The 71,928-nt window shown below is 43.8% G+C and overlaps 2 protein-coding genes across 2 annotated transcripts; one reads left to right on the forward strand and one right to left on the reverse strand.

The window, feature by feature from the left end:
• The first annotated feature begins 14,678 nt into the window (after nucleotides 1–14,678).
• Nucleotides 14,679–23,044, forward strand: HIKESHI (heat shock protein nuclear import factor hikeshi). The gene is made up of 5 exons (XM_031044401.2): nucleotides 14,679–14,799; nucleotides 15,555–15,792; nucleotides 20,310–20,461; nucleotides 20,794–20,912; nucleotides 22,765–23,044. Exons 1-5 carry the CDS (start codon nucleotides 14,770–14,772, stop codon nucleotides 22,817–22,819), a joined length of 594 nt encoding a protein of 197 aa, XP_030900261.2. The 5' UTR covers nucleotides 14,679–14,769; the 3' UTR covers nucleotides 22,820–23,044.
• A 2,053-nt stretch (nucleotides 23,045–25,097) lies between these two features.
• Nucleotides 25,098–42,894, reverse strand: EED (embryonic ectoderm development). Its single transcript, XM_034060011.1, has 12 exons — nucleotides 42,747–42,894; nucleotides 39,937–40,089; nucleotides 34,885–34,977; nucleotides 33,939–34,004; nucleotides 32,618–32,743; nucleotides 32,423–32,504; nucleotides 30,804–30,895; nucleotides 29,750–29,883; nucleotides 28,332–28,437; nucleotides 26,977–27,135; nucleotides 26,488–26,561; nucleotides 25,098–25,429 (listed from the first exon to the last, which is right to left on the reverse strand). Exons 1-12 carry the CDS (start codon nucleotides 42,873–42,875, stop codon nucleotides 25,303–25,305), a joined length of 1,341 nt encoding a protein of 446 aa, XP_033915902.1. The 5' UTR covers nucleotides 42,876–42,894; the 3' UTR covers nucleotides 25,098–25,302.
• Between the last annotated feature and the right edge of the window lie 29,034 nt (nucleotides 42,895–71,928).

The raw sequence follows: 71,928 nt of genomic DNA on the forward strand, positions 1-71,928 counted from the left end.
TAAGCTCTGCTGTTTCAGACCTGAAAAGCCTGATCTGCTGGGAGTTAAATGGCAGCCTCCTTTATCTGAGAGACATATTGCTAAGTGGAACAAATAAGAAGAAAGTCGAAAAGGATCTGAAGACATTACAGAAATATTGGGCTTGCTGCTAAAGGAAACAAAGCTTATTGTCCTTCAAACAGATGAAATATAGCAGTTTAATCTCTTAGACCAAAATGTAATGTCCAGATATCAGTTCATCTGGAATGCATAAATTAGTGTCCATTTCAGCCTCTTCTGAGAGTGACCACTGCAACCAGATGCACACTGAAATCAAAATCCAACATTTACTTAGCAAAGTATTTCAGAATCGTCACTTTTCGTTTCTTGACTGTGGAAGTGATTGCATCCTGAAGAAAACAGCATGGTTTAATAATCTCGTGGGATAAATAATAATCTTCAGCTTGTGCTTCCCTGTCCTTATTGAGGGTTAGAAAGAGTCAGCATGGAAAAGTGGATCAAATCAAATGATTGTAGTAAGAGTTTTGAATGCATAGTGCCACTAAGACCCTCATATGAGCAACAGAAGGTCATACTCATAATCTTTGGCTGAAAGCAGTGCAGATGCTTAGAAAAAGACTTTTAAAAACAGGGAAGCAATCATAGTATCTGTCGTGCTCAAACCAGGACAGTATCACAGACTCGTTTGGGTTGGAAAGGACCTTAAGATCATCCAGTTCCAACCCCCTGTCATGGGCAGGGATGCCTCATAGTAGATCATGGTGCCCAACGCTCTGTCCAGCCTGGCCTGGAACACTGCCAGGGATGGGGCATTTACCACTTCTTTGGGCAACCTGTGCCAGGGCCTCAGCACCTTGACAGTAAAGAACTGTAGTGATCTTTCCCTGGCATATCTTTTTCGCTTTGGACTTCCTTAGACTTTCAATGGGGGGGAATTCTTACAGCAGTGTTTCCCATTTTCAACGTTCTCATTGACAGCCATCAAAGGATCCCTTTTCCTTTAATTCCTTTTATCTCTTTTTAAAATTCTTCATTTTGGGGCATCTAAAATAAGTTGGGACAATGACTTGACATTTTCCTTATGCACTTTGTTTGCTTTTAAATCTATTATCTGGCAATTTTATTGTGTGCCTCTTAATTCTTGTGCTGCAGAAGATAGAGACTCATCATTTTCCAGCCTCTCAGTGCAGAACTGTCTGCCTCTGGAGGCGTCTTCTGAGCATCCCTATTCACTGAGCACAACACAGCCTTACCAGACCACCTCCCAAAAGCAGCTACACAGCTCATACTGCTGAACCACCACCACAACAGCTCTACTACAGAGAGCTTAGCAAGAGTACCCAGGGCTACACAATAGTTGAGCTGTGCAACACAAATTACACTGAGTTATGTTCTTTCTGCAGATGACTATAAAATTATATAGGGCTCTCTCCAAAAGGGACTTTCCTTTTACAATGAACACAAATGTGTGCCATGAATCAAGAGGACAAAGATGAAACTGATTCTTAATAGTTAATTGCTTCACAGGGGAGAAATCACCTTTGTGGGGAAAAAAGGGCCTGTAAATTTAATATAAAGCCAATGCCTCTTAAAGCCTTCATATAGAACTGAGGAGAGGATTACTCTCCTCATACAGTACTCTGTGTGCTTCCTTCCTAATGTCTTGCAGGTAAGCTAGACAGCTGTTTCCCAAGCTCAGGATGTATCCCAGCTGTATCTGAGTTTCTTTCAGGACACAGTTCCATTCTATGATGCAACATAAAGTCAAACAGCATCAAAATGCAATTTTTCTTCAGTACCTGTTCTTTTCATATATGTTATTTCTAGCCATTTTGGGGAAAACATGGCCACTGCTCTCTGAAACTGGGGTGATATTCCTGGTTACTACTGGTGTGTCTGGCCATGGAGGAGGAGGGACAGCAGCAGAGCATGACCCCCAGGGACTGTGAACATCATCTGAGACCTCTGTTGCCCTTCTCCACTCTGCAGCTCCATGGGCTTGGAGAGAGGTCATCACCTGATGATGAAGCATTTTGGTAAGTAAATTCTATGTGCAGAGGCAGGGGACCAACAACTGGGACTGTGAGGGTGCTGAGGCACGGGCACAGGGTGCCCAGAGAAGCTGTAGCTGCCCCATCCCTGGCAGTGTTCAAGGCCAGGTTGGACATAGGATCTTGGAGCAAGCTGCTCCAGTGGAAGGTGTCCCTGCCCATGGCAGGGGTTGGAACTGGATGAGCTTTAAGGTCCTTTCAAAGTCAACCCATTCTATGATTCTCTATGGCACAAGCATAATGTGAAGTAAGTCCAACACATTGTTTTATGCATGAAAATTCCATGGAAAGGCTTTGCAAAGTTGGAAACAGCCAAGGCAGAAGTCCAAACCTCTCCTAAGGGTGTCATTTTTTGTGACAGACTTTGGGGACAAACAGTGTGCTGTGGTTATTGCTCTTGCTAATACCCTTGTGGGGGCTGATAGCTTTCCAAGATGATCCTCCAAGCCGAAGCTATCTGCTCTCCAAGCCAAGAACATCAAAACTTGTGAGGATGTTCAATTACAGTAGCTGAATTTCCATTATGTCTAATGCCTAATGTAGACATAATTGATTCGTCTTTACTATATTTATGCATGCAGCAGCACAGTTATTCAATTGCTCCACTCTGCTTGGCTCAGATAAAAGGCTTATTGCAATACATGCCTCAGACATTAAAGAACTATTTGAAGAAGACAGGGACTATTTCTACATGTGCTTTTCAGAATCAGGTACTCCTGCTGCCTTTATAGTAACAGCTCAGAGCTACATCCTGCACAGAAAATAATGCCCAGAAGATCATACGTGTCCAGACATTTCAGAGACAGAGTTTACAGCTTGTCAGAAGTGTCTCAATAGAGGGGCTTTGGCAGGAAAAGATGAAGCATCAAAATCAAAACTTTACACAACCATCTCCCTGTTTTCATGAAATGTTTTGGTCAGGAGGGGGTCCTCAACTCCATGATTGAGGTTTTAGATAAAGACAAGGTAAAATAATGGGTGTTCTGCCTGATATGGTGGGGGGTTTATTACAGTCAGGACCTAGGATTTGACCTTGGCTGACTTCAGCACCAAACATAGAATCATAGAATAGTTAGTGTTGGAAAGGACTTTATGGGTGGCCCCAGGTGTGCTTCTGTCCCATCCACCCTTGGTAAGGTAACATCAAGGCACAAAAGACATCTTTCCTTTTGGGTATGCCAAAATCTTTCCTAGAAGGACCTTAGGCTGCCTATTACAGGGGCAGAAAATATTGACAGGCAGTCAGAAATCAGGCTGAGGCAAGCTGCCAGTACTGAAACCAATGCTGTAGCTTGGAAGCAGTTTAGGAGCCAGGGAGCACAACAGCTATTGCATACAAAAAGAACAGCACATTAAGACACATTTAAAATGCTTTATATGGTGTGGAGGGCTGGCTGCCATAACCTCACATAAGCCTGCAAGGAAATCACTCAGCCCAACATCTTTCATAGTGATGGACCTCCCCACTATTGCTCACAAACTGATTTTTCGAGGCTCACTTGCACCCACTGCTTTCCAGGTGGCATTCACACATCCCTGCTTCGGAGAGGACAAACACAAGGACAGCACTGGAATTGCACTTTTCTGAACAGAAAAAGCTGGTTTTTTCCCAGACTGGGCAAAATCTGTACATGTATTCACCAGTTCCCCTCCATAGGGCTGGTGTTTGAAAGAAGTAGGTAAGAAATGAACAGCTGGCAGATCCTTCTGATTGTACTCTGCTTTCTAAATTGTCCTCTGCTATTTCTCAGCCGTGCTCCAACTACAGCACAAGGCAGGATGTTCTGTGCAGATAAAGTGTCCAAAATTGCTCAAACCCCATCTTCATATTGAAAGACATGTTTTCCTTTGATTTGGCCATTCTGAACGGTCTCCAGCCACTTGGAGATGTTGAAAAGCACTGCAAATGTAAAAAATTACAGCATTTGCTTTAACCATGGAAGCAATTAACTCTCCAGCAGAGTGGAAAACCACTTTTGAGCTGTATTTATTGATGCATAGATTTCACTGTAGTGTGATATTTGAAGACAAATTGCTGTGGCCATAATTAAGACCGTTGAGGAATTGGCAAGTGAAATATAATGATGAAAGACCAGCTCAAAGGGCAAGTGAGTGAGATTGGTCAGGACGATATAATCTATATGACCTCAGTGCCCTATTCCTGCTCATTGATTTCCCAATTAAATATAACTTTTTATTCAATCAGTTAGAATATACTGCAGGTTATTGATGCACTGCTAGTAGGAGAAAGCAATGAAGTAAAGATAAAACAGTGGGTGAGCACTGTCTCATTTGAACATTTTATCAACCTTAATGGGGTCGTGATGAAGATGATGTTATTCACTTGGATCTTTTTGTCCTTTTTTCATCTCTATTTCTTTTCTTTTAGTTTAAAGTGAACTCACTCTGACCAACCCAGGGCAGACAAAGCCCCATCCTGGGAGTTAGAAGGCCCCTTTTGCTCTCCTTTATTTGAACAGTGCTAAAGTCCATTCTCAGTGCTGCACCTTCATTCCATCTCAGCTAGATGAGAGACAAAGGAGAGAATGCACAGAGACAATGAGAGATGGAGAACAGTTTCTGTACAAGGAGAAATTCAATAGACTTCAGCTTGGGAAAAAAGCCAGAAGAATGAGACAATGATAATGGTCTATGAAATGAAAAGTCTCATGGAGAAGGTGAATAGCACTGTTTAGCCCTGCTCAACTGAAGGCATCATCTACAGAAATGCATTGGAAGGACTGGAGAAAAGGAATTCCAGGAAGAGTACACCTGCACGTGGGCAAATCTGGCTGGACCAGGATGCTACCAGAGGAAACTGCCTTTGACTAGCTTCAATGTAAAAAGCCATCAGGTTTGTGTGACTTCATTCTGCTTTATGCTGCTGCTCTGAATCAGACCTGCATGCAACTGACCCATTCTTACTTTTGCCTGGAGTAAGGGAACTCAGAGGGTGAAGAGACTGCCTGATACACATGCCTATGCTCTGTGAAACTGGGCTGCTATCCTGTCTGTGGGTGTTACTGCAGCTGGGGATACAACCAACACTGCACCAGTTGAAATGGATGCCTGCCTCAATGTTTTAGCCTTTCAGATGTTTTAGGCTTTCAGAGCTCCAGTCTAAAATGCCAGTGGACACTGGTCCTGGTTTCAATCACCATGACAACAGTGGTGAACTAAATGTCATGTACCCTGGTGATCTAAAACAGAAAGCAAGGGCTATTCAAGGTTGAGTGCCTCATTCATCCTCATGACCCACGTTACCTTCTGTACATCTAAATGAGATTTAGATTTTCTATATTCTTTTCCCAAATGTGCCACAAACTTTGTTACATCTAGACTGAAATATTTGCAGCCTGATACAAAGTTCACTGCAACCAGCGCAAATCCTTATGTGTCTCACTTTTCCATTTGTAAAATGAAGGTAGTAGCTCAGATTTATCTCACCAACAGTCTTACCTGTATAAACTTGCTGAAGATCATGAGGAGATAAGAGCCACAGATCTCCAAATGCACAAATAAAATCAATTCTAGAGATCTGGGTGTTCATACCATCCTGTAGCACCAATGCATCAAAAGCTGGGTAGAAGGGGAACAGCTTTTATAAAAAGAAAGGGGAAATATACATCTTCTCAGGGAACCAATCACAGCAACTTTCCACACAAAAATCACAGGACACCATTCCACCAACACCCTTATCAAGATAACAGGGAAATATCCATCCAAGTGTTCTATTGCATGAAAAAAGCACCTGGAATAACAGACCCACGAGGACACTAGAGTGAAGCACTGGAGTTAAAATGAGTGGCTTAATTGCCTGCCATAATGTGTTGGACATCGACAACTGATTGCACAGATCTCCAAAATTAATTCATTATGACCTTGAAAGGGAACCACAGAGTGAAGGACTGTCAGGCTTTCTTTTATTCATTTTTTCCCATAGATATATTTCCAAAACTCTTTAGATTTTCTCATGATAGAAGAGGAAATAATCCTTCTCAGAGCCTCAGATGCCCTGATCTGAAGCCCATGATGATCTATGCTCACATCCCATTATCCCCCTTTGAGGATCACAACTAAAAGACACAGGTTCACTATAAAAAAGGTATTAAAAGACACCAGGGTTTCAGCCTAGTTCACTTAACTGTATATGTCTGCTACACCTGAGCTAATCATCCTGGGTTAGCTTTGTAACAGGCACTCTTTGTAAAGAGGCACCTTATCTTTGTGGGGTGTCACATTCTATAGCAAGTATCTAGAATAGCTCAGGTGAAAACATGTGTTTCTTTCCATCAGTTGTAAAAGCAATCTGGTCTACCAAGTCCAGTGGTTTAGTAGATGTCTACATTTGGTAGCTGTGATGGATCCTGTGCTGTTGCCCCAGGATTCACAGATATCTGACGGACCTGGTAATGGACCCACTTAGAATGATAGAATAGTTTGGTTGGAAAGGACCTTAAGATCATCTAGTTCCAACCCCCTTCCATGGGCAGGGACACCTCACACCAGACCATGTTGCCCAAGGCTCTGTCCAACCTGGCCTTGAACAGTGCCAGGGATGAAGCATTTACCACTTCTTTGGGCAACCTGTGTCAGCACCTCACCACCCTCACAGTAAAGAACTTCTTCCTTATACCTAACCTGAACTTCCCCTGTTTCAGTTTAACCCCATCACCCCTTGTCCCACCACTACAGTCCCTGACGAAGAGTCCCTCTGCAGCATCCTTGTAGGCCCCCTTCAGATACAGAAGATATACACTTGCATATTGCTCTCTCATTCCTAACTTCAGGAAAGAAAACGGTGCTGACTCCTGTGATGTTTCGATACCACACTTTCCCATTGAAGCAAAGTCACTTCCCTTCTTAAAATTCTAAATTCCCTTTAGAATCCAACAGCGAGACAAAATCCACAGAAGAAACAGCACAACAAAGAGGAATCCTTTGGGAAGACATTACAGAGATACTGATCTGCAGAATGGGTTCAGGAGGAGACTGATCCTTCTGAATACTTTTTCTTTCTTCTCTAATCTGCTTCTGAGAGGAGTTTTAACCAGGGACTTCTCATTTCAGAGCTTGGCAGTAGGAGAAAATTGTCCTTGAAAGCTATTCTGGAGCACAGGGCCAGGGCAGCCCCATGGCTAAGGAGGTGGAAAGCAGCAGTGCCACTACAGCATTTCATTGCACACTTTTCTGACCCTCTGTAAATATAGGCCAGTTGAAATACACAGGTGGATGATTGCTCTTCTACAGCATCTTCCCCTGTAGGCTCCTTATTGAAAAACATAAGCTCCTATTCCTGAAATGGATTCTGTTCTGGAAGGAAACTAAGGATCTGCAATGAAAGAAAACTTCACTCTGAAACAGAAGTATCCACATAGTAATCTACTCCAGGATTACTCCAGTGGGAGGGCTGTTCTGCTCATGTTCTCTACCATTTCCCACTGTGTCTGCACTGAAAACCTTCCCCTCTTCAAATAGGATTCTCTGGTTGCTGTCTAAACTTGCTTTTCCTACAGTGATTCTGCCATCAAGGAAAACAGACAAGTTGTTTGTGATTACCTTGGTCAGACTCTTCATGTTCTCCTCATTATTTGTGGGGAAAAATGGTTCTGTGCAGCCTCATCAGAGATGCAGCATCCTTGTCATCTGTTACAGATTTTCCCTTAATGCCAATGAAGCTTTACTGATTTGCATCACTAAAGGGTCTGCCTATTTGTATTTTCCACAGGTCAAAAACAGTGAGAAAACAAGTCTGAAATGAGTCAGTATTTTTGCTGTGCTCAAGTGAGGTGCTTTGAAAACTCCCCTGGTGTGGACTCAGTCAGATCTGAGCAGTTCCCCTTGCAATGGATAAACCCTTTTTTATCCCTTCTTTTTTTAATTCCCCTTTTTCAAGGGAATTGTCTCTCTGAGGGGATCTTTCCTTAAATTCTGTTTATTCTTAGCTTAGACACCACATTTGCATAAAAAGCCTTCTCTGACTGGAGTGTGTCACATTGTGCAGGGATCAGGATGATCATTCAGTCTGGTCTGCTGCACAATGATCATCTGCTGGAGAAGCTCCTTTAGTGCACCCAGTGTGGATGCTGAGCTGCAGCATTGCCTGCAGACATCTTGCTTTAAAGACCTCCATACAAATGATCTAACACAGCCCCTACAAAGGTGTTCTGGTAACTAAGCACAAAAACATGTGGTTTATTTCTCCAAACTGCTTCAATGCAATTTTCGGCTGCATTAGGTAGAGACCATGATCAAGGCACAAACAAATTACCTTTACACCACTATAAGGTGTTCTGACTTTCCCTACAGAAGTTTCCTCAAATGAATATCAATTTTTTACTGCATCTCCTGCATCAGCATTCCTCAAACTGGCTTAGCTTTACATTTCTCTCCCAACCCCTTGCTATAAATAGCTAAGTCTCATATATCATTTAAGGAGAATAAAACATTACTCCTTGCATTCACTTACCTGATTTTACAGCCTTGCTTGTATGTTAATCAAAGGCATAAAGTGCTGAGGTGCATAGGTGCCAAGTGAAAGTTAATATTTTACCATGAACCTCATTTATCTACATTAGCCTGAAACAAGGTAGATCTGTAAATTTGGACGTTATTGAATTTAATGACAAAGATCAATTACAACATCTTTGACCACGGACAGGGGTTTGTCAGATGAGCAGGGAAAAGCATCACTTCTTCCTAAGGGAGCTTATAAATGCTGGCTGGGTGGGACTGCCCATCTCTTCCAGTGAATTGATGCACATAAACACTTTAATAGTATTAGTTGTATTTGAAATACAGACACTACACACACACACACAGAGTTTAAAAGGAGTTTATAACAGAGCAAAGTTATAGTGAGCTCTGTGAGCTGGAGTACAAGAAGAAAGAACTAGAAAGTGTCTTCATGGGAGAGATCCACAGATTGGCTCCAAAACTGAAAGTTCTGAACTCAGGCTGCTTCGTCCTGTGCCCAGTACACAGGTACCAACCAAACTGCTTCATCAGCATTGTAGTAGTGCAGACTCTCAAATCCAAAGATCCCCATCATCACAAGCATTGCTTTTCTGAAGGAAGCTTGGGAAAACATAGACAATAATCTCTCCTGATGGAAACTGCCACATTTTACTGAAGTCAATGGCTACAGACACACAACATCCTTCAGTCTGTGCCCTTTCTCCAGAACTGGGAAGGAAGCATGAGTCTGTCCAAGCTGCTAATATCGATACCCCTGGTAAGATGGTGTTTGCCTTTGCCAGCAGACACTGACAGTTTGGCCTGACTGGAATGCAGGTAAGTTTTCCCAAAGAAAAAAGGGGGTTTTGTGCCCTCATTTATTTTCCAGACTTCCATAGAATCATAGAATAGTTAGGGTTGGAAAAGACCTTAAGATCATCAAGTTCCAAGCCCCCTACCATGGGCAGGGACACCTCACACTAAACCGTGTCACCCAAAGCTCTGTCCAACCTGGCCTTGAACACCACCAGGGATGGAGCATTCACAACCTCCCTGGGCAACCCATTCCAGTGCCTCACCACCCTCACATTAAAGAACGTCTTCCTTATATCCAGTCTAAACTTCCCTTGTTTCAGTTTGAACCCGTTACCCCTTGTCCTGTCACTACAGTTCCTAATGAAGAGTCCCTCACCAGCATCCCTATAGGCCCCCTTCAGATAGTGGAAGGCTGCTCTGAGGTCTCCACGCAGACTTCTCTTCTCCAGGCTGAACAGCCCCAATGTTCTCAGCCTATCTTCATACAGGAGGTGTTCCAGTCCCTGATCATCCTCGTGCTCTCCTCTGGACTTGTTCCAACAGTTCCATGTCCTTTTTATGTTGAGGACACCAGAACTGCACACAATACTCCAAGTGAGGTCTCACAAGAGTAGTGTAGAGGAGCAGGATCACCTCCTTTGACCTGCTGGTCACGCTCCTTTTGATGCAGGCCAGGATACCCCATGGGTTTCTGAGTACTATCACAGACTTTGAACTTACCAATCCTGAACTTACTACCTGATTTATCAGGAAACAGTTTAGGAAACAGCAGGCAGCCTGAAGAAGCAAAAAGCTTCAACAGAAGGAGGGGTGAATACCTACAGTTGGCAGAAGACATAAACCTGGCACGAGCCAGCATGGCTGCACCTAGAAAACTATGTTTGGACAATACAAACTATGTTTAGATAACACCTTTGGCTGTCATTCATCAAAAAAGTCCATTGAATGAGTGTCTTGCTTACACTATAAATCAATCCTAACTTTTTCCTTAAGCAGTTGTGTGCTAGTTTCTTTTTAATCATGTATAAAGGAAAAGGCAGAGCAACTTCAGATGAAATAGAATTAAACTGATGTTAATGACTTTGGGGAAGCCAGACTTGGGCTTTTGAAGTGTTTAAGGAAAGCCATGATTGGAGAGACAGTCAGACAGTGCAGGTCTCAAATGGGCTTGTGTAACTTGGAGGATTTTACATAACCAAATTGAAATGTCTTCCAAAAAATACATACATAGTGATCTACAGAAATGAATTTTGCTGTGAAGTTGATTTCAATTTCTAAATGCAGATGAAAATAAAGCATGATAGCACACCCAGACAAGGCTGGTTTGCTGTAACCCAGACCTTGGGAGGGGGGAACACATGTATGTGGGGAATAGGGGGGAAGAGAGGAACTTCTTGGGATTAGTTACAAAAAGGTGTCTGGGACTTCAGTAACATTCCCTAAGGGTCTAGCACTATGGTTTATCTGCTGTATTACTAGTTTTGATCTTATAGTTCACTGGTTGCCTGTTAATGACATAGCATGAATACATTATCAACTGTTTCATCCCGATTATGGTTTAAACTGAACGGAGCACTTTTTCCCCTGAGATACAGTCGGAGCCAGTCTCAACTGGTGGCACAAACAGCTGGGTTTTAATAGGGCAAACCCTGGTATTTTACCACCATCTGCTGGAGATGGAGTGTAGTTCACGTATACATTCAGCCTCAGCCCTAAAACTTCTGACTTCAGGGACGAAATAATCCTCTTCATAGATTCAAAGTTCTTAAAGGCAGCAAGGATGATGAAGACTTCCATGGAACTCGGGTCCCAAAACGTCATCTGAGGAACAGAAAGAAATTACACCATCTCCTATATCCTCCTAAAATTCATCTGTCACTGCTAAATCTTTCACTGAATCAAAATCAGGTGTTGTCAAATGATCACCATCACAGCAAAGGTTTCAAGATGTTGGTAAGGGAAATAAAATTCACTGTACAGACAGCGATCTCGTCTCTAGCACTGGAAAATGAAAGATCATGCAAGGTCAGTAAGTCAGGTACCTTTTCACCATCAGACCTGTGATCATCTCTTTCAGTTGCCCTTAAAAGTGTTTCTCAAACCTCAGAAAAGCAGCACTACTGAAAAGAAAACTGTATTCTCCCTCCTTCCTCCTGCAAACTAATGTCCTTATTGCTTCCTCCAGCCTCACTATTCCTTCTTTCCCCTTTTATACCTCCTACCATGCCTAAACATCAGCACTGAGAGCTAGAGAACCGACTGGATTCATCCCATTTGAATTCCAACATAACTGGGGCTCTTCCATTAGAAGACTGGACCACCAGGAAGTCTTTTGTAGTTACTGGCAACAGAGGACAAGACTGCCTTAAAGATGCTGCTATAAAGAAAGAACAGAAGGAAACCATGTTTTTAATTGAGGTACTTCCTTCTGTTGTCAAGTTAGGCAAGACAGCCTGAGTACTCTTGGCTTGGTGCTCAACCTAGAGGCAGCTACAGAGGAGCAGCACCTGGTGAGACCTCTTCAGCATGGATGGAACCTGTGGTGCTATCTAAAATGCTCCTGAGCAGGTACAAACTGGGGTTCTACAAACATTTTATATCTAGATACAGGTGAGCTTATTTCCATGGCATCGTTTCTGACTCAAGGCTACCTGCCAGCAAACTCCAAGTCCTTCCTTTACAACATAACACAATTGGAGCTTCTGGAAGAACAGCTCATCCAATTTTATTCTTCTATCTTCAGCAAAGCAATTCAGTTTTTGACCCATGGCTTGGAAACAACTGAAATACTCTGGCTGAAACTTCCATGTATAAAAACATAACATAAGGCAGGCACTCAGTGGAAAGAACTTTAGTCATAATAGCTAAAGTTTGGAAAAGCTGAGAAGCAGCCAAGGAAAGGTTATGAAAATGGCAAATTCTAATGCAAATTAAAATCTTTCTAATGTAAAACAGTGCCACCAATTGCACCTGTGTTCACTGTCTCTGGATTTTGATTGCTTTACACAGTTATTTGAACAAACCCAAAAGAACACAGTTATTCTATGCTCTTATGTAGATTAATTTGGGTACCTCGGCTCTATTTTCTCAGTCTCCAAGTAAATATCCAGGCTCTGCAGGTTGATCTGGTGCTTCTTGTTCACATTTCTGTAAACAGAATGCTCTGTGGCTAAAGGGTTAAGGCTAATAGCACATGGTTTGTCTGGACCCAACCTGCCTGGGCTTCCTCCTCTTACTCATGCCTTTGCCTCACCCAGAACAGCTACTTGCTTCTCAGAGGTACTCTCCAAATAACTGTTTCATGTGTTGTGTTGCTATCTCCTAATACTGAATGGGAAATGCTTTCACTTACTGCACACAGGGAACATGCCTGCTCCATACAACTTTCTTTGACCTAAATGGCACTAAGCCACCAATCAAATAAGGGGCTCAAGTGGAGATCGACATGTCAAAAATATGATCTAGGGCAATATCATATCAAAGAATCATAGAATCACAGAGTGGTTTGTGTTGGAAGGGACCTTTAAAGCTCATCCAGTTCCAATCTCCTGCCATGGGCAGGGACGCCTTCCACTAGAGCAGGTTGCTCCAAGCCCCTGTGTCCAACCTGGCCTTGAACACTGCCAGGGATGGGGCAGCCACAGCTTCTCTGGGCACCCTGTGCCAGCGCCTCAGCACCTTCACAGGGAAGAGCTTCTGCCTAAGAGCTCATCTCAGTCTCCCCTCGGGCAGGTTAAAGCCGTTCTCCTTGTCCTGTCCCTACAGGCCCTTGTCCCAAGCCCCTCTCCAGGTTTCTTGTAGCCCTTCTAGGTACTGTAGCTGCTCTTCTGTGAGAAATGCTGCCAGGAATAGTACAGGCAGCAGGAAGGCAGCAGAAAAAATTACATACCCCAGATGGAGGCTGAAAGAGGTGTCAGAAAGACAGAGGCTAAAAGGAATACAGAAAGGGACAGCTGTGAATAGCAAGGGTCCTGGCTGCTGGCTCTGGATGGACAGAGCAATAGGAAATGGTTGTGGACAGAGCTTAACAAGACTCTGTGGAGTGACAGAAACAGGGGACAACTGGACAGACAAACTTGGAGAGAGAACCTGGGGCAGAGACAGAAGAGAGTACTGGGTCCGAGGGCACTGAGCACATGTTGCCACCCGTTAAAAGATTCTTCCTTTTTACATAGCACAAGCTCTGCCACTTTTCATCTCTTAGCTGCACAGATGCCTGTGGAACACAAACATGGGTTTCCAGTCCCTTTCCACTGCTACATGGCATTGCTGTTTGGAGTCTCCTATTGCTGTCACAACCATACCCTGGTTTTGCAGTGGGGGACCTGGAGAGGCAGAGGGTGATGGCACAGCAAACACCATCTGTGGGCTTGCCTTTGTGCCTCTGTGTTTCTATGTGATGTTAACCCGGCCATCAGCCCGTCTTGCAGGCATGGGGAAGGTTTGATACAGCCTTGGAAATCTGACTGTAGGAACCTCCTAATGACCCTAAGGAGGGCTGTGCTCTGAGCACCAACTGCAGTCCAGTGGTTGGTACTCTGCAGTGGCACCAAAGATCAGCCCACACGGTGAATGTACACGATGCTCACTTCTCCAGTGTGAACTGCCAGACCCTGAACTGCATCCAGGAGGAGAAATCAAGTTTCCCAGTGATGGAGTGTCACACACTGCCTCAGCTGCTGTCTCAATAAACCTGGTGTGTGTCAGTGGGTTTAATCGAATGGGTTTTCAGACTAACTTTTCCTTTTGCATAGAACCCCAGACTGGTTTGGGTTGGAAAGGACCTTAAGGCTCATCCAGTTCTAACCCCTGCCACAGGCAGGGACACCTCACACTAGAGCAGGGTGCTTCAAGTCCCTGTGTCCAACCTGGCCTTGAGCACTGCCAGGGATGGGGCAGCCACAGCTTCTCTGGGCGCCCTGTGCCAGCGCCTCAGCACCCTCAAAGTAAAGAACTTCTTCCTTATATCTAACCTAAATCTCCCGTTCCAGTTTTAACCCATTACCCCTTGTCCAATCACTACAGTCCCTAATGAATAGTCCCTCCCCAGCATCCCTATAGCCCCCCTTCAGATACTGGAAGGCTGCTCTGAGGTCTCCATGCAGCCTTCTCTTCTCCAGGCTGAACAGCCCCAATGCTCTCAGCCTGTCTCTGTACGGGAGGTGCTCCAGTCCCCTCATCATCCTCGGGGCCGTCTTCAGAGCACACACTCTATGTGTTCCCAACCGCTGTGTCCCGCTGGACGTATCCGCTGCTGTATACCCCTCTGTTCCCCATCCCTCCTCCGCCACCCCAGCACCCTCCACCCCTTTCCGTCCCCTTCCGGCCGCGCTCCGGATATGACTCGTTGCCGGCGCGGCCGCTTTCCGGCTGTGATATCCGGGAGCCGGCGCCCATGCAGGCTCGGCAGCAGCGGAGCGCCTGAGGGGGTTCGGCGGCCGCCGCCATGTTCGGCTGCCTGGTGGCTGGCAGGCTGGTGAGCGCGGCCGGGGCCCTCAACCCACCCGGGGCCGGGATGGAGCTGCCCCGGGGCTCGTCCTTCCCCTCGCTGGGTTCCTCCGAGGGGCCCTCGTCCCGGCCGGCTCCAGCCCTTCTTCCCCATGGGCAGCTGCATTGTAGAGCTTCATTGCCGGGAGGTAGCTGCTGATGGAGAGGCTTGGGGCCCTCAGGGAGCTGCCATCTCCTCTGCTTGGACTTCTCAGGGACAAGCTGTGAGCTTAAAAAGGAGCGTTTTAAGGGTAGATTGTGCGTTGGCTGTAGGGATGTGGCATCTCGGGTAAAGAGGAGGGTATCTTGTGCTCTGCCATTCAGCCGTCCTTCTGCTGCCTGTCTCAAGGTCTATTGTATTTCCTATGTGAACAGGTTTCCATGATCCTGGGGTTGTGCCAGCCAAGGTGGTCAACAGCCACTGCTTATAGACTTGGCAACCTCTTCTGCACCCTATTTTCCTCCTACGCCCATGGGGAGCGAAGGTATTCTGATCCTGTTAGTCCCGGGTGGGATATCTGTGCAGTGCAGGTAGAACCAGACTGTTGTGCCTTTCTGGTAATGCATTCTGCAGTTGTTCTTCCTCTGTGTTTGCCTTTTTCTCTGGCTATCTGCTGTTTAGGTTGCTGCGTTCCTCACTTTCTGTTATGTTCCACTGTAGGTGTGTTTCTGTGAAGGGCAGTTCGCAGTTACCCTCAGGGATGAAGGCTGTAGTCATGCTAATAAAGGTTTTGTTCTCTTTAGGTACAAGCATCTCCCCAGCAAGTGGCTGAAGACAAGTTTGTGTTTGATTTACCGGACTATGAAAACATCAATCACGTAGTGGTCTTCATGCTGGGGACGATACCATTTCCAGATGGAATGGGAGGATCTGTGTATTTCTGTTATCCGGACCAGAATGGGATGGCAGTGTGGCAGCTGCTGGGGTTTGTCACTAATGAGAAGCCAAGTGCCATCTTCAAGATTTCTGGTCTGAAATCTGGTAAGACTGGTAAAAGGTTGCACTTGGTGAAGGGGATGTGCTCCTGCATGGGTAAAGGGATGAATGAAGGTGGTTTTGAACACAGGCAGAACCACTGTGCGTGCTCAGATGGTCCTGAGCAGATGTGGTGCTAGAAGCAGTCTGTCAGCTTCGTGGAAGTCTGTCTGTTAATGCTCCTACAGAAATTCCTCACTCGTCCTTTGCTGCATGTAATGTTGATCTGGGAATTCCTTTGAGCAGGTTTGGCATGTGTTCCCATGGAGAACCTGGGGAAGAATGACCCTGTAGCTTCCTTGGCATGTTTTTAGGTTTTCTTCTGGACATGCCTGAAGTGTTTTCTTTCAGCTTCCACTGTTAAGTAGTTACAGTCCTGATAAACAGAGACAGGCTTTGTAATGAGTAAAGGCTGATGTGGTTTCAGACAGCTAATTCTTCCCATTCAGGTGCTGTTGCACTCTGTAATTATCCAGTAGAGAGTAGACATTGGAAAACAGCTTTCCCAATGTTTTAGTATTTTTGATACAGACCCAAGTCAGAGAAGTTTGACTCCTGAGGGAGCCAGAGATGCTGGTGCTGTCTGAAATAGGTGTGGGTGAGCTTTGCTAAATAGATGGGAATGTTGCCATGTATTTAATGATGAAATGATAAAATGTAAAAATGATGAAGCACCCCAATGACCCAGTTTTGTTTTAAGTATTAAAGGGACAGAGATAGGACAAAGGGTGATGGATTCAAACCTGAACAGGGGAAGTTCAGGTTAGATATAAGAAGCTCTTTACTGTGAGGGTGATGAGGCACTGGAACAGGTTGCCCAAAGAAGTAGTGAGTGCTCCATCCATGGCAGTGTCCAAGACCAGGCTGAACAGAGCCTTGGGCAGCATGGTTTAGTGTGAGGTATCCCTGCCCATGGCAGGGGGGTTGGAACTGGAGGATTTTAAGGTCCTTTCCAACCCAGCCATTCTGTGATCCTCTGTATGTCAGTCAAGCAGCTTGAAGTGTTAGAGTGATAAAGTAATGCACATCTTTTGTAGGCTTCATGTGTGGTCTACAGCCTTAACTTGAATTTCTGCTTAGGTAAGCATTGAGGTTGCTGTAATAAAATGTATTAATTATTAATGTGGCATGCTCTTTTTTGCATCAGTCCTGGGTGGCTTTGTGATATAAGGCCTCTTGATGTGCAGAGCACAATGAAGTCTTATCATGTACAGCCTCAAAAACTGGGCTTTCAGCAGGAGAAAGAGCAGGAAGGGCTTGGTGGAGGCATGGTTTTGTATGTTACAAAGTTGTGGTGTTAGTGAAACAATAAAGTGTATTGCCCCTTCTGCCATATGTTTCTTATGCTTTAAAGACTGTATTATGTATGCTTTCAGAAATTCATTTTCAAATGCTTTTTTACGTGATAAGCTGTCATTTCCAAGTAAGAGCTGCTCTCAAGTAAGAACTCTGAGACATGGAAGTGTTGACAAACCATGTAGATGAGGCTCCTGGTGATAACGGTTTAGTGGTGGTCTTGGCAGTGCTGGGGAATGGTTGGACTTGATCTTAAAAGGTCTTTTCCAACCTGGATGATTCTGTGGTTGAGAGGCAGTGCTGTCTCTGTGAACAGCAGAGAGCTCTCCTGTTCCTGTTGTCTACAGCTGATCTCTGGCTATAGAGTCAATTCAAGTTAAGGCTGTAGACCACACATGAAGCCTACAAAAGATGTACATTACTTTATCACTCTAACACTTCAAGCTGCTTGACTGACATACACAGAATCACAGAATGGTTTGGGTTGGAAAGGACCTTAAGATCCTCCAGTTCCAACCCCCCTGCCATGGGCAGGGACACCTCACACTAAACCATATCACCCAAGGCTTCATCCAACCTGGTCTTGAACACTGCCCATAGTCTTAGTTTCCATGGCCATAAACAATTGTATGATGAAGACTATGAGGCTGTAGAAAGGTGAGGAGGGAAAAGGGACTACAGAGAGCTGGAATCATTGAGAGACATCACTGATTGTTGACATCTGTGGTTTAGGTTCAGTCTGTTGTTGAGAGGAACAGTTTTGTGTCTGGTTCAGCTCCCTATGAAACATGGGCTCTGGCAGAGTTTCTTGCTGTGTGATGTTTCTTACGTGATCATGTGTGGCCAGCTGAGGTGGCACAGTGCTCTATTACACAGACTTTGGGAAAGGTTAAATGTATCATTTCTAACTCTTTATGTCTACTGTCTGAAATGCCTTGGAACCATACAGGGTTTGTGGTGTGTGTAACTCACCCACATTGCATGTTGTTGTAAGGACTGGTTGGGCTGTTAAATACAGTATCTAGGGGTGTGGTATTACACTTCTCGACAATGAGGGTCAAGTAAAATGGCATTGCCCCCGTTCTTTTTCCTTGCTTCTCTCCTCCTTCCTATCCCATGCTCACTTAGGAGAGCCAATGCAGGTGAACACTGCGGTGTTTCCAAGTGGGATATCAGAAGGTTGTCTCCGTAGATGAACTAAAGGGGAAATCACATTTGTGGAATACAGTCTTCAACATGAAAGTGATTTGTGGAATAGACACTAAATTATGAACCTGAGTGCTTATCCTTGACTACAGGTGCTATTTATACTCAGGTAACCTTAGAATAAATGATTTCTGGATTGGCTCTTCAAGGTGTCTCACAGGAATGCCATCATTCCCTCTGAAATATTCCTTTGTTGCTCCTGTATAATCAGGTAAAGTTTGTTGAATTGTATTTCTTGGTATCTGTGGTACAAACTTAATATATCTAAAAGCAGGTTTTTCATGTTGCTCTTCTTGCTAACATTTAACCAGTCTTAAAATCAGTGCTGGGAGGTTAGAAATATACGTGTTGGTGCATTTCTTGTGTTGGTGTTTTTGTGTTGACCCCTTGATTTAGCAGATTGTCTTGCATCTGCCGTGATACTGATAATAAGTCTAGGAGTCAAAGGCCTCAAAATTACATGTTTCTTTTTGAGGATTAACTATCATGTAAGGTGGTAAGTGGCTTTGTAATAAGCATTAAATCTGAATTATTTTGCATCTCTTCAGATGCAGTGTTCATGTTTCCTGGGAATAAGGCTTATTAAACCAACCACACTCTCCCCCCAACCAAAATTGCTGGTTAGATTTTGTGCTGAATAAAGTTTGTGAGGTTTAGGGCTTTTTCTGTGCATTTCCCCACCCTCACTGGGATGACAATGTGCAATCTTCCAGGCTCTTGTGCTTCCCAGTGCTCTCCAATTACTGAAATATAAATTGAAGGCTTGGTTCATATAGAGAAAGGTTTTGCTGTCTTTTACTCACAGGTCATGTTTCCTGTTGAATCCATTTACTTCTTAGGGAGCTTTAAAACAGTTTGGATTGGAAGGGTCCCTAAAGCTCATCCAGTTCCAACCCACTGCCATGTGCAGGGATACCTTCCACTAGAGCAGGTTGCTCCAAGCACCTGTGTCCAACCTGGCCTTGAACACTGCCAGGGATGGGGCAGCCACAGCTTCTCTGGGCACCCTGTGCCAGCGCCTCAGCACCCTCACAGGGAAGAACTTCTGCCTAAGAGCTCATATCAATCTCCCCTTTATCAGGTTAAAGCCATTCCCTTTATCCTGTTCTTACAGGCCCTTGTCGGAAGCCCCTCTCCAGGTTTCTTGTAGGTCCTTTAGGCACTGGAGCTGCTCTAAGGTCTCCCTTCAAGGAGTGTTATCCTCTTCAGGCGGATGGGGAACCAAACGGAGTGGGGAAGCAGACACTTTGGAAGAGAGAGCCACGCTGCAGTGTGACTTGGATAAGCTGAAGGTGTTGGCTAACAAGAAGGTGTTGAACTTACTAAGTTAAACAATATGTGTAGGGTCTCACACCAGGGAAGACACAATCCAGGGAAGACACAAAGCCAGGCTGAGATCTGCCTGGCTGGGGAGCTGCTCTGCAGAAAGGGACCTGGTTGTCCTGGTGAGCATTAGGAGTGAACAGTGTGCAGATGTGGCAAATAAAGCCAGCAGGGTGCTGAGATACATCAACAAGGGCATCCCCATCAGATAAAGATGTCATTGGCCCAGATGTCATATAAGGAAGACTTTATAACCATGTACCAATGCCTGAGGAGCACCACTCATCACTGGTCTTCACGGGGACATTAAGCCATTGACCACAACTCTCTGAGTGCAGCCATCCAGCCAGTTTCTCATCCACTAGTGTTCCATCTGTCAAATCCATGTATCTCCAGGTTAGGGACAAGGACATTGTCCAGTGCTTTCCACAAGTCCACGTGGTTGATGTCAGTAACAAGTCCAGGTCGATGTCAGTTATGGTCTCCCTTTTTTTAAAGGACTTCTTTAAGATCTGTTGTGTTTTTTGATGTACTGATCACACTGTTTCATCTCTTGTGTGTACTTGTGCCTGTGCTTGGGCTGTGTGAATCTTCTCTCTGTCTAAGATAGGGATGTTTCTGGTGGGAATTGAGGAATTCTTTTACAGAAGGAACAGGGTGATTTAAGTAATCTAACATGTTGTTTGTGGTGCTTTCAGGCAAGGGAAGTCAACATCCCTTTGGTGCCATGAACCTCCCTCAGACACCCACGGTGGCCCAGATTGGAATCTCAGTGGAACTGCTGGAGAACCTGGCTCAGCAGACTCCTGTTGCAAGTGCTGCTGTGTCATCAGTAGATTCATTCACAGAGGTAGTTTGGACATTCGGTTGTCGAATATTCTCTGTGCTATGAAAGTCCAAGAATTGAGCCTCTGAAGGACTAATGGAGGGGGAAAAGATGTGGTGATGGGTGGCTGCAGGATTGCAACCAATGTAATCATTGTGAAGCCATTTGGCTGTATTCTTTGATGTTTTGAAATCATAGAACGACAAAATGGTTTGGGTTGAAAGACGCCTTAAAATCATTTAGTTCCAACTACAAGGTTCATTTTACTCCGTGCAGGAGTTGTAAATTCATCCAACTTTTGCACAAAAATTTAAACTGAGAAAAAGAACTTACTGAAAATGTCTTTTTTATTTCAGTTCACTCAGAAGATGTTGGACAACTTCTATAACTTCGCTTCCTCGTTTGCTGTTACTCAGGCACAGATGACCCCAAACCCCTCTGAAGCTTTCATTCCTGCAAATGTAGTCCTGAAATGGTAATGGCAGGGATCTCTAGTGACAAAGGTTCTTTCTTCCAGGCATTAAACCAGCTGATTTCTCAGTATTGAACTAATCTTATGTTACTTAGTGTTTCATGTTTAAAAGTGTTTGTGGTTTATCTCAAGTAAAATGAGGTTCTGCCACTGTTTTCATATTTGTCACCATCTTCATATCATTTTGTAATTAGAAAACTGCTGTATATCCTATGATGTTTTGTTTGCTTCTAGAAATGTCACCCTTGACATGCGTGATTTGTGCTATGTTGCTGGCTATGTAAATGCTCTGGAGTCATGGGCAGACAGAACATGCTGATACTTGTCAGTTTGTGCTTATTTGTTATGCTCTGTCTCTTCCTAGACGTAATTCCAGCATAGTTAAATTGCTTCAGAACATGGGAGATGTGGAGAAACCATGTTCCTCATTGACCTGGTTCTGTTACCAAGACCTTTCTGCACAAATACAGCAGTCTTAAGAGCTGTTTTCCAGGGCCTGGTTTAAGAAATAATAGTCTGTGGGGATAATTTATATAATATGGATATAACTTGTGAGCTTAAGGAGCAGTCCTTAAGGATGCTTGACAAAGTCTGCCCTACAGTTTGTCAGTTTAACCCCCTTTAGCTTCTACAGTATCAACTAAAACCCTTCTTAAAACAGTGTTCTGGGCTCTCTGAATAGTTTCATCCCTAGTACTGAATATGCAGGCAGTTAACAACAGCAGTGTTTCTTCTTTTGGAGTGTAACCCTTTCTATTTAAAAGGTAACTACACACTCCATGAACACATACAGTAAGATCTCTGATGAGAGAAATCAAAGAGAAGACAGGCTAAAGAAGAAGGATAATGGCTGGGCACTGTCTCTATGATGCTGAATTTGCTTTTGGCTGTTGTTCAGAACAGTAGAGTGAAGAGAGGTGTAACTGTATAGAAATCTGTAAGTGTGATTACTGCCACAGAAAAACACCACGTTTTGGCTCAGTTCATATATTGATGAGTCATTACAATGTATTTAATGATCACTTGTAATAGGTAGAATATCTTGGGTGTCTGCAGTGGGCTGGCTGCCATAGAAATCAATAGTTGGCTTAGAAACTCATTCATAAATGAGCCTTTCTCTAACTTGTGTGGGTTTAAACTCTTCTAGAATCATAGAACCATAGAATGGTTTCAGTTGGAAGGGATCTTAAAGCTCATCCAGCTCCAACCCCCTGCCACAGGCAGGGGCACCTTCCACTAGAGCAGGTTGCTCCAAGTCCTGTTCAAGCTGGCCTTGCACACTGCCAGGGATGGGGCAGCCACAGCTTCACTGTGCACCCTGTGCCAGTGCCTCAGCACCCTCACAGTAAATATGTGGAAGTTGGAATCATTTATTAAGGGTGGAAAGATAATGAGGACTACTTTGTCTCAAGGATTCTATTAGAACTGCAAAGCAAATTGCTGTGTAGAATTGTAGAACCATAGAATAGTAGCCTCAGGTACAGAATTATCAACAGGTCCCCTCTTCCTTACCAGTGAGCAGGTTACACATACCCTGCTAGGAAGCACTCTGGAATTGGAGGCTGCAGCCCCTGTGTCAGTCTGCTCCTGTCTGTCAAGCTGCTGGCTACTGTCCACTGTCCCCATGAGCTGGGAAGTGCTGAGGGGACCAGCTGTATCCCAGGTGGAGCAGCACTGAGGGGTAGTACAGGGACAGCTGTACCTGTCCAGGTGGCAGGGACACCACACATTAAACCATGTCACCCAAGGCTCCATCCAGCTTGGCCTTGGAGTACACGTAACTTACCATGTTCTCCACATAGATTGATTTGCATCCTTCTTTATTTCTTTATTTATTTCTTGGACTTTCTTCCAGGTATGAGAACTTCCAGAGACGTCTGACACAGAACCCTCTCTTCTGGAAAACATAAGCTGACACTGTGTCATTTGGAGCGATTTCCAGTGTTACCAGGAGGATAACAGCAGCAGTAACTTCATTGGAGAACTTTTGGGAAAGGAAACAAGAAACGATTAGTCCAGAGAGACAAACCTGGATCATTCGTATTACTCTTGGAACTTATTTAAACTTAAAATCAGTGAAAACTGCTTGCTTGTGTTGGGTTTTTTTTATGCAATAAACCACTATTCCATGTGCATGTGTAGGAATACTCTCTTGAAACTGCATTTGAAGTGGAAGAAAATACAAGATTAAAAACAGAAGCAGTGTTCTGTACTTGTGTGTGTTTAGTTGTTAACAAAGTAAGTGGAGTTTTTCCTTCTTCACCTCATTCTGAAAGGTGATCAGGGAGCTATAAAAAGATGCTGATGGTTTTCCTGTGGGTACTCACACTAAGTTCATACGCTGTGGACAACCACTAGTGGTGTCACCAGCTTGTACAAATAGTACAGGGGCATTCCCCCCTTTTGGGTGGGAAGACACAGTTGAGCTTCACTTCAGGGTCCCTGTTGAGGAAGGGAATAAACCTTTTCCTGCATTTTCCTGTTTCAGGATGAAAAGGGTTTTAGTGTCGTTTCTCTGCCTCGAGGAGAGCCTGCTTTAAGACTACATCGTGGTAACGTTTTTCTCAATCACCACCAGATGGAGTAGAACCCCAACAGGAGCTTCAGCCCTGAGGATGGCTTTAGACTGACAGATTGAGATGAGCTCTTAGGCAGGAGCTCTTGCCTGTGAGGGTGCTGAGGCACTGGCACAGGGTGTCCATGTTCACTTGAGCTTTTTTGGTGTGAACCAAGGAGGTGTTTCCCTTGTGGTGTATATTCAATATGTTTTTAATCCTCAAAGCAGATGGGGCTGACTGCTGTAAAGGAGAACTTCTTCCTCGTGGCCGCCTCCAGCTCTGCTTTTGCAAGTTCACATTCTCTAGTTCTTCCCTTCATGAACAACTTGAATCTGATCTAAGCTCCATCCAGCTTTCTTCAAGGCAAACCTATTGGAACATCTGTCTGCATTTAAAGAGAAGTCTTCAGTACATGCATAAGTTAAGACAGAAGTTAAAGCTGCCCATGACTGTGATTAGGCCTCCAGCCTGGCAACACCCTTCCTTCCCATCCCCTTGAGGAGAGCAGCTCATTTGTCAGAACATACCACTTACTTACTTACATACCATAAAGCAACCACAGCTGAACAATCCTGCTTGGGTATCCTGTTTCACTCAGCTCTGGAGATGTGAAAACAGCAGATCCAGTTAATGACATGCTACCCTAAAGCAATTGCAAAGCCTCCAGCCCAAGTGGGCTCAATACAGTTCAGCTCATCTGATCAAATATCTTTCCTTGAAGGCTCTGAGCACTCCCATTGCCTCTTTGGAGGGTTCCCCCAACCACATCCCCACCACCACAGTCTTCCAGACACTGCCAACCCACAGTTCCCACAGAAATAACTATTAGGTACAGGGATACTGCACCAGCAGTGCTATAGATGCAGCACTGGAGGTTAAAACCTGTCTCCAGTCTCATGTCTGTCTTCAGCTGATCATGTTCAGCTCTGCAGGTACTTCCTGAAGATGGGCTGAGAGAGCTGGGCTGGTTCAGCCTGGAAAAGAGGAGGCTCCAGAGAATCTTAGAGCAGCTCCAGTGCCTAAAGGAGCTACAAGAAATTTGGAGAGGGGCTTTGGACAAGGGTGTGTAGGGACAGGACAAGGGGAATGGCTTTAACCTGCCAGAGGGGAGACTGAGCTGAGCTCTTATGCGTAAGTTCTTCCCTGTGAGGGTGCTGAGGCGCTGGCACAGGGTGCCCAGAGAAGCTGTGGCTGCCCCATCGCTGGCAGTGTTCAAGGCCAGGTTGGACACAGAGGCTTGGAGCAAGCTGCTGTAATGGAAGGTGTCCCTGCCCATGGCAGGGTGTTGGAATTGGATGAGCTTTAAGGTCCCGTTAACCCAAACCATGATTCTAAGACTCATTTAAATGTGCAATCCATTTGAAGAATGAGTTCAAAATATTTTTAGCAGCAACTTAGCATATATTTATACTATATTCCTAAGAGTAGTATTTATTTTGCATGGTTCCTGGCTAATATTCAACAATTTTATTAGCTTTCCAGTCAAAAAGCCCCAAATACAGCTACAAGCACACGCACAACCCCCAAATTTCTAGCAAGTTCCCATATATTTCTGTATGCTGTGCAAAGCACTTTCACAGCCTGGAAACCAAAACTCACTGTGGGAAATAATTAAAATGGACAATTCAGAAAACTTTACAAAAATACTTCTTTTTATTAAAAGCAGCAATTCCAAGCAGGACAATACACGGAATGTAAACATCACTAAGGTCAGCTCCAGCCTGCCGAACCTCCGAGGAAGTCTACACTAAACGCACCTACTGCACGAAGCGACTTAACTGACTGTATTAGAATTTGAAAATAGATTTTCTACTTTGAGTTAAGAAAAAGTACATTTATCTTAGCCTGTCCCAGCGCCAGATACTGGCATCGTCACACACTGCTATAAGGATACTGCTGTCCCTGCTAAAACTGGTTTGTCGAATGGCAGCGACACATTTCGGATGAGTAAGAGTTGTACACCTAGAAGTAAAAGAAAGTCATTCAGCTGCAATGTTAAATCTGTTCTTGGTGTTACACTTAGAGTGCTCATTCTCCAGCCTCTTCTTTTTGTGAGCTAAGAGGAACTGACGGGAACAGGATTATGCCCTTCATGGTGTATTCTGTGCTCTAAATGTGGATGTGGGAACGCAGTAATTTCCTGTTCACCCACAGCCATTTCATACTGAAGCACTGACTGAGAGGTTGTTTCATCACATTATTTAGGGTTTCAGAATCAGTGTTCTTTCCCAGTGGTTAAGGATAAAATATTGTATGTAATTAGGTGATTAAAGACTGCAGCATTTTTGGGAACTTCATATATTTATGTGTCTACATATATGTGTGTATATATATATACAGACACACACATTTCTATATATTATATATATAAAACCACAAGTATATATATAATTCAGTATATACACAAATAATGGATATATTATTTATATACATAGTATATATGCATTTTATACACATAATGGTTTTTGAGTTTTGGGGTTTTTTGCATCTCTATTCTTATATATACTCTAGTGTGCTTATTCATGGTCTAGTGTGAGGCATCCCTATGTATAAATGTATAAATGTATAAAGACCTGTTGTAAAACTGCCTGGCCACACAGGTGAGGAACTGGAAAGCCACGCTATGCTCAGAGATACCTTTGCACTCTCATTACTCCAGTCCTCTCACCTATTCCTCCTTTGTGATGTGCTACACACACCCAGTGCATCTTCTCTTAATCACTTCGTAAATTATCCACCTAATTAGTTTGCAAACTCTTTGAGAAACAAATTGTCTTCTACTATATCTACATGTGGCAGCCAGCAGGATCTGACTGGGACCTCTTGGCACCACTGTATTATAGACAATATATGAGTATAAAATGATAGATGTTAACCTTCAGGGGCTATTTATTTTCCTGGTAGCTCAAATGGGAAGCTACAAGTTCTGTTGCACAACTTCTGTAGTTACCAGTAAAGGAAAAAGGGAAAAGTCCCAACTCCCTGTGTTAACAAAGGTGAAATAAAAAGTAAGTACTCACTTGGCTTTATGAGGATCCTCTATTTCTAAATCCCACACGTAAAGTTTGCCAACCTGATTGCCCAGAGCAAGCATCTGTAAAAGAAAGGAAAGGAAACTGAAGGTTTAAGATACTACCTCAAATAATAAAGTAAGAATTTTATAAAGGCTCTAGAGCTCCTAAACTGTGAGACATGGACATGAAGGACTTCATGAGGTTGCGGGAGGGGTGAGAAGGGCTATACAATTTGCTATATAATTTTTTTTCCATTTTATTATCCACCTGTGCAGATGGGGGAAGAAGGCATCAGTGAACATCCCCTTGGTGGAAAATCAGTATTCATTCAGTGAAGCTTTTTCCACCAGGAAGAACCCAGATTGAAAACCCTGGAGCTCCTCCAATTCCACAGCAGCCAATCTGCTTCCAAAACCTCACATGAACATTTTCCCATGCCCATAAACATGAAAAGCTTGACACTTCAAAAGCAACAAAGTCAAAGCTGACACATACCTTTTGCCAGAAATCCATTGAAAACCTCATGTACCATATATCACACTGGCTGTAATCAAATCTCCCAAGTATGGTCACGTTTGACTCACTGGGCTTGATTTTATCTATATCATCTTCCATTTTGCCAGGTTTCCAGCACACAATGGCATTTTCACAAGACTGAGGTGAAACAATGGAGGGAAAAAAATCACCAATATAATTTATACTGCATATTCAGTCTGATTATAACCAAACATTTAATTTCACAGCTTCCCCAATGACATTAAAAAAAGAACAAGTGAAAATAAAAAGGACATAAAAAGGACATAGAACTCTTGGAACAAGTCCAGAGGAAGCCAAGAGGATGATCAGGGGCTGGAGCACCTCCTGTATGAAGATAGGCTGAGAAAGTTGGGGCTGTTCAGACTGGAGAAGAGAAGGCCTGAAGGGGGCCTATAGGAATGCTGGGGAGGGACTCTTCATTAGGGACTGTTGTGATAGGACAAGGGATAATGATTTAAAACTTAAACAGGGGAAGTTAGATTGGATATAAGGAAGAAATTCTTTACTGTTAGGGTGGCGAGGCACTGGAATGGGTTGCCCAGGGAGGTTGTGGATGCTCCATCCCTGGCAATGTTCAAGGTCAGGTTGGATGAAGCCTTGGGTGACATGGTTTAGAGTGAGGTGTCCCTACCCATGGCAGGGGGGTTGGAACTGGATGATCTTAAGGTCCTTTCCAACCCTAAGTATTCTATGATTCTATGAAATATCCCCTCTATCACAGCCACAACACCAACAGAAATCACTGTCCATCATCAGGAGCCTGCTGCCTTCCCAGCTTTGCCAGACAACTGGAATGCAGGAGCCCCCCTCCCCTGCTTCAGATGGTGTCAACCAGATGTGCTCAAAAACACTGTCATGTGTGTTTGAGGCTTGGTTTGAGGCTATTCTACCCAATCCCTTTACCATGCATGCTCCAATTTCTGGCAACAAGGCAGTTGGACCACCTAGTTTAATATCTGCAAGCCAATGTTACTAATGGATTCAATACATTAATCAAAGTTAGTCCACCATGGGAATCCTAATTTCTCCCTCTAGCAGCAGGATCCATCATTAGTGCCTATATAGGTTCCATGCAGATTCTGGTTAGCTGATACCCTTGTAGTTTTAGCAGGGGTACAGTTGTAATTACAGTAGTAATTTTACTTTTTAAGTACAAGTTGCTTATCCACATACCCTGATAGCTGGTTTTATGTAGTGGGCTGTGTCAGTCGACAGAGTAATTTAACCTAAGACCCAAATGCTAGTAAAACTTCCATTAAGATCCTCAAAACAAGCAAATAAGAGTAATGTGGCTTTAAAAGCTCCAACATTACCTTGGAAAGAATTAGATCTCCCAACCATCGTACACAGTCAACATAGTTTCTATGTATGTCTCTGGTAGAAAAGTCAGGAAAGTGAATTTTCTGGGAAATAAAAGGCCTATGGAGAGAATTGCCAAGTGAGGTTCAGAGAAACACAAAAGCACAAGTCTTATTTTTAACAGCCAGTTTTAAGCTACCTCCATGATAAAAGGACAATCCTGTCTTTTTTAACAGTTTTATAACAAAGTAGATTCTGTATGCTTTCTTTTTTATTAATAATAAGAACAATCCCCATTTTCATCCTCTTTCCTGATGAAACAACTGATTTCCCATGTACAAGACTGTGCAGAGACAGCGCAGAGACCACTCCTTCTGATGCTGAATACAGCTCCTGTTGCCAAATACTTCAAGAACTAAAGCTCACTTTACTTGATGCTGTTTCTGCACCACCTAAATTGTCAAATAGAATTGTCAAATAGAAATCCACACTATTAAAAAGAAGAATACGCTACAAAGGCATCATTTAATATTTGGTAACATTACCAAAAAAAGCCAGAGTATTTTCACAGCTAGTCTCACTGCTGAACATGTTCAGTGTGGTTTAGACTCTTCAGTTCTCTCAGTGGTTTATAACTGGAAGTTAAGATTAAGAAGTTGAGGAGCTTTGTAAAGGAGGATTTATCCATCATGTCTCTTATTCGACAATTTACTCATACCCATGGTCAGATCAGAGAATGATGAAAATTAAGGTTATTATTATGTAAAACAGTTTGTCAAATAACAAATACAATAACCAGTATAAACTACTCAATATAAAACTCTTGGCTACACTTAATTACACAGATCTGCTCCCCTCCTAGAAACTTTGCGGTGAGAGGAAGAAAAGCCACTAATATCTGGAAACACAATGAAATACAAGCTCTAAAAATGATAATTTCAGACATTTTCTAGCCAAGCAGATAAGAAACAATTAAGATAAAACAAAAGGCTCAGGACTTTTAAATGAATAAAATTCTACTGAGGCAAACATCAACAAGACACATTCTGGAGAGCTTCAGTACCCAGCACAATACCCAGGTCACTCACTATCCCCAAGATATCCTAGTTTGGGTAGGAATTAACCTGGGCCATTGATGTTTAAAGTTAAACAGGGAAAGTTCAGGCTGGATATAAGGAAGAAGCTCTTTACTGCGAGGGTGGTGAGGTACTGGCAGAGGGTGCCAAGAGAAGTGGCAAATGCTCCATCCCTGGCAGTATTCAAGGCCAAGTTGGACAGAGCCTTGTGCGCCATGGTCTAGTGTGAGGTGTCCTTGCCCATGGCAGGGGGTTGGAATTGGTGATTTAAGGTCCTTTCCAACCCAAATCATTCTACGATTCTATGACAGTATTTGTGTTTTGCAAAGCCAGCCAAAATGATGAAGACTACATACCTGTTGGTTTTATTTGGGTTGTATTCATAAGACTCTTTGATGGCATTTATCATTCTCTTGGAATTAATTCTCCAGAGTTTGAGAGAGTGATCCATCCCACAGGACATGATTTTCTCACCAAGAAGATCATAATCCTGTGTGTATAAAAGACTTTTGAGCACCCCCAGCCTAAGCTGTATTCTATTAACTCACATTTTATTCCATCATTTCCATCAAAGCAGCATTTTCTGTGTAGAGAATGCAATAAAACTGCCTATTTCCAATAGAAAACTACTAATAACATAATCCTGCTCACTGCAAAGAAGCGAAGTATTTAATAACTGTATTTACTCTCTCTCAAGAAAGAGTATATACAACAGCACCGATGAACAATGAATCTAAACCTAGTTCTCCCCCCTCAGTGAATTCCCCAAGTTTTAGTTTATGAAGCAACTTCGACAGAATCCCAGGGCTATGGCATGAGTGATGACACTACTTAGAACCACAACTGGGTAATACAGTGTCAAGGTTCCATACAGATACATCCCTCACCTTTCAGGTCACATAACAGGAATGGAAACAGTTCTTAAGGGAAGGGTATTAGAAGTCAACTATTCTAGCTGGTACATGCTGGGTACCAGTGCCTGTTCACAGCCACTGAAAAGCAGCATAACTCACCTAAAGTAATTTCTTCCCTTCACTACAGTATCTCTCAAGGTTTATTTGCTGATGCTGCTTTGATAACACCTCAAGAACTTCAAAAGTGGGACCATGATGAAAACTTTACTCTTTCTAGCCCCACTAAGCTCTATTTTGTCTATTTCTAGGCTGCACTGCAAGGGAACTAGTGAGACATACAAAGTGAACAACTTGTCCTGTGTATTGAGAGGTAGCCAAATCAAGCAAATCACCTTAGATTTAAACTTCTCTATCCCCTTAAAATAATATTCATGCACTTCAGGGGGTTTTAAGTAGGTATAATATCAAACCAGTGCACAAGAGGATAAAAAGTTGCATACTGTAGGCTTACTACCCTTTGTAAATCTAAATCACTGCCCCATAGTCTTCCACTTACTGCACTTAACACCTCATCCCTGTGCCCTTCTACTCCTCCAAATATTGCAACCAGCGTGTCTGTCTGGATGTTCCACAGTCTCAATGCATGATCTATAAAGAACAAATAAAATTACATGCTGCTTTTTTATAGGTACATGTGAATAATATATTTCAGCTTAAACCACTTTCAATAACAGGGGTTCACATAACGTCAAGAAGGCACTTAATTCTTCACTTGGTAGAAATCATAGGACTACATTAACTAAAATTGCTGTTACAACTAAACTGTTGTTAAAAGTAATGCTGTAGTGAAGAAAATCTGACCACCTGCCCCATCCCTGGGGACAGCTTCTAGCAGAAAGAGACTTGGATTTTCAGATCATCCAAAAAGCAGAGTCTGATCTTAGACATACATGGTTTTATTCTGATCTCAGAAACACTCTTATGTATCAAAAAATGATGGAATTCCTTTCAGCAATTCTTACAGAGATGTTTTGATTTTTCCATTTGTCAACCTTTACAATATTACTCTTTCTGAACGACAGCCTGTATTGATGGGAAGAACTCTTTCTAGAAACAATATGTATTCCAAAGTCAATCAGACTAATCCACTTGTTAAAAGAAAGTTTTAACAATATCTAATGAAGAACTTCTACTGTATTTCTCATTTGGAAATGGGAAGCTCTAGCATATCTCCCTTTTGGATTCCACAACCCCACTGCACTGAATCAGAGCAGCGCCAACTGGAAAGCCACACAGTCCCAAAAGCTTTCCTCTTTTTCTACACATCTCTCAGCCAAGCAATTCTGAGATCCCAGTACTCTGCCGCCTTCTCAGACATAGCACCTAGTCCAGAGGTTGCACCTTAAAACCTGTGGTATTATGGCTGATAGCAAGATATGATTAAAATAACCTAAAAAATATACAGAGCTCAAGAAATTCAGCTTTACAGAACCACAGTAAAAACTTGACAGCTGCAAGAATCAGAGAGGTTGCAACTCTTATTCTCATGTAGATTCATCACCTAAATATGCTAAAGTCTAAAGTCCCCTGATGTGAAGGTTCCAACTCAAGCACACCTGAAGGCTTGCTCCTGCAGCAGAACAAGTATTCCCATACTTAACAAAACAGTCAACTGGTTAGACGTTCTGAACAAGCCCATAAGGCACCATACAAAAAAAACTCACTTCTCCCTTCACTAATAGGTTTTTTGTACAGAGCCCAAATGAAGTCAGAGCTGTTCTCAAGCCGTGGAGAATGGAAGTTTTCCCCACAAACAGTGCAAATGCTGCCTGCGACGTTAAGGATTCCCCACTAGATGGCAACAGGATTCAACAACTGACAAACATTTAACTCCCTGTAGAAAGTAAAGTGCAACCCCAAAGTTGATGTTTCTTCATTCCTAAAACCAGCATGTTCACAATCTCTTTACACCACAGGTGGAGTTATGCTTGTTGCAGGCCACGGATTTAATCCATGCAAAATATACAGCCATAAAAGAACAAAATTTGCTCTCAACTTTTAAGGCAAACTTGTTCTTTGCCAGTCATAAAAAAAAAAATCAAGGTTGTGGCCATTTTCAAGACCAAAATCCAAAGTATCCTGACTTATACAAAAACAAGAGGGTTTTTTCCTCACCTTTGCTTACAGATAAAAGGAGATTTGGATCTCTTGGATGGAATTTCAGTTCATTGATTGCATTCCCATGGCCCACGTAGTGCTGGGATAGAATTCAGAGATGTTATCATTTCCCCTCATGCTCGTATGTACATAAAGACATGAATTTCATGCCTTACTGAAACACAAGCTGTATCTCAAGTTCTGAGCACTCACCTTTATGCACTGCATTGTAATAGGATTAATTATCCTAATAATTCCCCTGGAGCCTGCCACAGCCAGGAGAGGATGGCTTGTATTGCTGTCGTATGTCCATGCACAGGTATAGAAGTTTTCATCTGCCTACAACACTCTTATGTTAAGGAACACAGAAGAAACAGGTGATTCTTTTTTTTTTTTATGTGACTTTTAAGTAAACTTGTTGGTATTTTGTGCAAGTGCTCAGGAGACTCTGATGGAATCAGTAATAGACACATATAAGGACACGGAACTGTTGGAACAAGTCCAGAGAAGGGCCAATAGGATGATCAGGGGACTGGAGCACCTCCAGTATGAAGACAGGCTGAGAAAGTTGGGGCTGTTCAGCCTGGAGAAGAGAAGGCTGTGTGGAGACCTCAGAGCAGCTTCCAGTATCTGAAGGGGGCCTACAAGGATGCTGGAGAAGGACTGTTCATCAGGGATTGTAGCGACAAGACAAAGGGTGATGAGGTTAAACTGAAACAGGGGAAGTTCAGGTTAGATATAAGGAAAAAGTTCTTTACTGTAAGTGTGGTGACACACTGGAATGGACTGCCCAAAGAAATGGTAAATGCTCCATCCTTGGCAGTGTTAAAGGCCAGGTTGGACAGAGCCTTGAGCAACATTTTCTAGTGTGAGATGTCCCTGCCCGTGGCAGGAGGATTGGAACTGGATGATCTTAAGGTCCTTTCCACCCCAAACCATTCTGTGTTTCTATGATTCATTTCTACATCTGCAAACACAAGCAACGCTGCCTGTTCTACAGACGCCAGTTGCTTCACTTCTGTTCCATAACATACAAAGAATTCTCTCTTGGCACCTCTTTTCAACCTGTTTGTCCAAAACAGCCAATGATTGGGAATAATGAATCAAGACTTGAGTTCAAAAGTTATTGGCTTGTATACTGCAAATGAAAAACACAAATTATTCCCACTTCAGAGCACAAAACATTAATTCTTAGGCTTTAAACCCAGTTCCAATTGACAGGGAAACTGAGACCACTGTAAAGCAGTGAATGTGAAACATTAGACAAATATTAGTGTTGGGAAGATTAAACTGATGGAGAATCAGTTTTCAAATATTTTAATACAGCACTGGCCATGAATGTGTGTTTTTAATATGTTTTTAATAGGAGAGAGTGTAGGATGTGGGAAAGACGTAACACTTGGACCTAACATAAGGAATGTGCCACATGAGCAAAGTATTAAATCACAGACAAAACCTTTGTATGCTTTTTTCCTACAAAGCCTCTTCATTTTTGATAATGAGAAAGCAAACAAGTGGCTTTTTAAGAGGATACATCAGCATCCACGTAGGACTGCAACAGACGGATCTCTCCTTGGGAATGACACTCATATAAAGTAACCTGGAAGAAAAAACAAGTGGAGAGATTGCTGGTTACTTGTGGCATTTTAAAAGGAAAAGTACTTGTGCACTGACTGCTGATAGGAACAGGTAGTGTGCCTTTATGACTTAAATCTCATCCATCTTCCATTTGTTTCCAACAGGTGGAAACAGTTTGATAAAGAAATGTTGAGGGCAGTTACAATAAAGCACCACTCCAGGCCTTCTTAGTTCTTCTTCCCAGGTGTGCAAATCTGTTATTTGAACTGTCTAAGTATGATTAAACTCTCTTTGAAATTAGCTACTGCAGCCATCTCTAACATGACTTGGTCTTTTAATGAAGCACTGATACCTTGTTCCATCTTATTTTAGCACTTTTGGTGACTGCCAGTTGAAACAAACCTGGAAATGAAAGGCTGCTTGCTTATTCATACGTAACACTGGCATAGAATGCACTTCAGGAGTTATTTTCAAGTCTGAAATGAATAAATCCTTGTTCAGAAAAAAAACTAAGTTCACTCCACACAGGACCTTAACTTAGCTACTGAGCTGCCTGGCATCATTGCATACACTTCTCATCCCATTTTAGACCATATGACCCTCTGGAAACAATAACATCTGTGAAAAGTAATTTTAGCGAGAAGATGCATTTATGTCTCTTGTCTCCTTATCCCATGTTTATATTCCTGAAGGATTTTTTTTCTTTACTGCATAGGCTGATTCCCAAATAGCTAACACACAACTTCATGAAACAATTCAGAGGATGCAACTTTCCCAGATGTTGCTTTTCTATGAAGCATCCTCCATCCATACTAACCACAAGCAAAGGGATTGGTTGGAGAAAAAAGCATGCAAGCAGAACCAAGTGGAAGAGCTGATGGTTAAAAAGAGATTATACTCACTCTGTTGCTGCCTACGGTAGCAAAGACAAGAGGATCACCTTCTTTACTGTGCCAGTTAAACTGGACTCCAAACAAAGGCTGCCCATGGTCCTCCTGGAGAGGTAAAGTAAGATGAGAGACCAAAAAAGATAAAACAAGAGCCACCATATTAGTATTATTTCTGTGAAATTCAGCTGTGGTAGTAAAACAGTTTAACTGGGATGTTTTCCTCCTCAAACTACTGGGTTCGCATCCAGTATAATTTCACACAGAGAAGAGTTAAAAGGAGCAGTTTTGTAACATCACATTTTAACTTGTCTTAAAGGAGGTTAAAGGAATATTCTGACACCCCCTCCTTTTCTTCCCCCAGAAAGCTTTTAAAAGGGTGAAAAACTGTTATTATATCTCAGAAGCTGTTACGGCCAGAAGCTGGCAGAATTCTCAAGCTATATTTGCAGTTCTACTTCGTTTTGCAGTTTTCAACAAGGCAACCTCTGCATCTGAGGCCACATCTATATGTATTTTATACTGTTTGAATTACTTCCACACAAAAGATTTACAACTTCAGAGGAAAATCATAAAGACAGAGAAGACTGTGTAAGAGTGAAGAAGGGCTACATTTAACTATTACAACACAGGTCTTGCAACTCTGTCACAGACACAGTGAACTCTCTCCAGAATGTCACAATGCTGCTGCAAAGTTCATGTCTACAAAGTGTTTTCAGATTGCCTTCACAAACATCAGAGAAATGCCAAATCTTATTTTTATACAGCTTACATCAGTTTAATAGAGAAAAAAGTAGCAGATATGTTTATGAATTGTGATGAATGTGGTGGTGCTTGTTAATAATTGATAACAGTATTTTGGCCTGTCCTGACAGGATGTTTTCAGTAAGAATAATGCTCACTAAAGTGCCTCCCCACAGGGGACTGTCTGGGACAGTGCAGGCAGGAAGGAAGTGTCTCACGACAGCCTTCAAATGGCAGTGCTTCAGAGACACCCCCAGGAATGTCAGCCCTGGCAGCTCTGGACTAGCCCAGACCCAAAGAGTGAATCTGAGGAGGGGGGTATAGGGGAGGAGTCCAACTCTAAGGAAAAGTTAGGAAGTCTGGAAGAATTTAAAATAGCATTATTTACTGAGAAAAGCATTATCTGTTATGAACAGAAATAGCCAGAAGGGCTAGAAAGAGAAGGGAGAATATCTGTCAGAGATGAAGGCCATCCTGCAAACACCAGAGAGGTAACAACTTTCAAAGCTGAATACAGGCTAAAAAGAATTGTTCAAAGTTTAACTCAAAGTATTGCCTATCAGAACATGGGGAAAGAACAGACTAATGGCTGTAGGAGATGAGAGATATGGGTTATTAGCAAAGGGAAAAGTAGCAAGCTTATGAGTGACCCCAAGACAGAAGGAAAAAGCAGGTACTGAGCATCTGGAAATCATTATAGTTTAATTAGAGATGAAAAATAAGGAAAACGGTATGCCATAAAATTACACACATGATTTTTAGTGTTTAATAAAGTTATAAATTTTACTTTCTAAGCTTATTTTTTGAGTATACTTAAGTTTTTCTTGAAGAGAACAGCTGAGAGGTCAAATACAGAATACTGTAAAATATCTTCCACTAGGAATTCGTTGGTTTTGAATTTCTGAGTGATAAAGTTCACTCTGATGAATACTGAGGGCTTTGGACATGCTGCATGAAGACAACACAGGTACAAGGCACAGATTCTTACTGCTTTTTTAGAGATGTATTAGCAGGTTCTGCACTTGTTTTTCTGGAATAACCTTGTTCTCTGGCACGTGCACTGTTTCTGATATATTTAGTGAAATGGGAAGAGTGAAGAGGAAGATGTTTTCCCCCTCAGGACAGGACACTTTTCCAGCACAAGCTGTGATAAGTTTGTGATTTTCTAGGTAGGACCCAGACTGAGGTCCCTATTGTTACTATGTTTGAGTATATGCCTTAAGTATTTAGTAAGCTTTTTCAAAGACAATCTATTTCCCTGGCAAGATTACTCTGCAAGGCAAACGTAAGTAGTCTAAAGACATCTTCGGCGCTACATTCCTCACGTCGAGTGCTAAAACCTCCAGGAGCTTGACCATATATCTCCAAGGGGGTTTTGGTGTTTAATGGCTGAAGGAGTCAGGCAGAGGCTCTTGCAGAGTCACTGGGGTATCTGAGGAAGTTGTGCTCACCTCCTTTAAACTACCATCATCCTTACTGGTCAAAGACAGCACATAGCTACTTTGATAACACCCATCTGCTCTAATTCTTGTCCCAGGTGCTAAACATTGAAACAGGTTTTTAAACATTGCAATTTTAGGCACTGCACATTATGGTCATCCTGAGCTGCGAAGCATGTCACACAAATCTGACCACTGGTTTGTACAGACAGAAGAGTGACCCAGATACTAGTTCAAAAGCAGAACTGTGCAATGCCATCTTGACCCTGGTATGAATAAAGGGCACAAAAGCCAAAGTACTCCGGTTCTTGATACCACAGAAAAAGAAGGCAGAGGAGAAAATAGACTTCCAATTGTCACAAAACCATATAAATAATAAATGGTTAGTTCTGTCCTTCCTCACCCCAGTGCCAGCTCAGAGAATAAGACAAGACCTGTTTTTTAGACAGAAGGCAAGTGAAGTAAATACTACGCCAACACAAAAAATAATCACCTGTGACTAAACAAACACATTTTAATACACTATCACCCACACTGCCAGTGGGGAACCAAGTGACCACATGTGCATTTCCAGTTCCCAGAAGTGGAAGCAAGCCATTACTGGCAGTGGGGTTAGTTCCCTCTTCTTTACACATCAACAAGCTAAAGTCTTGCATGTGTTTGGTTACAGACTCCCAGCTCAGGGGACAGTGAATAGAAGCTGAGAGACAATACCAGGCTGCTGACAACCACTGAGCCACAGCCTAAGCAAGAGTACAGGGCAGGTAACTGCGTTGCTTTAAAGGGAATACATCAAAGCAAAACAGACACAGCTCTTTGGTGAAAGATCTATGACCAAAATATACATGGAGGTATATAAGGATGTACAGCTCTTGGCTGCATGTGCTCATTTATAAACTACATTTCCATTCAGCCCACAGACAGCAAAGATTTCTCAGTACACCTTACAGGCACTTTGTGCTGCAAAAAGCAAAGAAACACAGGCAGCTTTTTATTTCCTGTCATTTTCGATGTTATATTCTTGTTTTCCTGATGCTTAAATTTCACCCAAAATAACTTGCACAGTAGTATTTAAAAAGCATATTTAGCAAGCACTGAGTTTTTCAAGCTGAATCATAACCATTTAACATTCAAAGCAGATGGTAATGGCCATATTTCTTTGTTTCCCCAAGGGAAAAAAGTAAAAGCAACATAAGAAGGGAAAAACAAGAGCAGAAAAGTGGAAAACCACATAATTTCTGTATCTCTAAAAAATTTTAATATTAAAATTGATTTCCATGTCTTTAAATCATGTTGACTCTGCATTAATTTCAGTACATGCACTTTACAGCATAACTCAAAGACATAGAAACTATGGGATATATGATGCAATATCCAAAGAGTCTTTCTGACCCCATATACAACATTCAATCCTTAGAGTTTATCTCCACAGTACCTGCAAAATTAGTAAGCAGCAAAAAGGAAAAAAGAAAAGAACTGAGGCTTCCTCAAACATGAAGTGAAAAGGAGTTACCCAATTTGGCTCTACCTAGGCTTTGTATTAACATGCACATTTATTATTATGAGCATTAATTTCAGTTCAAAGAGAAACAGGGAAAATAAACTACCCCACTTAGCTGGAACACTATATTTACTCCCTCACAGCTTGATTCCACTTGCACAAGAATCTGTTCCCAGGCCCAGATCCAAACCCACAGAAGTCAGGGATTGCTCAACTTCACAGGGCAGTCTTTTGGGTCACCCTATAGTGGGGTCTGCTTGGAAGCTGGGGTGAGGGAATGTTCTGTTTCCTTAGAAGGTACTTGAAAAGTCCTAACTGTTTTTGGATATTTGGTCTTCAGACAGAAAACGAACAGGCTCAGCAAAAAAGCAGAACTTGTTGAATGTTTGGGTGCTGAAAGGCCCCTGACTGTGTTTGAAGTATGACTTGAAGCCACCCACAAAAAGCATTATCTGTGGGGGCGATTCATGCAGTCACAGAAGCAGCTGCCTACTTAGGTGAAAATGAAAGAACTTCCGTCCTCCTACACCCTGAAAGGGCTCCAGATAATGTATTTTTTTGAAGTACAGAAGGTAAGATTAACTTGTTTCCCAGATACTTTCATCAGCATAACTTCGTATCCCAATTTCTGAAGGGACAAAGCTCATTAGGAGGTTTCCATGCTCCAAAGCTCTCATCCTCTCCCACTCAGCTACCCCAGCATTTCATCCAGGCAACCTGAAGCCAAAGTTCAGGCACAGCTCCATCAGCACAGCTCAACAATCAACTGTGGGGGAACAGCAAAACCCTCTTAAAGCAATTCTGCACAAACTATCCACTCTGGAGCTGCACACATCCTCTTGTCAGCTAAATATAAAATTTAATAGAACTCCCATATTGTTCCAGACACAATCTTTTCTTTATTTAGAGATCTTGTAAAACTAAAGTCAGACAGCATATTTACATCTTTTGCCACATAAATATCCCACACAAGACCTCGGAACGAAAAAACAACATCCTGACAGTGTAAAAGAATCAAAGAGAAAATCCATTCAAACCATCACAGTCTGTTACTAGTGCAGAAGAGAACAATACTACCCTAAAATACAAGAGCAGGGAGTAAAGACAGTGAATCTACATCCCTTTATAGCATCAGGTATTAGGTGGGAAGATAAATATGACCTAGATGAGGTGAAAGCACAATCACAACACTCATGATAAATTAATCAAATTGCACTATATGACGATTGCCAAACAATAGAAACAACCTTGTGGCTTTTCTATATACAAAATTGTATATAGATACTCAAAATACCTATCTTGGCACTGTCTCACAGGCAACATTAGCATTACTGCCAGCATTCCCACACTCGCAGAGATGGTAGGAAGCTTACACATACCTACCTTGAGGCTATTTACACATTTGAAGGAATATTTGCACTTCTTTGATTTCCATTTTCCTTTTCCCCAGCTTTTCCTTCCGGGTGCATTAGGAGTGTTTGTTGGTGTATCGGGGCGTTCGGTGTTAGTACCACTTTCAATACTAACAGCATCATCCTGAAAATATTTAAGTTATATAAAATGTAATAAAGGTTTCATTAACTGCTGTATAAATTCAACTCACTGCAGCACTTGGCCTTTTCACTTCCTCTTCTCTGTAGGAAGAGAAGATCTCCTAGGACTTGATGTTATTTAGATTCACATATTTAAATTTATTACTAACATCATAGCATTCCTCCCTAGAAACAGAACATAAGTCACATGAGGACTAATCCCAGAGGGAGAGATATAAACTGTGATCTAGTGAAGTTTCATCAGAATACTGGTAGTTGCGTTTAAGAAAATGTTGAAGTGGTCACTAAAAAACAGCTCTGACGTAGGTGGAATGAGTACTGAAGGAAGAGGTTGGTTGTGTAAAAACATTATGCTTTGCCATAACAAGAATCTAACTTAACACTTCTATACACCCCAAGCAGCATCAGGCACAGCACAGTTCTGCAGTAAGTCAGCACTGCCCACTAGATGAGGAAGTCCCACCTCTCCCTCCTGCTCTTTCCTACAGATACTTGCTTCAACTAAAAACTAAGGTAAAAAAACAAGCCACAAAGCCAAAAATGAAGTTAGCTGGCTGTCTGACCAGGTAACTAATCCAACTGGCCTCCAACCATCAGCTGCCAGACCTAAGGTAAGGATGGGAGAAGGGGGTGAGCAAAACAAGCCAGCCAGCAGCTGAGCACTTTTAGATCAGCTTTAGATAATTCACAGAAAATTCAGTTGCACACATAGTGTGACTGCAGGGCACTACTCAAAAGGACCTTTCTGTTCCTTGCATCGCTCACCACAGCACACTTCAACTTCACCTGCAATGTAACTGGCAACCTTGTGCTTCCACAGGATTACCTTCAGCTTAAAAATACTTAAAAACCTTAAAAATCAACCTTTATTTATATCCTGGCAAGGCAGTCTGTTCAATTCCCATCAGAGCAGTGGAAGGGGAACAACTCATCCCAAGGCTTTGGGATTTCTGGATCTGAACTAAGGTAGGCAGAGGCAGACAACAGCCTGTCACTGGAGGTTAAGCATGAAGCTGCATTAGGAACTCCACTAGGAATATGGAATAAGGTCAGCTCTAAACATTGATACACCAATTCACATCAAACATTTATTCTGTGTCCTAGTTTCATATCATATCAACAGAAGCAAGTAGATGTGCACTGGTCTTTGTTTGACCAACAACTCTGAAAATCAGGACACTGAGAAGAGAAAAAGGAGGCAATACAACACACAAGCCTGTAAGCAAACTACCCAGACAAGGAGTCATTCCCTTCACGATGCACTCCTAAAAGAACAAACCCTCTCCTAACACATATAACCAAGTTGAACAAGTTTTACATTTTCCAGTTTCTTCTCCTTTACCCTAAAAAAAGTCAGTTTGCCAAATCCTCATCTCCCAAGAGCACGGGCTAGCTAGAGTTCTAATGCTTCAGAAAACTGAAGTTTTCCCTGGACTAGTCAGATATTGTCAACAAAAGAACAGCAGGTACCTGCTACAATGCAACTACAACATAATCACAAACTTGCACCCAGGAAACCTGTGGAACAAAACAGACCCCTTCTCCGTATCAATATTATTCTGCCAACTTCTAAATAGAATCCCTGCCTTTCAGGAGCAGTGGAATCCAATAACAAACCTTGAAGAGGAAATCCTTTCACCACTGAGACAGGTCACACTTTCAACAACCAGACAGCCCACATCCATGGTCACTGACAGCCTAACACAGGCACCAAAGCAAACCGGAATGCCTCTGTCACCAAACTACACTTAATACACAAATGCTGCTGAGCAGTGGCACAGAACACCTTGAACCTGCCTGTCCCTCACAAGCAGCACTTCCACAGGACATCGGGATGTGGTCCAGATCCTTCACATTCTGGATAAAAGAATAAACCCACACTGCACAAAGCTAACACACAAACATCATCCCCACGCCGGTAGCTACATAAAATGACTGCCAGATACCCTACCTTACTGTTCAAGTATAAAGTTATTCAGTATCAATCATGTTACCTTTGTTCCCAACACTAGATTTTAGCCAAACTTAAGAGATTACTCTCCTCATGCCCTGCTGCCGCCTTCTGCTGACAGAAGCTCGAGCACGACCCTACTCCTCAGTCCTCACAGATCAACTTATGCTGCAACGTGACAGTGAACACACACACACACACAGATAAAACTTCCGGAAAGATATAAAACCTTGCGGGTTTGCAAATCTGGCATCTTGAAGAGAACTTGGACACAGAGCACGCTTAGAGTTCGGGCCTCAAATTCTCCCTCACCCACGTGGAGGAAAAGTGACTTTCTCCTCCAAGACTCACACGGGTCCCTCTCCCACCGGGGCCTCCCTCCCTACAACGCCCGTCTCTTTGAGGGGCAGGCACCGAGCCGCAGCGGACACAGAGACGGGGCGGACGGGCTGACACCCCCGTCTCTTCTCTCCCTTCTCCCATCTCCCACCCGGGATGCGAGACCCGCTTCCCTCAGGACACCCGAACCGGCCGCCCCCTCCACTCTCCTCACAGCGGCTCCCACCGGGCCGCCCCCCCCACACACTCCTCGCCTCAGCGTTCCCGCCCGCCCCCGGCAGCGAGGCCCCGCTCCCGTCTCACCGCCCGTCCCCCGCTCCCCATCCGCCGGTCCCCCGGCCTGGCCTCACGTTCTCATCGCCGGACAGGTCCCCGGGGTTGCTGTTCTCGTCGCTGCTCAGCTTCTGCTTCTTGGCCGGCATCTCCCCGCCCGCTCCCGCCGCTGCCACAGCCGCCGGGGCTTCTCCCCGCTCAGACATCTTCCCCGCCCCCCGACACCGCCACGCAGCCGCAAAGTGCGGACGGGGAGGTCGGAAAAGCCTTGCCGTAAAGCAACCCTGCGCCCGGTTAGGTAGTATTGCAAGGGAGAGCTGCCACACTGCTGAAAAAGCGCCTTTCCCGCCGAGGAGCCTCAGGGGCCGCTCGCTGAGGGGACGGAGCCGGCCCTGGAGTTAAATTAACCCGGTTTTAGCTGCATAGGGTTATCAATGCATCCCATTAATGGCACTTTATATCGCTGTTTGTGTTTTGTTTTTGCCGTCCGAGGCAGAAACAAGCAGTCCCCATCGTCACAGGTGCTAACGGTCCCTCAATCCATATTCGCGTGGTGGTTGCCTGCTGTTTTTCGTGCTTAAAGGGGTTTTAGTTTTGCTCTCCTCTTGATCTACGGAAGTCTTTTAGTCTGCTTCAGGAGGAGTGTGGCCAGAGGGCGAGAGAGGTGGTGCTGCCCCTCAACCCTATGCTGGTGAGGCCACATCTGCAGTGCTGTGTCCAGTCCTGGGTGTCTCCATACAAGAAAGACAAGGAGGTACTGGAGAGGGTCCAGTGGAGGCCACAGGGATGATGAAGGGTCTGGCACACGTCTCTTATGAGGAACGATTGGGTGAGCTCAGTCTATTTAGTCTGGAGGAGACTGAGGGGCGATCTCAGTAATGTGTATAAATATATCAATGGTGGGTGCCAGATTCTTCAGTGGTGCCCTGTGATGGCACAAGGAGCAATAGCCATAAACTAAACCACAAGTTTCACCTCAACATGAGGAAGAACTTTATGCTGAGGGTGGCAGAGCAATGGAACAGGCTGCTCAGGGGTTGTGGAGTCTCCCTCTTTGGGGACATTCAAACCCCATCTGGACACGTTCCTGGGTAACCCACTCTGGGTGCCCCTGGTTGGCAGGGGGTTGGACTATAGGATCTCCTACAGTTCAGCCCTTCCAACCCTAATGGTCCTGTGTGATTCTGTGAAAATGGTTTCTGGAGAAGTCTCCGCTCTGCTCCTGCACTCCCTGGCAAGTTCCTACTACAGTTCTAAATGAAATAACTGCAGTTGCCAGGGGGTTTATTTACTTATTTCAGAACCCACAGGTCCTAAATTCATCATAATTAAGTGCATTAAAGAAACTACCAAAGGGGAAGAGTAATCTGCCCACAGCCCAGTGCCTTATCTGCTCTTCGAGGCAGAAACAAGCCTATTCTCCCCTCAGGAGTCATTCCAGCCCTAAAAAGCTATAGCTTTGAGGGCACTGACAGAGAGAACCATGCCGTGTATGTAAAATTTAATCTCGCCCAAGCTGCTGAGATAAAGGAGAAGAGATACACTTAAAACAGTCCATGTATTGTAGCAGTTTTAGCAATAAAAAGTCCTTTTTCTCTCTCTGCAGAACTGAAGGCTCCAGTGAAGCATCGCATAATATGTAGCAAAAGGTTGTAGCTTACAATTAATAAAAACTCTGCCTGGGTCTGTGCTGCAAGAGCGAGGTTGTGATATGAATGTGGGGAATTACACAGGCTTGTTTTTAAAGCTTGACATCTTGGTTAAGACTACATCAAATGTGCTGAAAGAAGGGCAGGCACCAAGTTTTCAGTGGTTGGAGCTCCTAACTTCTCCCCATTGATGCCCTTGAGCTAATGAAGAGAGCTCCCCTCCGTTCTGCAGCTGCCAGCTCACACCCTCCAGATGGCCAGAGACATGTCCATGTCCACTGTGTTCCTTTGGCTCACCCAGAACAGACAAAAAGCAAAAGCCTTAGCTAGCCTGGGCTTCATGCCCGCACCCAGCGTCAACCAGTTCTGTCTCCATCACCAACTTTCCGGAGCCAGATTGGTGGATGCCTTCTACCAGCTTCTGGATGCTAGAGGATTTCCTTCATCTGGTGACAATCATAGAATCACAAATGTTTTGGGTTGGAAAGGACCCGAAGATCATCCTGTTCCAACCCCCTGCCATGGGCAGGGACACCTCACACCAGGCCATGTTGCCCAAGGCTCTGTCCAGCTTGGCCTTGAACACTGCCAGAGATGGAGCATTTACCACTTCTTTGGGCAACCTGTGTCAGCACCTCAGCATCCTCACAGTAAAGAACTTCTTCCTTATGTCTGACCTGAACTGAGCCTGTTTTAGTTTAAACCCATCACCCCTTGTCCTGTCACCATAGTCCCTGACAAAGAGTCCCTCTGCAGCATCCCTGTAGGCCCCTTTTAGATACTGGAAGGCTGCTATGAGCAAAACATCAATTTGACTTGGTAAATGCATGCTGGCAATTACCTGTCTTCATGTGCTTGGACATGACTTCCAGAAGGATTTGCTCCACCACCTTCCCAGGACCTAAGGTTAAGCAGACTGCTCTGTCATTCCCTGGATCTTTCTCCTTGCCCTCCTTGAAAACAGGTGTAATCTTTAATCATCTCCAGTTATCAAGTGCCTCTTCAGATCACCATAACCTTTTAAAGATGAGGGAAAGTGGGCTTGGCCAGCTCCTCCATCCAGTTGCATCCTATCTGGCCTTGTGCACTTGTGCATGTCCCTTTGGCTTCAGTGCTTCCTAAGTGCTCGGCTGGGTACTGCTTCAGTCCTGCACAGTGCTACTAGGTTGAGGAACCAGGAGGCCTAAGGGCAGATTGTATCAGTGAAGACCATGGCAAAGAGACTACTGAGTACCTCAGCTTTTCCCATGTCCTTTGTCACTGTGTCATCTGCTCCATGGAGCAGCAGGCATGTATTTTCCTCAGCCTTCCTTTAGCTGCATCTGTACCTGTAGAAGCCTTTCCTCTTAACCTTCACCTCCCTGTCTGGTTTCAACTCCAGCTGAGCTTTGGCTTTCCTAACACCAGCCCTGCGTGCTCGAGCAATGTCTCTGTATTCCTCCTGGGCAGCCCATCTGTGCTTCTACTTGCTGTACACTTCCTTTTCTTGTTGGAGCTCAGCTGGGAGTCCCTTGAACATCCATACTGGCCTCCTGCCACACTTGCTTGATTTTCTGCACATCAGAACAGACTGCTCTTTTTCTTACAGGAGATTCTCCTTGAAGATCAACCTGTTGCCCAGAGCCCCACTGACCTCCAGGGCAGTATCCCATTGGATCCTGTCAAGAAGATCCCCAAGTAAGCCAAAATCTGCTTCTCTGAAGCCCAGAATTGTAATTCTACTGCATTTCTTACCCATTTCTCTCAAGATTTTCAATTCTACAGTCTTGTGTTTGCTGCAGCCAAGACTACACCTTCACATCTTTGTCCAGTTCTTTCTTGTTGGTCACAGGTCTAACAAGACAATCTCCCCTGGCATTTTTATTTTTTCAGTATGCTAAAGGGATTCTATATAAAACAGGACCTCCACCCTCTTGCATCCTTCTGGTGGTGGTTCTAGCAGTCAGCTGGTCCACATGATGCAGTACTTTTTTCTCCAAGAGAACATAAGAAGTATGTAAGAGCTAGAGGTGGTTTAAAGAGTTAGCTCAGGGTTTCTCAGTGGTGTAGGTAACACTGGATTTTGCATCCTAGGGATGAAGGGGCTGTGTTGGGAGAGGAGGATACTTGAACTAGAGAGCTAATAGGCAGACAGAACAAGGAGCAGAGCACTGGGAAACTAAGGTGCTTGTTCCCACTGCTGCAGGAAGCATGGGAAAGCCTGGAGAGGTCTTCTCCTCGGGCAGTACATATTGCCCTCAATCCTCTCCCCTTGCTCAGTGGAGCAACTATAAGTCTGACTTCTTAGAGCTACAGCATTTTCAGTGTTGCCCTGGCCTTTGTGCTGACCTGATGTTCTGCTGCTCTAGGTAGGAGTTATTTTGCCTCTGCACAGAGATAACTGTGCCCCTAAATTACCCGATACTGGCATCTGCTGTATAAAAAATGCTTCTTCTCATTATATAGAAACTAGTTTTTTCTCTTTGTATAGGTCAGAATTGCTGAATTAACTGGAAAAAGTAATTTCTTAAATTCTATTAGCTGAATGGGAAAAACACAGCCATGGCAACTGGGGTGGGTTCTGTTCCGCTCCGTGCACTGTCGAGAGCCCTGCCAGTTAATCTCCAATTATAGAGGCTGTTTTACTGCTGTTAAGAGTCTGAAAACACAGCTGGGCTCTCTGAGCACCAGTTGAGTTGGTAAGGCAGCTAACGCTGCACTTTTTGCCTCATGAAAATTTAGAAACCAATGAAAAAGCATAAACACAGAAACCTGTAGCATCCCTTTTGCATAATGGGAATGCAACAGCCAGAAAAGGCTGAAGGCTTTTATACCCCTCATGCTTGTGAAAGATTGATGGGTCAAACCTTCAGCTGACTCACGTTCTGAAAGCAAGGAATGGCTCACGCATTTAAATCTTGCTGCAGAAGTTCCAGATGATGTGAATAAATGTCATGTATTTTATCCATCTGCTGGCACTAACAACCTGCATGGAAATGAAGAGTATCTGAATCAGATGAGACAGCTGAGTTGATGTAAGGACACAGCACTACTGAAGAGAAGATACCTCACCCATACCCCTTTCCAAATCTTCTCCATGGTCTTAGTTCTGTTTTCACCACTGTTCTTCACGTGTTCTGCTTTCCAAAAGGCTACCAACAAGGCAGTTCAGCTCCCTAATACAGAAGAAAACTGATCCAGCACAAAGTAATTTGAACTTTTCTCTATAACAAGACCAGACTTCTGCTAACTCTCTGGTGACCATCAGAACTGGTGCAAAGAAAGGGTGGTGCTCATCCTTCTGAGCTACACCTCAGCACTCTCCTGAAGCCTCCCTGTGTGCCACTTACTTTTGTGGTTTGTCTTCAGGGATGAAAGAGTTTGGGGCAATCCCAAGCACAACTACAGAGACTGGATTGAGAGCAGCCCTCAGGAGAAGGACTTGGGAGTAAACATGAACAGTCTATGTGCACTTGAGCCCAGAAACCTCCCCTGTGTGCTGGCCTGTATCCCCATAGGATGAGCTGCAGATTGAGGGAGGGGACTCTGCCCCGAGGAAACCCCCCCTGCAGTCTTGATCCAGCTCTGGGGCAACAGCATAAGAGGGACTTGGAGCTGTTGGAGCAAGTCCAGAGGAGGCCAAAAGATCAAAGGAAGTGTAAACAGCAGGTCCCCTTTACTCTGCTCTTGTGAGATGCACCCTGCAGATCTGCATCCAGCTCTGGGGCTCCCAACGTAATAAGCATATAGAGCTGTTAGAGTGAGTCCAGAGGAGGACACAGAGATGCTGTGAGGGCTGGAGCAGCTCTGCTCTAGAGACAGGCTGAGAGAACTGGGCTGGTGCAGCCTGGACAAGAGAAGGCTCGTTAAGGGGAGACCTTACAGCAGCTCCAGTGCCTAAAGGAGCTACAAGAAACCTGGAGAGGGGCTTTGGACAAGGGCCTGTAGGGACAGGACAAGGGGAATGGCTTTAACCTAACAGAAGGGAGACTGAGCTGAGCTCTTAGGCAGAAGCTCTTCCCTGTGAGGGTGCTGAGGCGCTGGCACAGGGTGCCCAGAGAAGCTGTGGCTGCCCCATCCCTGGCAGTGTTCAAGGCCAGGTTGGTCACAGGGGCTTGGAGCAGCCTGCTCTAGCAGAAGGTATCCCTGCCCATGGCAGAGGGTTGGAACTAGGTGATCTTTAAGGTCCCTTCCAACCCAAACCATTCTGTGACATGATTCTATGCCCTGAGTTGTCAGTCTGTCTATCCTACTCTTAACAACTTTGCTGCCAAGATGACAGAAAGGCAACAACAAGCAGTTACCATCCTAAACTCAGTCTGTGGTTTCATGGTCAACAGCAGTGATGCTCAGGCAGCCCCATCCCACCACATGCATCTAACTTCTGCTTACACCTGTGCTGGTCTCCAACAAGGAGTGATTGATATATCTGGATAATGAATCACACAGAATTTGGGAAAACAAACAACACTTCTTCATTTTGCTTAGTTGTATTAGATCAGTTCCCTTGTTTGTTTACGATGTAGCTACACAAACAGTTCTGCTAGGGCAGTGCAGGGAGTGGCACATGAACAATTGGTGGGAAGAGAGGGAAGTGGGAGGAAACAAGCCAGAATTACTTAAGCCAATATCGTCACCAAATAAATCCTCATGGACCCAAAGCTCATGTGAACAGAGCCTTTAGTCTAGTTTAAAGTGACCTTTCTTCCAGAATAGTTTGTTCTCTGTGTGAAGCAGTGATCCCTGAACCAGGCACATTTGTAGTGTCTGAAGCATATTTACAAAGGGACTTTACACCCCAGTTTATGGAAGAAATGGGGGGATCTGCAGCCCTACAGGGGCTCTCTGATAGCAGCGTAACCTCAATCATCGGCAGGACTTTCACTGCTGCTGTGGCAGAGTAGTATCAGCAGCAGTTAAAAATGTCTAAATGCTATGGGCTGGCTGACATCCATCCTTTTGGCCATCCCAGAAGCTGGAATAGTGAAGTACTAAATCTGTCATGAAATGTCATGGGCACCATGTAATGAAAGGATCTGCAAGGCCACTATAAGAAACTAACATCAAGACAAACAGTTTCACTTGCCCTGCCTGTACAGTGAACAGCAGTGTGTGCAGGTACTTCCCTAGGATTTTCTCCATGTCTTCCCAAAAAACCCTGTAAGAATTTGTATTCCACCTGGGAAAGGAGCAAGGAGTCAGGACTATCCAGGGAAGCCAGGGGAAATCCTGCCTGACCAATTTTGTGGCCTTCTATGATGGGGCTACGGAAATGGTGGACAGGGGTAGAGCAGTTGATGTCATCTACCTGGACTTATGCAAAGTGTTCGACACTGTCCCAGGCCTCAGGCCTTACACCACAGTGTAAGCAGTGCTCACTAATGCAAAAAGTATACAGATAATTGAACTAACGTTTGCTAAATGTGGCTTTTGCTTTTTCTCTTTGCAACTTTGCCTCTTTTTCCATGCTCCACCCTCGTTTTTCTATGCAATTTACCAAGACAATACACTTTCCCTTAAATATTTTTCTACTGAAAGAACCACACACAATGCTTAGCCCCAAATATTTTCCACTGAAACACACAGAGCCCTGATGACTGTGTTGGCATCATCTTCAGAAGCTACTCACTGCTAAAGCATCAGTGCAATGATTAGCTGCAGCAAAACCTGATGATTTAGAAATGCCTTAGAGACATACTTCTGCTTTCTAATTCAGGCTTTCTTTCACTGCATGGTGCAGGGTTTGTTTGCTGGGAAAAATGGCCTGACACCGAAGGTTAATCTATATTTAAATAAGTGGGTTATTCTCTCAGCTCATGTTTCAGTTTAATTTTTCAGTAGTTGTACTGGAAAAACTCCAAAGGAACTGTGAAACCTCATAACAGGGTGCTGAGGGGACAACAGTCCACACCAGCCACTGCTGGAGCAGCTTCTATATCCTGTCACCTCACAACTCTGCTGTTATTCCTTCCCCCTGCTCACCAGGACCTTCCTATGTCTGTTCCTGAGCAGCTTTCTGGTCCTGAACTGTTCCTATGGTCACATCAGTTCAGGTAACCTTGCTAACCCTCTACACAGAGGAAAGTTTTGAGTATTAATGGCTTTTCTTCCTACTTAGAGGATGATTTCACACTATTCCAGTCTAAAGCAGCTGCCATTCCACTGTCACCCTCCCTCCAACCTCAGCCATATGTTCCCTCTCCTGCGTTACATGTAACCCATTAATTTAAATGGTGTGGAGCTGCACCCTTGTCTGTAAGACACTGCAATAGATGTCTGTGTTGTTGCTCAAGCAAGAGGACTGTCAGGGTGATTTCTTTCCCTTGTCACATATAGGGTGTGAGGACAAGTACACACGCACCAAGATTTATTAGTGGGGTTCATAGCTGAGGCCATACATTGAGTCTAAGACTGAAAATAAACTAAACCCAGAGACCGAGAAAGGGAAGGCAAAGGAAAAACTCTTTTAAGTGGGCAGCTGAGAAAAAAGTGAGGGGAATCCTCACTCCTCTCCAGCCCCCCTGTAGTGCCTTTCCCATAGTAGTGATATGATGTTAATTGAGACACACACAAATGCTATTGGCTGTAACCACTTGTGTTGCAGGTGCTGCATGGAGGATGGTTGTTAAGCTCTGTGCCCCCTAAAATGTAAACACAAAGCTACAGGCAAAGGGTAGGGAAAGGGGGGAAGAAGGGGTGAATCTCACGCTGCTGGCCATCGCTTCCCATGGCAACCTGCCGAGCACACTATCAAGGGTTTGCAGGTGCAAGGTCATGGGAACAACAGCATGGGACAAACAGTATGGGAACGACAAGGGAAAGATACTGCCCCAGGAGCTCCGGGGAAGATTCCCAAGGCAGCTGGGAGGAGAGGACACAGAGCTGGGGATGGGAAGCAGGTTTGGAGTTGCAGATAGAAGGCCCTTAACAGCACAGAAGGCACCTCAGGCCATGGTGCCACAGCCTCAGGACACACTGCTATGTCATTATCAGTCGTGCTGCCACACACTGATCTGGTGGAAGGTGCAGTAAAAGAAACTTTTCTGTGCCAAAACATCATTTTAGCTAGGTGAAAGACAGTCCTGAAGCTATTTGTTTAGAGACCTTTTCCCTGTGTCCAGCATATGTCTTTAGCCAATATTCCTGACTGTTTAGATGCATGGTCAGCCAGATCAGGGATCCAATCAGACTGAAAACTAACCCAGCCATGAACAGTTTAAGGTACTACACCCTGTGCCAAAGAGAAGAGAATAGCAGAGAGGGCCATGAGGCCATTCCTCCGAGCAGCAGCAAGGGCTGAGTTTTTCTTAAACCCCTTGTGTGCATACACTTCCAGCCACATTGTCCTGTTCTCTTCTTTATGTGGGCACAAGCTACACAGTGCCCTAGTTCAGAGCTATAGATATAAGCTATACTTTTCCATTTGTGTTATTTCCCTCTCAGCCAGGTTTACCACTTGGCTACACAAATAGTTCTGTTATTCTGATTGAAGAGGCTGTTGCAGGGATACAAGCAAGTGCCAAGGAGGAAGGTAGGGAACAGAATACATAAGTTGGTGCTTTCCAACCCAAACCATTCTGTGGTTCTATGATTCTATCCTGCATTGGGTGCTCCCAGACTAGCACAGTGCTGTCACAGTTGACTTGTACCATTCCTTGCTGCCATCCTGTATTAGTACAGCAGCACAACAAAGTGGGACTCTCCCTTGCTAAGTCTTTTTCAATCTATTCGATAATAATTTAGCTGCTGGAATGGAATATGGGCACATTCCACATGGAAATGACAAAGAGGTGGGAGGGGACTGAAAATACACTGGGGTATAGGACTGGAATTCCAAAAGCTCTTCACATATTTCTAAAAGGGCCTGAAAATAGCCTTTTAATGGGCAATAATTCAACTGCAGAAGCATGGGACAGAGAACACGCAAGTAGGGACCAGGTTTCAGGAAGGAGGCTAAGGGGATTGTAACAGATAAAAACAGATAAAAATAGTCAACCACTGCAGCTAAGGTCTCATCTGTTCATCCAGTCCCAGGCACTACACTTCAAGAACAATATGACTCAGCTGGAGAGTGTCCAGAGAAGAACCAGCAGCAATGATGACAGGGTTGAAGCAGTGACCTGCAATGGAAAAATGGAACAAACTGGAAATTCTCACCTTAAATAACAAAGAGAGATGATAATAGGCATTAAGGAAATGAATAGCTATTGAAAAGAAGAAAAAAATCTATTCTACAGGACAGGAAGAAGTGGGCTTCAGTTACAGTGAAGAAGATTCAGTTTATGTGTAGGAAACATATAGGAATAGAAATAGATTGCTGTGGATGATGGCATATGGACGCTTTAAGGTTAGAGAAATGTCAGGCAGGAGTATTTTAGGCACAACTGATCCTATATAAGGCCAATGAGGCTAATGGCCTCCTGAGTTCACTTCTATACAGGCATATTCCAGATGCAGAAAAGAAGGAAGCACAGAATTTACAGGGATTAGTGGGGAACAAAATAGTCTAACAGGTTACATAGCAGCAGCACAGGGGAAAGTCTCATTGGCCTCTTTACCCTTAGTGCCAAGGTAAGATTTGAGCTCAGGGTAGCTACATATTTGTGATAATCCTTGAGGAACTTAAAGAGTCAGTGTTTCCACAGTGAGTATTTTGGCTTATTGCTGGGAAGTAGTTTATAAAGTTAGCTGGTAGAGAAAAATAGACTGTGAAAACAGTGGAGCCTTCAGATCCTGTGTACCATGCCCTATGCTTGGCTGCTTGCTTTGACTCTTTCACACATTAGAACTGTGTTGTCATGTTGTAAAACAGTGGTAGGAATAGAATCGTAGAATGGCTTGGGTTGGAAGGGAACTTTAAGATCATCTGGTTCTAACCCCTCCCGTAGACAGGGACACCTTCTACTGTGTCCCTTGGATCAGGTTGCTCCAAGCCCCATCCAAGCTGGCCTTGAGCACTGCCAGTGATGGGGCAGCCAGTTTCTCTGGGCATCCTCATAGGGAAGAGCTTCTGCCTAAGAGCTCATCTCAGTCTCCCCTCTGGCAGGTTAAAGCATTCCCTTTGTCCTGTCCCTACAGGCCCCTTGTCCAAAGCCCCTCTCCAGGTTTCCTGTAGCCCCTTTAGGCACTTGAAAGCCTTTTTATTTTCTAGTTCAGCCTCAAGCTGAAGGTTTGCTTTTAAATCATGCAGCCAAGTGCACAGACAGTCCAAGTGCTACATGCTGACCATCCCTAGTCATGGCCTCATGTCAATCCTCAGGTGGCACACAGGCATCTGGCCTTGAGCATCCAAGACAGAAGACAACCACAGAAGACACTTTTTAAGGAAATAAATCGGTTTTCTTGTAGTAAAATAAAGATATGTGTGTACTTGCAATGTTGTCAGATAGATCTGTCAGATAAAGACAGCAGGATCACTCTCATTAGTTTCTGACCAGCTGTGGAAAACTCACTTTTTCACTTCCATGCATAAAACTGAAGGAAATAATGCTGATCCCCTCACTAACTGATTTATTGAGTTTGGACCCTATAGAGAGAATGTGCTCTTTTAAGAGCTGCTTTATTGTTTTGGGGAGAAAACCCTTCTGATTTTAAGGACTTTGAGAGCTTTCAATGTGAGAAGATTGTAGTTTTAAGACTGCATGAAAAGCTTGTTACTCAGCCTTCATTCACATGTAGTATCTGTTGCATCTAATTAAATTTGCTTTTTTCTCCTTACCTTTCAGTGGGTACTAAAGCATACTTCTTGTCCCCATAATCTGTAGCTCTGCTTTTATATAACAACCTGAATTAGACACGAGGAATGATGTATAGGAGATAGCCATACCTAAGGGACTACAGACAGAGACAGACTGACCCAAGAGGATGGTTCAGCAGGATGCTGTCCTGGACATCAGGAGCTGCAGTAATCCATCCTAAACACTGCCAGTGACAAGGAAGGTACATGAATGCCTGCCCTAACCCATTCCATGGTGGAATTAAATAGCTGTTTCATTTACACTTCATGTGTTTTTAAGAGTACAAGGGATGTTGTGTCATCCAGCTTGACCTCCTGCTTAATAAGCACAACAGACTTTTCCTGAGTTAGTTAGTGTTGAGCCCAAAATCTCATGTTTATTAAAAGTATTTTCCACAAAGGCATCCAGTCCTGAGCTGAAGACTTGAAGAAATGGAAAATCCTCTGCTTCCCGTGGTCTGTTCCACTGGTTAATCGCTCACACAGTTGAACAATTGTGCCTTATTTCTCAAGTGAAATTTGCCTGGCTCCAGCTCTTGCCATCTCTTTTTGCTGTGTCCCTCTCTGCTAAAATAGAGACGTGGTATTTCTTCTGTGTAAGAAGAAGTTTTGTTATCTCTGAGGTTTTAATGCTTTATTCTTAAAGATAAAGCATACAGGCTCTTCAGGAGTAGAAACCAGAGTGCATACTGTAAACACTGTGACACAGCAAAACTTGCTGCTGATAGCCTGTGTACCCAGCCCATCAAACCTCTTGCCATGTTCCTCCTCTGGAGTTAGTGTCTCCTGGCCCACTTCAGTCCCAAACAGTTTGGTTTGCTGCATTCCTCTATGGATACGTGTCCTGGCTCACTGTGACTGAGCACAGCAGCTCTGCTGGCACATCTCAGTCAACAGCACTGCTTGGTGAGAGGAGGAGGAACACAGGAAGGGATCTCCACCCACAGCCATGGGGCTCTGACCCACAGTGGTCATTCTGTGGCAGTTTAAGCCTGTCTAATTACTACAGTCCTGACCAGTCCCCAGCTATATAATCCCATCTTGTTCCTTGTGCCAACTCTCATGCTCCTGTGACTCTCGATGACCCACTCCAAGGCAATAAATCAGCATAAAGCTTTCCTTTTTTTCCTCCTGAAGTAGTTTCCTACTGCTTTGGTGCCCAGAACCAGCTCATCAAGCTGGACAAGCTCCAGCGTCAGCACAATGGAGGACACTGGAATCTCTGTCCGTATTATGGGTGCCAGCACTTGCAGCCATTTTTAATCTGCGTGTTACTGTGAGTCCCAAACTTAAACTTGTCAGATCCCATAGCAAAACACCACAGTGCAACGCTATGCTCATGCCATGGGTGGATAGAGCTATCTGCCTCATCCCAGTCAGGGTTCAAGGCCAGGTTGGTTGGGGCTTGGAGCAACCTGCTCTAGTGGAAGGTGTGCCTGTCCATGGCAGGGGGTTGGAACTGGATGAGCTTTAAAGTCCTTTCCAACCCAAACCATTCTCTTATTCTCTGACTCTGTGAAGACCATCTCCAAGCTGATCATTTTAGTTATAAAGTCACATTTCAATACATACGGACCCATGGAAGAGGTGATATGAGAACTGCATTTTCAGATTGTTGGAGGATCCCTGCCTGCATCTTGGACTGCAAACTAAAAAGAAAACTGGAGATCAGCATTTTGAATGTCCCTCAAGACACCCACTGGAATGCAGCTGTGTTGCTAAAGACCTAAACTGAAGGCCAGAGGTTTAGGGAGCAAGTCCCAGTTAGCAGCCTTGACTGAATCTTCAACAGGATAATCTGTTGGCTTCTGTAGAACAGCATTATTTTAAGGTTCAGCTGGACAGGGTGCTGGGACACCCAGTCTCCATCATGTTTTGGCAAAAAAGGTTGGACCAGATGATCCTTGAGGTCCTTTCCAATATGGGATTCTGTGATTCCATCATTAATCTGCTCAACAATGAGATATTTAAATACTGGAAAAGAAAGGCTGCTTTGGTTTGGTTTAAGTTTTGTAACAACAGTGACCATCTAATCCAGCCTTTGTTTTGTTTCATCCAGGGAATGGCACTTCACAGTTACAGAAGATGTAATACGGATGATACTCACACTCACACATGGATTCCTATGGCAGCTAAACAGGCACTAGCCATCAGGTTGCTGATCACCATCATTTTTCTTCCCCTTGCATATGTTCATGTCATATACATTATAGTTCTAATTGTAAAGAAATTCCTCACCAAATCCTGGTGATGCATCCTCCAGAAGGAGAAGTCTCAGAAGCTTTTGAACATAGAAAATAATTCACATATGTCTGTTTTCCAACATAATCCCAGGATTTATTATGGCTCTTATTGGCTTGGCTTTGTTTTTTAAATAGATGTTGGATGATAACCAGCTGCCACAATCAAAACAGTTATCTATCATGTTTCTAAGTTGAAGAAGTGTGTCCTGTACTAAAATCAGATTGCATTTAGCTTTATAATTTCATGGCAATTCAAGATATGGCTAATTTTAAATGCAAATACACACACAGTTATTGCATACTCAGCATTTCCACACCTTCTCATCTGTAGTCACGTGCAGTGGTTCTATCAAAGAGTTTAATGTTGTGCTGAGTTTGCAAAGACAAAAAACCTAGAAGAAGGAAATCAAAACACAGCCACTTCTGCAGTCCTGATCCAGCTCTGGGGCAGCAGCACAAGAAGGATATGGAGCTGTTGGAGCAAGTCCAGAGGAGGTCATGGAGATGCTGTGAGGGCTGGAGCAGCTCTGCTCTGGAGCCAGGCTGAGCTAAGAAGCTGTGGCTGCCCCATCCCTGGCAGTGTTCAAGGCCAGGTTGGACACAGGGGCTTGGAGCACCCTGCTCTAGTGGAAGGTGTCCCTGCCCATGGCAGGGCATTGGAACTGGATGAGTTTTAAGGTCCCTTCCAACTTGGTGATTCTGTCATACTATGAATACCCCCCAGCAAATTCTGTCTTTAGTGGAGCCCTTTTTCATATCCAGTGTGCCATTTTGGAAACATCCAAGCACAAAGGTCCTGTCAAAATTAAGCAGATCCCATCATCTGATGCCATTGACACTCAGAGCCAAAGTAGGTGACAGATGATCTAAATTTGCCTGATATCATCTGCAATCAGGATGCCCACCAAAGTGTTGGTGCTTTAATAGGAATTATGTACTGGATCTGAACTGGGATCTGTTTAGTTAAGTATCCTATCCCTGGAAACACCATATCCTACAAAACCAGGTGCATGAACACTTGTGATGTGGTTTCTCCCTAACAGTATCACTTACAGTTTGGCTGCATTCATGATGTGGAATTTTAGGGTTTATATCTCTTCCATGCCACAGTTTGAGCTTTAAGTGGGGATGATTGCATCTTTCATGAAAATACTCAGAAAACACTTTCTTTTACCCAGCTGATCTCTCACCCAAATACCCTGTAAGTCAATGGAGGTTGTACAGTGTTTGAAGTAATATTGCCCTCCTTCCTTTTACACTCACTGCTCTTCCGTTGCAGTGAATGGCTTCTTGTGAAAAGCACATAAACAGAAGAATCCCAATGTGCTTCTCTGCAGTGTTCATTTAATGCAATTCATCACAGCCTCCTCCTGTCCTGTTTCTAAAAATGAAGTTTCAGCATTTTTCCTTTAATACCCATGGCTTTCCGTTCTTACATGGGTTTTACTGCCCAGTTCCCAAACTTCTTTCAGCTGAATTCTTTATTAGACACAGGGGCCAAGCTGAGCACACTATTCCAGAATATCCCTGCAGAAACTCTTTGCTCTGCCTCCAGGTCTCTCCTTCCATAAATAATACTGACTAGTCTGCAGGTTTTGCCTCCCTGCTTCTCACCTCTTTTTCAGCTCAATCATGGACATTCATAAATAAATCCATGGGCTCCACTCCAAACAAGGAATACAGCATAAGTAGCCCCCAGATGGCAGTTTTGCAGGTAACAGTACAAGTTGTTTTTCTTATTACACAAGAAAGGGTTTAGTTTGGGTAGCAAATGCTTTATCGGTGTCTGGTTTATGATGTTCTTCCTTTGGAAGAGTCACGGCAAGGGGAAAGAGCGTTTGTTCTCTCATTTGATCCTCCTCACCAGAACAGATCTGAGACAGCATTGCTGCTGGCAGTTGTGACAGAGTAGGTGACACTGTCCTCACTATCACTCCCAGCTGTGTATAACATGTTATCACACACAAGGACTGCAGTAGGACCGTGAGCCGAGAGGACTGGGATGTCTCCTGCCATTTGGCAGTGTGCTGAGCACTGCAGCTTCTACTCCCAACTTTTGGCTACTCCATGTTAACTCTTGGCCATAATGAACATGGGTGGAGTAAGTACTGATCTCTTCCATCTCTGGCCTGTGATGCTATTTCACTTCTCTGTGGTAGCTTAGTTGCTCCTTGTAAGGAACTTACTTAAAGAGTCCTTCAAGTCCAATGCCATCACCTGATTCTTTTCCTATTTTTCTAATTGATTCAGAGTACTATAATGTAAGGGTGAGACATAAATTTCCTTTTCAAAAGATGTGTGAGGAACTATGACATTTTGATCATCTTTTTAGTCTATCATTCCATTTTGAACTATACCTTAACCCGTATCCCAGAGCATGGCTTCACTACTAGCTGTGTTCATTGGCTGCCCACATTCATTGGTTATCTTTAGTCTGTGATCCAATACCTTCCTCTAGGTTCAGCTTTGACACTGAAAGAAGCTATCAATCCCAACTGTTCTTTGCTGCCTCTATTCCTAACCCATCAACTGAGTTGATCATGCAAACGCTTGTAAACTTGTCTGTGGCAAAGGGATGTAGATTGTGCTTGAATTATTTAGACTTTCTAAGCCAAGTTGGCTGGTTTTTGCTCATCTGGGTTAGGAAACATTCCCACTGCTCCACCATAGCAAATTCATGGAGTTGGTATTTTAAAGGGAAAGAAAGAATAGCAACCTTGGTGGGGAGACATGATGACCCAGGTAGAAGTGGCTACTTCCACCAACAGCTGGGTCTGGAAGAGAACATCTGTCTATAGACACTGGCAGTTGGCATATGGAGCCTAAGATAGTAAGATATGTGACTGGGACTGAGAGAAGAGACCCAGGGTGAAGAGTTAAAAGTAGACTTTACAGGACTCAAGGGAAGTGGCCATTATGTACCTCCAGATACTTACCCTGGAACATGTGCAAGGAGAGGGATGTTAGCTGCTAGCTAAAGGAGGTGATTTGATATGATTAGTACTTGGAGTTCTCTGCAGTGGAAAAGTTTCAGAGCCTTTTAGCCCTTTGGAGAGCTTTTCTTTTGTTCTTACACAGGAATGACCTAAAGGTGACATTGAATTTGTGTTACCTCAACTGATTAGCACAGGAACTCCCAGTTCTCAGCTGAGAGGATGGAGCCCTGGAGAACATTCACAGCTCAGCATAATCAGTGCTTTCTAACTTTGCACATTTCTGGGTAGAACACTTACAGCACCAATTATATCATATTAACCAATACTTAAAGATGATTCTGTGAAAAAATAGGCATACACATGTGTTCTGAGGCTATACAGACTTACCATTGGCAAGACCAAAATAGGGTTTTGGAGAGAACATAAAACATCACACTTCAGATTTATACCTAGTAGCTGGTTCTACCAGTATGACTTTCATATGGGATGTGGTTTTCTACTTCTGCTTTCTTCAGGCTATCTTCTCCAGGAAAATGACAGTGGATAAGACCAGGAACATTTCTACTATACAGATTTGCAGGTATGGATCAACATGCTTGTCTGCATGATACTGACATTCAGTAGGATGAAAGGAGCCTGGTCTAGTTTGGGGGACCTACAAGGATGCTGGGGAGGGACTCTTCATCAGGGACTGTAGCAACAGGACAAGGGGTGGTGGGTTCAAACTGAAACAGGGGAAGCTCAGGTTAGATATAAGGAAGAAGCCCTTTACTGTGAGGGTGCTGAGGCACTGGCACAGGGTGCCCAGAGAAGCTGTGAATGCTCCATCCCTGGCAGTGTTCAAGGGCAGGCTGGACAGAGCCTTGGTGACATGGTCTCGTGAGAATTGTCCCTGCCCATGGCAGGGGGTTGGAACTGGATTATCTTAAGGTCCTTTCCAACCCTAAACATTCTCTGATTTTATTCTATTATGCATGTATTCTATTTATTCTATTCTAAGTGCAGCCAGGATGTGCTATTTAGAGCAACCCCAGGGCTGACAGTGTCTGTGCTTTACGCATAAGGAAACAGTCAAAGGCTAAAGGAAGCACGTATCGCTGATGTGCCCTGCCAGCAACCAATATTGGAGTTTTCAGACACAAAATAAACATGAATTCCCTTGTTCTCTCAACACTAAAGCACTGGATGAGCATTCACAAGCATGCTCTATAGGTTTATGGGCATTAAATTCTTACATACTTCCACAATGAGTATCCACAGTTTTTGAGACATACTATGATTTATTCTGTGTTCCTATAACTCCCTTCCTTAGTCTTTGCTAATAACCCCATTTTTCCCCCCATTCTCTGCCATTTCCCAACATGTTTTGTGAAGAAAACTGATGCTAAAACCCAACCTGGTTTCTCTGCACTGTCTTCTCATCTGTTACTGTTCCCCTCACTCCTTGACTGCACCATGAACAGGATTCACAGGCAACTTATTATTACATTTCCTTTATATCCTATACGTAAAACATCATGCATATAAGTTGGAAAGCTAAGCAGATGCCAGATGGAAGATTGTCCTAATTCCTTCCTCCTGTGAAATCATTCTGTACCATTCTGTGGGATAGAATCGCATGTGGTTGTGAAAATAAAGATGTAATCCTAACCTATATGCTATAGTTGTACAATTAGTACCTTTATACCTTAGGTTTTCTGGGATGAAGAAAGAAACAAATATTCCACATGGAGAACCAGCATAAATCCTGACCCATCTGCTTGGCTGTTCAGGCTGCTTGAGTGATAGGGGCAATCTATGTTCATTGGCAGCACAGTAGCATCCCATAGCATCTGTCAGACATACATACTCTGTGCTGGAACACAGTTACTCTAGTACTTTGAGGTATTCTAAGGCAACTCAGGTGGGTTTCATTGCCCCCAGTGCCACATGTCCATAGCAGAGATGACTGTCTCATGTAACCACCTTGGGGGTCCACGTGCAATCAGTGGAGCAGGCAGCACCATTCATCTGCTTTGGTTTAGACATTTAGGCTGGGGTGATTTCTGTCCTATGTGTCTTGCTAAGGGTGCAGTGAAGGGATGTGATACAGCCCAAGACCATTACTCTTACCATTGGAAAAAGAAGAATAGGTTAACTCAGGGCTTAATATTACAGTTCCTTGCAGACCACATTCATACCTGATGGGAACAGACCTCTGTTGAATGGCTTCTATGAAATAAGTCTGAGATTTTCAAGGATAAGATTTGCTTTTTGGACCTCAGCTGTGTTACATAAAGGTGACTAATTTCACAGTGCTGCACAGACACTGCATCAGATCGAGATGCTGGTGAAGACAAGGAAAGTGACAGTGCCTGGAAATGTAATAGAGAAAGTGGTGTGCAGATGTTACCTAATGTCAGGACCAACAGATTTGAGGCAGCAGCAGTCACTGCAATCAAATGACTAATATCAGATAAGTTCACTACTCTCCTGAAAGATACTTGTGTGGATGATAAAACAGAAAGCTGAAGATCAGGTCCTCCTCCGCAGACAAAGTAATGGATAGAGCACAAGTTGTTGCTGCTGAGCGCAAGGAGTTAGCAATGCTATCAAGCATATCCGTGAGAAAAGGAGGGTTTTTCCATTCCACCAGGTATTTTTCTCCCTTCACCTTGAGAACTGATATCCTTGCATCTGGAGCCCTGTCTTTATCACAATAAAACATTCCTGCCTGTCTGCAAAGGCTTTTGGGCATCACGCCAGACCAGCAGCATTTCCCAACACATAGGGCATGCTTATCATGGAGCAGAAAACAGTTATCCAGAGGAACAGAACACACAAGACAAGGCAAAGCTGTGCAGGTGCCTGTAAAGCCTTGGCAGAGTTCAGAGGGAATGCTGACTGAGATGGAGCTTGTACAGATTTCTGTTCTTAATGAAACCCCTATGGCCATCTATATCCATTTCTGAGCAGCTCCATTCAGTCTGCACTGACAGGTGCAGGCACAGAGAGGTGTTAAATGGTGATGGATACCTGAGCTCCTTCTCTGATCACTGGTTTTGCCTCCTGACAGTGCGGAGTTTTCATACATTTGAGGAAAACAAGTCCAATGGATATGTATTTCCTGCATCTCAGGGGTATTTGCACTATTAATTACTGACATGCAGTAGTTTAAATCTCCCATTTATTATCTCCTCACCCAGACTTTACTGGATCTGAAACAGAAATGAAACATCACACAAAGCAAAGAAACCACATCTCTGGAAATGACACCTTAGTTTCAAACACGAGGGTTGTTTGAGGGCAGCCCAGGTCTAGAAAGACTTCAAAGTAGGTTGTTTATGTCCTAAGACTTCAATCACTGAAGTGTTCTGTGTGGGCTCCAGCCCAGGATGGCACGTGTTACCCATTCCATAAAACCACTGGAGGTTTTCTTTCTGTTCTGATTCCTTATGAGGTGTTTAAATACCTTGTTTCAAGCACTCCATCTACTTCAGCAGAACAGCATCCTCTGCTAAAAATAATCCTTGGGTTACTGATGGAGCACTGGCTGTGTTCTTTCTAAACCAAATGCAGTGGTATCTCTGTTCTTCATGGTGAGGGTGCTGAGGCGCTGGCACAGGGTGCTCAGAGGAGCTGTGGCTGCCCCATCCCTGGCAGTGTTCAAGGCCAGGTTGGATACAGGGGCTTGGAGCAAGCTGCTCCAGTGGAAGGGGTCCCTGCCCATGGCAGGGGTTGAAGCTGGTTGAGCTTTAAGGTCCCTTCCAACCCAAACCACCCTGTGATTGTACAATCTCAGGGCTTGGCTGTATATTCCACCTTTCCCAGTGTGTTTTATCTACTTCTTGATTTGATGGCATGTGTTGAACCATTTTAGACACATTTTGGACATATTTGGGACATACAAAGGATGTGTATTTTGGAAAACTGTCTAATTTTCCAAGCTATACCAGCTGGTCTAACAAAAGGCTACCAATAAACCTTGTCTCACCAATGCCTACTTGAAATATAACCTTTCAGATGGTAGAAACCTGCTGCAGCCTGGAAGCTTTCTGCCTTATTTGGGCAGGATAGGTGGTACCATTTCTCCTAAAAGGTGGTAAATATCCAGACACAAACAAAATGAACGAGTTTGAACACAAAAGTGCATGCTTGCACCCGTGTGTTGGCTTCAGGACCCAGCTGAAGCTTTTCAATGAGCAGCATGAACGAATCAAAACCAGAAGAATGAAGAATTTATAACAAAGGAAGCTCAGTGCTGGTGCTTTTGATAGAGGAGAGTGGAAATCTCCTCCAGAGAGCTTCTGTGACAAGTTCTTTACCCCAGATTTTGCCAAATGTGTTTATTTCACTGCTGTTATTTACTCATTGTACAATGGTGGGTTCAGAGAGGTTGAGTTTAGCTGTATACACACATAGGCAAAGAGCTTTACAGTCTAAACCCAAGACATAAGGCAACAGACCTATGTGGAGAGTGAGGAAATGGTGCAATTGCATTAGTCAGCAAGACAGCACATATTGCCAAGTATTTTCTAGGCATCAGGGCCAAGGAGAGCTGTGAGGAGGAACTGAATGAGAACAATGAACTGGGCTGTTGAAAGATCTGTGATGGGAATAGCTGCTTTCTGAAAACGTGGCAAATAGACACAGGAGCGGGATAATAGGAAGGGACAGGAAGGAAAAGGTGTGGACCTCACTGAAGGTGATGAGATGCAGCAGAAAGGTGATGAACACAGAAGGGGGAGGCAGTAAAACAATATAGATGTGGCAATGTATATAATATATGGATCGTGCATAATTATAGTTATCCACATTCCAGTTAAGGTTGTCAATAAGTTCCATACTCTGAAGTACTTTGCAGGCAATTTCTACAGCTTGCTCATGAAAAAGACCTAAAGCTTGCACAGAATTGTTACTTGTGTGATGCATAGGAAAGGCTGTATCCTATAGGAATATAACCACTTGAGACAGTCTGTATTTAAATGCATTCAAAATAGGTCAAAGAAGTCAAAGCTGATACCCAGCATATGGGTCTGACTGACAAGCAAGATCATGGTATAGTACATGGTGACCAAGAAAGTGATAAACAGGTTTTGGTTGTGAAGGGTGAAATGGGTCCCTTAGATGGAGTATAACCCACTATGTGTGCACAGAAGATGCCAAATCTGGATGAGGTTTTACTTTAAGCAGGAAGGATAGGGCTCAGACATCACTATAACATATATGTACACATCTGAGGCAATCAGCCAAGCTTCCTCTATAGACAGTGAAGATCTACTAAGTGATTTTAGGCCAAAATCCACTGTATGCAGGCTAAGTATCTAACACAGATCAGTCTGGGATAAAAAGGTCCCTAACTCTGGTCCCTGAAAATGCCTGTTTCTCTCCACTGACTACAGAAGGCAATTCAGATGCCTGGTTTAGCTGTAGATACCTGTGCTATGGATGCCTAATGTTAGGTGAGGTGACTTTCAACCCCTAAGGCAGCAGAACTGGAAGTCTCCAGAATAGACCTGGTAGATGAACATACACGTGAGGCTTCCCAGAGGTAAAGTGCACAGAGAACAAAATGTGTTTCTGTGCTGCTTGTCAATCTGTCATGTAAGAAACCACTGCTTTCAGACAGAAAGGAAAAGTTCCTGCTCTGGATGGAGGCTCTCACTGCAGTGCACATTGGCAATACTAGCATAAGGAAAGCAACAAAGTGATTTCCCTGATGATTACAGTTAAGCCCAGTTCCAAGAATACTGTCTGTCTCTCCAGCAAACTCTCTTGGACATGTGCATTTCCTTTGGCTCTAAAGCATGAGGGCTACAAAATACCATATAAGTGCATGAAATGTCTAGAGGGTTTATTTTTCCCTTGAAAAGAAAGCTTCCATGGATGCAAAGCTGAGTGCAGACATGAACATACACCTCCCTCACTGCTGGCAAGGCCAGGTGGCCATTCTATGGCCAGATAAAGCAGCTCTGGCATGCAGTTTTCAGTTGTCTCTTAACTTCCCAGCCGGATATCTTGCAGCTGTGAATGGAGAGTATTGGGAGATAAGGATGTTTTCAAAATAGCAACTTTGATAAAGAAAGCCAAAGCTCAACATGTGAATTAGAATCTCACCAATGCAATAAACTGCACTGAGCCAGGATGAATCCTGTGAATGGATAAATCAGAATCGTGTGGATAAATAGAACTATAAACGCTGCGAGGGAATAAGTCGGAAGCCTTTGGTTGGGTGGTAAATCACTGCCTTGTGCCAGTGTGCAGGGAAGGGATGGAAACACTTTGTGACTTTTGGCCTCTAGAAATAAATGAAGATTCATAAGTTACAAGAAAAGGGGAGAAATCAGAAAAAAATCCTTGTAGCTGCACTAATTCCTGTGGTTAGAAAGTATTTGGGATAATGGTATTGGAATACCAATAATAACCAGGAAGCAGAACAACATAAACCAAGAAACTCCAAGGCTGTCAGGGTTTTCCATCAAAGTCAGCTCAGAGGGGAAACAAAAAGGCAGATTTTAAATCATGATTGTGGGTGACCTTGCCGCTGTGTTCCTACAGGCTGATGACATGATGCCTGCTTGATTTCAGTGTGATGTAAAGTCAGAGCAGCACAATGTTGACATAGACCCATTGTTTCATACCAGCAGAAACGCTGTTAACAGGACAGGTCCTGACTGATTCAGACCAGAATCTGAGATTGGAAGAAGACAACTAAAGCAGATTATTTGATGCTAAAGGACAACCTTTAGTCCTCTAATTTATCCAGGAGGTAGATAAATCGAGTGTCAGGGAGCTGATATGGTCAAGGACCAGAGCAATGAGTGACCTGTAATGAAATTCCTCAAATCCATTAAGGCAATACAGGACCAATATATATAAATATATAAATACATATTTTATCCTGTAAATAGGTCTGAATTTGCACAGATGACAGCACAGGGCTGGGGTGAAGCAGTGTGCTGAAGCAGTCAAACGTGCTGCAGCGGGGATGGCAACACATAGAAATGCAGAAGGAGACAATGATGGTCTCTGAGCAAGAGATCCCCTGTGCCAGGACTCATGTCACTGATCTCACACCCTTGGCAGAGCTATGTAGGACTCTCAAATGTCTGTTTGGAGAGGCAGACCACAGCTTTGGCCTCAGTCGCCTTCGGTTCCACAGGGTTGTGAAAATGCCTTCATAGGAAAGAGGAGTCCCCTGGAAAAATCCCATGTCACAGCACACTGGCTGCCCATCTGCATGCCTGAGGGTGCTGTATAGCAGCAGCCCTGCCTGTGCCATATCCCTTCATCTGCTCCTTGAAACAGAAAAGTACCATGTACTTACTGTTGTCCTGGTGAACCCAAGAACAATTGGAGTGATCAGTGTGCAGCAAAGAAAACCAACAGGGTGCTGAGTTACATCAACGAGGGCATCAACAGCAGAGATGAAGATGTCAGTGCCCCATTTTCCTCATCACCTGTCAGGCCACACCTGGAATATTGCATTCAGTTCGGGTTCCCTCTATACAAAAAGATGTGGACGGGCTGGAGAGGGTCCAGAGGATGGTCACAAAGATGATCCAAGGACTGGGAAGCTGTCTGAGGAAAGGCTGAGAGAGCTGGGACTGCTCAGCCTGGACAAAAGAAGGCTCAGGGGAGACCTTATCATCATGTTCTAGTAGTTAAAGGGTGGTTACATAGAAGATGGAGACACCCTTTTTACAAGGAGTCCCATGGAAAAGGCGAGGGGTGTTGGATATCTTGTCTAGGTCATGTTTTGCCTGGAAAGGTTGGAGCAGGTGATCCCTGTGGTCCTTTCCAGCCTGGTATTCTATGATTCTATGATCTGCTCTATAGAATAGCAGATTCTGTTGTTGCTGATGTTTTAGTACCCACCTATGAATTTGGGGAAGTCTTAGCAGTTTCTCATAGATGAAAACCTACTAAACAGGGTTTCCTTTCCACATTATCACCAGTCATCACTGCCCTTAATCTGAAGCTTGAAGACATCAGACTCAATACAGCATTATTATTTAATGATGCATTTCCCAGTATCAAGGCCATAAGCAGCCTATGTAAATACCTCAGTGAAGCTCAGGAGCAGTTTTACCATCGCACTGCATTAACTCAGTTCAATTTATGCTGAACTGTGTTAAAACTGCATGGGAAGTAGGAACCCCTGGTTCCCCCCCTGTGCAGAAGTCCCTTTCAGAAAGGAAACCTAAATTCATCCCGGGCATCATTCGGATGTCTGAGTCAAAGGTTTAGCATCATGTCTCGCCAAGCCACAGAGCTCTTTCACATCTGGATGTGTCCCATTTGCTAAACTGCTTCAGTCTGTGAGCAATTCCAAAGTACACTCGGCTTTATTATTGGAGAAGGATGTGAAGTTATATAACTGAACGTGGAAGCACATTCTGTGGGATATTCCAGAAAGAACAACATGTTAAAACTGCGCTTTTAAAACAAAGGTTTGAAGTTAACGGGGGAAATCAGCCTCAACCGGGCCGCATATGTCAATAGTTTACTTTACGTAATGGGCTGAGGGCAGAGCAGCCTGCCAGGAGAGCTGCTTTTAATAGTGAAATCACACCGGTGGAATGGGAATAGCTTCCTGACCTTCAGAGCAGAGATGGGCCTAAGCCTCAAATGTCACATCTGGGTTGTTCAGACATCTGAAGCACTCAGATCCTGGGGTATTGCCCCGGTACATCTCAGAAGTTATCCTCAAGGAATTATGGTCTTTTTGTGGTATACAAAGAAATCCCAAAAGGGTATAAAAATAAAGCCTTGGCTGAGCTGTGTTTTCTATGGAATATTAGAAATGTCAAGACTGGCTTTGCCCTGGTTCTGTTGAATAGGTTCTTAGGCTCTGAAAAGTGTCTTGAGTGCTTCTTCATCCTTTACTTCTAAGTTGAGGGCTGTCAAAATACCAACCAAGCTCATTCCAGGCCTGAATATATAGCTATGTTAGGAGGCAGGTTGTGGTGCAGTGGGAAAAAGCCAGCCTAGACCTTTGGGAGACCTTTTGGGAAGGCTTGTCTCAGATTCCTGCCTATGAAAAAGAGAGCGGTCCATCACCTTAGAACAGCACTGTGGGGATATGTGAGAGATAGATATGTCTTTGCTTGCAAAAGGCACCGCATACTGACAAGACAGAGAAAGGTGTTAAAGATCTTCATATTCAAGCATAACCAGAAGGTTTAATATAAAAGAGAGGACACCAAAGTGGACTCCTTTTTAGTTCTTTGAGGTTAGTTTTATAGATCATGAAGAGGGACCATCTATAACATGTTTGTGCCTCTGGAGTTTTTGCCCTATATTGTTCTGCCTCTCATTAGATTTGGAATTCAACAGCTCACCAGCTAATCATGGTCCTCTGCCACTTTTCTAGGCTTGATGAGCAGAACCCTTGTTTTCTGGATGAAGAACAGAGAACCAACAGTCCTCGGGATAACACCGCTCCCCATTTCTGCACCAGGAAGATCTAAGGAGAGTACCAGTGTGCTTAATGAACTGTGAGCAGTCTGCCTCAGATCTGCAGCTTCTCTTCAAGACACTGAGGAGTTTCAGTGTGGCTCTCTTTGTGCAGATGTCCCTCTTTAGCTGCAGCTCAAGAGCAGGCAGTCTCGGTGCTGGGAAACACAGCAGCCTTTCCCATTTCTCCAGAAGGAAGGGAAGTCAGGAATACGTCATTCAACTACAGAGAGAATTCAGGAAGAAAGAAAAAACATATGAGCTGGAACGTAGCCACGTCTCAGCGGTTAACACCCTGCTCCTGTGAAACATAACGTAGCTGTAATGATAAAACAGTGGTCAAGGCCTCATGGGTCATTCAAAGGAAGGTTTTTCAATTCAGTTTCCACTCAAAAGCATCAAAATCAGGGCAGTTCTTTCTAGGCACTCTATAGTGCTGGGTACATGCATGACAAATAAGATACCTTTTTTGGGTAGGAAACCTTTAAAAACATGGTTTGTGTCAGAGTCCAGTGAGTAAATCAATGAATAATCCTCAGCCTATGGCTTGGTTGTGAATCATTTCTTCACATGCTTTACCATCCATTACTCACATCGTGTGGCCGATTGCTCAAGGCCTCCTCTTCACTGGATGGGGATAGGGACCTATCCTTTACTTGGAGGCACCTAGTCCAGCTCAGCTTTGCTCCCTCCAGCTGCATTTTGCCTTGAGTTTACAGAGCTGGAAACCACTGTGCCTTGCTTCCATTAGGATTTATAATTGGGATAGCCAGCTGGAGAAACACAGCTATTTTAATGGAAAGAAACCACTTGGGCTTGTATTTGGTTTGTGTTTGCTTTGCAGCAAACACGTCCTTTTTGTCCAAGACATTGTTTCAGCTCCCTGATTGAGTGACGGAAACTTTTAAGGCAGAACAATGAAATGACATTCTTCTGCAAGAATACATTAAAGAAACCCTGGTTGTCATCCAACTATTTGCAAATGATTCTGAGCGCAGAAGCCAGAGTGAAACAAACCCATTAAAGCATTTGGGAATGTGTTTGGTATTCTGTATTTTCCAATGGATTTTTGCTTGCTGCCACACTCGGGCATTGCTCTGTGCAGAAAAGGGAATCCTATTTCCCATCCAGCATTACCCATTTGATGCTACTTGGTAAATAAAGACACACACCACAGCATCTCAGCTTTCCTCCATCCTATGCTCTGTGAAGCTTTAACTCACTCTGATAAGAAACAAGTTATCTACAAGAGGTAAGAGGGAGGCCCAGCTAAAAATGTAACTGAATTAAAAGCTCTCTTTCTGAATGCCCTTCTTGTTATTTAAGGTCTGCTTGTCAAGTGAAGGGACATTCAGCACTGAACCAGCTCTCAGAATCTCAGCCTTACTCATTTCTGCTTGATGCAATAACCCCTTGAATGAAATAGTTTATTTCCTGGCAAAGGGCTTAACAGAGAAATTAGACTGTGCTCTGGCATGGCACTTCAATTGGCTTCCAGAAAGCTTGTGATTATCTTGTGAAGCTGGCTGAGCCAAGAGTCTGTTCTTTATCAGGCCTTCATGGGCTGTTCTCTTTCTCATTTGAGGTGCAGCCTCACCAGTGCTGAGGACAGGGGCAAAATCACTGCCCTGGTCCTGCTGGCTATGCTGTCGCTGATACAGGCCAGGATGCTGTTGGCTGCCTGGGCACAAGCTGGCTTATATTCAGCTCTTGTCAATCAGCACCTCCAGGTCTTTTCCATGAGCAGTTTCCACCCATTCTTCCCCAAGCCTGGAGCATTACATGGGGTTGTTGTGGCCCAGATGCAGGACCTGGCACTGGGCCTTGTTGAACCTCATGCCATTGGCCACAGCTCATTGATCCAGCCTGTCCAGATGCCCCTGCAGAACCTCCTACCCTCTAGCTGATCAACACTCCCACCCAGCTTGGTGTCATCTTCACACTTAGTGAGGGTGCCCGTGATCTGCTCATCCAGATCATTGATACAGATGTTACACAGAACTGGCCCCCATACTGAGCCCTGGGGAACACCACTTGTGACTGGCCACCAACTGGATTTAACTCCATCCATCACCACTCTTTGGGCTCAGCCATCCAGCCAGTTTCTTACCCAGTGAAGAGTGCCCCAGTCCAAGCCATGAGAAGCCAGTTTCTCCAGGACAATGCTGCAGGAAATGGTGTCAAAGGCTTTACTGAAGTCTAAACATGGGATGGAGAAGATGTTAAAGTCTCCTTTGCTGCTGTTTATGCAGTTCTTGTTTTTAACAATGTCCAAAAAGACACATAATCCTGTAAACATGAGTTTGTCAGACAGAGAGCCTGCCTGGGCGAAAGAGAAAACCATTTTCATTATCAACATAATAAATCAATCACAAAGGACCATCGAATGACTTTCTTCTGCCTTTGAGACGTACTCTCTACAGGTGAGTGGGAGATCATCTAGGAGTCACCAGGAGATAGAAAACCCCAAATCCCTTTTTACTGATCAGGCCCTTTCTTCTCTTGGGTATATATGAGGAAAGATTGATCTTCCAGAATGCTTAAAACAACACCTCCATCAAAGCGTTTTTGCATACATGGGCAAAACATGCAAACCCATTAAAGCAACAGCAGAGAAGTCCAGAGGAATGTGAGCTATTTTAAAGTGACCAAATGTTACAAAGGCTCCTGCTTGAAACTTAAAGAGTTTGATGGAGAAAAAGACCCTTGTGATGGTTTATTCCATCATCCTAAACAACTCTATAATGGGAATAAGAACCTGTTTAAGTCTGAAGAGTAAAACTCTAATTCAAAAGTAGGAAGACCTCATAGAAACAACTTTTTCTCTATTCACTAACAACAGGATGTTGAGTAAAGGGAAGAAAATAACAGGAACCATTGCTTGCTTGAGCAGTGCCATAAGAGAAGTAACTTCAGTCCTGGTCTGAACAACTCCCAAGAAGTTTAGGTCAGCACCAGATTCCAAAGCTGAAGTCTATGGAGGAGCTACTGGCAGAGGGAAGGGATCTTGCTCTCCTCTCCTTTGCTTCCCAGCCACTAAATAGCTTTAAAGGAGAGCCTAAAAATATATCAGATGCTTCCTGATAAATATTTTTCCATGTCCACCAATTCTATACTTGCCATAGGGCTGTTATGAGAGCAAAACATTCTACCAGCCACTCTCCCTGCTGAGATGCCTGGCACATAATGGCTGTGTTTGAGAGCTTGGGATGTGAATGTCAGTACATCCAAAGCAGAGGAAACCCAACGAGCCTCATAGCTCCAACAGGGATGTGGAA

Source organism: Melopsittacus undulatus, chromosome 2, assembly GCF_012275295.1.
Source record: "Melopsittacus undulatus isolate bMelUnd1 chromosome 2, bMelUnd1.mat.Z, whole genome shotgun sequence".
Taxonomy (NCBI): domain Eukaryota; kingdom Metazoa; phylum Chordata; class Aves; order Psittaciformes; family Psittaculidae; genus Melopsittacus; species Melopsittacus undulatus.

Bases quoted from the DNA above. Each gene is read 5' to 3' on its own strand.
- HIKESHI (XM_031044401.2), top strand. From the start codon at position 14,770: ATGTTCGGCTGCCTGGTGGCTGGCAGGCTG. The intron at 14,800-15,554 runs GTGAGCGCGGCC...TGTTCTCTTTAG, and splicing joins GCCTGGTGGCTGGCAGGCTG to GTACAAGCATCTCCCCAGCA. The intron at 15,793-20,309 runs GTAAGACTGGTA...TGGTGCTTTCAG, and splicing joins GATTTCTGGTCTGAAATCTG to GCAAGGGAAGTCAACATCCC.
- EED (XM_034060011.1), bottom strand. From the start codon at position 42,875: ATGTCTGAGCGGGGAGAAGCCCCGGCGGCTGTGGCAGCGGCGGGAGCG. The intron at 40,090-42,746 runs GTGAGGCCAGGC...AAATATTTTCAG, and splicing joins ACCTGTCCGGCGATGAGAAC to GATGATGCTGTTAGTATTGA. The intron at 26,562-26,976 runs GTATGTGTCAGC...TTTCTTTTACAG, and splicing joins CAATGGATTTCTGGCAAAAG to ATGCTTGCTCTGGGCAATCA.